Here is a 54712-nt window from a genome sequence, read left to right as displayed (position 1 = left end):
ATCAAAAATAGTTAAAAGAATATATAGATTTATGATGAGGTTGGATTTTAAAATCTAGATACAAAGTAAAATTAGGATGAGATTTTGCGATCTAGATTATTGAGAATAGGAATATTGAGATTGAGAAACAAATAGCTCTTATTGATAAAAATTATTTTAATGCAAAGATATAAAGGGGAAAATAGAAATGAAAACTTGAAATCTCCTTTGAGAAAATGTGTAACGCATTAAAGGACTGAGAAGTAGAGGAGGTTAACAATCTTTTAAAACCTTGCATAAAACATGAGGAACAAAACTAGTGCTATGTTGCCATGAGCATAGAGAGAATGTTACAAGAAGTTGCACATCATCGTACTCATGAAAATGAGCAATAACTCCACATTACAAAACCAAAACAAAAATGCTGAAACTAAATTAAAATGACATGCTAACAAGGCCTATGAGCTAATCACACAAATTGAAGTATGTTAGACCGCATTCTTGAATGGGTTATGGATGTCCTAAATGCAATACCAAAGGAAAAGGTTTTATGAAAATATATCTATGAGTTTAGAGAAGCAACATCATGAGTGAAAACCAAATTAAACAATTTATGAGATGAAGGAGGTGTCAATGAACTAATGACAGTCTCTAATGTTAGAGGAAGAAAATTTCTTGGAAAGTAAAAAATTTTGGAAGAAATATTGGAAGATCACATGAAGAGTATCAAAAATTTAGAGATGAGAATATTAAATGAGAATATTAAATGAATCTTCAACAAAGGATTCATAGTTTGAACTACATGATAGCAACGACAAGCTCCAAACAAAAGTAGTCCAAAGCAATAAAATTTATTGAAAAGTAAAAAACAATAGTATGATGAAACAACTGAACGTGCAATATCACTTAATGCAAAGAAGGTTGAATGCAATGGGAATAATTTCTATAGAAAAATGTTTACGAACTTATGCATTTGGTATCAAAAGCTTATAGAAAAGCTGAACAACACTTGAGGGAAAATGAGATTAGCTACATCAAACTCAAAATTAGATGACTAAGAAGTTCCTCAGTGGAAAGTTAATGAACTAAATAATGGTTTAAATCATTTCATGATGAGGAGCAACTACATGAAACTATTAAAAAAATTGAATTTAACAAGATGAAAAAGAGACAATTTCCCAACAAGATACTCACACTATAAGCACAGTTGTTTATAAAGACCAAATGTCTTGTTGTAATAACTCACAACGGGAAAATGGAAGACATTTTACAAATTCCAAGATTATTGGATGTCTTGATACTAACATTAATTTGGTTCTTTAGGGGGCACATGCTTCCTAATAGACTTCTACTCACAAAAATACTTCTCTAAGAAACCAAATTAAAGTTGGATATAGCAACATCCAAAGAGTTTATGGGGTTTAACAATGAAGGTATTGAATCCCAATACTACTAGACACAATGAAAGGTAGAAAATGATTTGAATACATGAAATATCAAATTTAAAATATCTATATTAGCAAAGATAAGGAAGGATAAAGTCTAACCTAATAATTAACTTATAGAAATTCTTAATTAACTTATAGAAATTCTTAAAGTAGAGTTATCTGAAAAGTATAAAATTTGAAAATTCTTAAACAAGAGAAATCCGAGCAAAAAGATTTAGAACATCAATGTTGCTTGAAAACTTAAAATCATTAGAAGAACAACTGAAATTTTACAAAGAACAAGTCAAAGAGACCACTAAAAATCACATCTCTTAAGATGGTATATGAGGCTAAAGCAATTAAATTCAAAGACAACGTAGGATAGACATTTCTTAAGTCACAAGTTCTGGAAGAACTTGTGGTATAGAAGTGCATCTCACAAATTTAAGAGTAAAATAGAGTTAGCTTAAGCCTATCAAAAAATGCTTTCCATATGTGTAATAGAAATCAAATAATTTTAGGTATAACTTGATGTAGCTAACACAAGAGAGCATATCCCATGTAACTTCATTGGTCTAAAAGAGAAAATGAGGATTTTGTGCAACTACTAAGCTAGTAGTGAGAAGCTCCAACCACAATTAAATTATCAAAAATATTTATTTACATTAAATATCAATGCTAAAAATATTATGATCAATAAATTGCATAGATGAATTGTTAAAAAAACCTTATTGAGCTCTATTTGATGAAACAAATTATAAATTGGTGGAGAAACAAGTATCTAAAGAACTTAAACTTGGTGAACTAACATACAATTTCAAAATTACTTCCCTTTAGGAAGTAGTAAAAGCCACAATCATTATGGATAGATTGCTCTAAAAAAATAAGGAAATTAGTTGTTCAATTATCCATGAAGCAATAAGGCCAAGTAAAGGATAAAAGTTCTTCTTAAAGAATTAGAAAAATCCATTGGAGAATTGGATAAGCATAGAGAAGTAACAAGACATAGTATCTATGTCAGACAAACAAATACACATTTATTCAATTTGTTAGAGTTGAAGAAATTGGAGCTAGCAAGCCTGAACGAAAGGGCATTATGAGGAACAACAAGATGAATTTGTAGAGAAGGTTCTAGTACCACTTTAAATTTCTTCATTAGAAATGTATCATGAGAATTAGGGAGTTAGAAACATACCACATTTATTACTAAATGAAAAATGAACTATCTAATTTAGAAAGAAGGCAAACATCAAAGTTTGTGCATTTGAAAAAATTGATGAAGGATTGAGAATAAACAAAAGAAATGGAAGTAAGCAATGTTCAATAAAGTGTAGATATCAATTTTAAAATATAATTTGTCTAATTAGAATTTAAAAAAGACTAATTTGGAGATTCATTTATAGATCTTATTAATAAGTTGACAAATGGTGCAGGACAGGGAGTTCTAAATGCAATCATTAAAGCAAAAAAAAAGGTCTTTAGGAATTCATCTAAAGAGTTGCATCTTCAGAAAATAGCACAGCTAACTATCTAATAGCAATCTACTTGAGAAGCTAAAACATGCTAACTTAAAAATGCAACAACGTATTAAAGTTGTAGAATAAGAGGAATTCATTGCAAGAAATTCATAGTTGAACATGCTAAATGAATCATTAGTTGAGACTTCAAGGCGTAGCAACAAGCTTCAACCATAAGTAGTCAGAAACAAGAGAATTGATTAATAAGTTAAACCCATCTTGAGAAGGGACACAACATGTCAACTCACTTAATGTAGAGGTAAGGATATAAACCACAAATATCAATTATGTTGAAGAAAATGTTTAGGAAAATAAGGTGACTTGGAAACAAAAGGGTATTGGAGGCTAATTAAAGATGTTAGAAAATAGAAGGAGAATTGTCCCCTGATACTTAAGTGAATTTTTAAAGAAGAATTATCTAAGAAAACTTCTCAATAAAAGATCCAGAAGAAATATTTAGATGAGTTGAAGAACAGTTTGAATATTAAAATTTACTGCCTAGAACTTTGATTTGCATTCAACTAAAGAATCATAAAGGATTTACAATTTAAGATTTTAGGTAATAAAAGAGAGTTCAAATAGAAGTATTAAGATTTCTACTTGGGTTCAGTGTAAACCAATTAGAATAGTTGAAATTATACAAATAAATGTTATGACTAATACATACAGAATTGACATTAAGCATGACCTCCCTACAAGTGATGTCGGTGGTTTAGAGTAAAGTAATTAAAAGTCAATCCAAGATACGGTAAACTAATTAGAGGATGAAAAGTTACAAGTTTTATGAGCCTAAAACAAGGAGCATGTAAGTCACACAACTTGCAAAACTAAAAGAGAGATGACCCATCCACTAGCAATGGAAAATTCCAACCATACTAAACACAAGTGTCTTAGGAAAATTTTCACTTGAGGTGCAATTGGAGTTTCATAAAGAAGTGGGGAATAAAGCTAATCAAACTTTCACTTTGCAAACTACGGTTTTGGAGTGGAGTTTTATAACAAAAAGGAAAATAAAGCTATTAAAACTCCCTCTTTGCATGCTATAGATTTGGGGGTGAAAGCAATGAACCTAACTTTTCATACAAAAATAAATAAATGTATATATTAAAGAGCTAAACCCAAATATACTATAAGTTGATTTAATAAGTGAACAAATATAATTGAAAATTTGGCTACATCAAATTCAAACCTAAAATAACATAAACCAATTGAGTGAGTTTATTAGAAGAATTGAAAAGCATAAGCAACATGCATTTAGAAGTTAAAACAATATAAGATTAAATTATCAAGCAATGGTTTTTGTTTATTACATACAAACTAATATCGGTCACAAGAGATAACAATGGGCACAAGAGAGAATATTAGCTTGAAAGTATATAAGATATTATTATGAGATGGTCATTATTTTGAATAGTATAAAAAATACAAGGATTTTGAATAGTATAAAAAATACAAGGATTATAAAAACTTCCTGATTTTATCTTTAAAATAACTAAAAATATTTGAATGAAGATACCATTGTAAAGAAAAAAAATTAATAGTAAAAGATATAATTTGAAAGAAAGCTCAAAAAGCTACAGTCCAAAATGACTAACAAATGAAAAATTCTCATTAGGCAAATTGCTTAGAGAATCAAACTAGCCAATTCAACTACTACTGTCATACCCATGCCTGAAATAAGAAACCAACATAAATTTTGTAAGACAAATCAGCAAACAAATTAAAAGTCTATATGGTCAAACAAATAAGCTAGAACTAGCTTTATGTTACTGAGATTTACAAAAAAAAAAGAAAAAGATAAAAAAAAAGGTTGAGTTACCTTCTTCAGTGGAGATAAATCTTTCTTGATAGTCTGGTGGCAACTAGATGTCAAAAATCTTGAAACTTGTTGCTAGAAATGCTTGCTACAAGCCAACGAAAGAAAAATAATGGAGAAAGAAAGATATAAAAGGGCATTCACAAGTTATGAATCTAGAAGCCTGTTAGCTTAGGTTTAGAAATGTACTTGTGGAAGCATATATCAAACATATCGCTAAGGAAGAAACCATTACTAAGCTAACAAAGCCCTTAGGGCTTTGGATGGCGTAGAAATTTGGCAAGAAAATGTCCAAAAAATTAACTGCCAAGATGACTGAACAAAAAATATGAAACTCGGTATAGTTAAGAAAAAAATGGAGAGTTACCTTCTTCGGAAGAAACTTCAACCTTTTCTTTGGCGTCGTTGAAGGGTTGGAAATGGTTGGAGATCAGAAACGAGGCGTAGATTGTAAGGTGGTGGCGAGAATCGAAGGGGCGATCATAAGGCAATGGCGAGAAATGGAGACGATTTGCGAGAGGCAGAGTGAAGTGTAAAATAGGGGAAAGGTACTCTAGTGAGAACCTAGAGCCAATGGTCATAATTTGCACATCGCACGTGATGACAAGAAGGGTTTTCTGCGAACAAACCAATGGCGTCAGATTAAACCAATTCGATGCAAAAGATTAATAATTATACAATTTAATTATAAAAATTTAAATAAATATATTTTAATAAATAATTTTAAAATGTTAATAATTTGATTTTAAAATATTTCAAAAAATTGAGTAATAAATTCTTCCACTATAATCATTTAATAATTGTTTAATTACATATAAATAAATTTGTTAGAATATTTAGGGATATTAGCCTATAAAAAATATATATTTTTTTATAGAATAGGTTTTCTAGAATAGGTCCCTATATTATTATATAAATAGGACCTTGTTTCTTGTAATGAAATAAGATTTCATATGTTATTTTACATGGTATCAGAGCGAGATTAAATTTCTAGGGTTTCTCTTTTTTTTCCTCTTCTTCCTCCGTCGCGCGCGTGCGAGCCCTTCCTCTCTCCCGTGAGTGTAGTGCAAGCCTTTCTCTTTTTTCCTCTTTCTTCTTTGCTCGCGACGCGCCAGATTGCGTAGGAGAGAAAGAGAACGCAAGGAGGAGAAAAACCTTAAATCGCGACGTTGTCGATTTGCTTCGGCCAGGAAGCTCCATCGCGCATCCGGTGCCACGCAGCTGACAGCCGCCATCCTTGATTACACCTTCTCCTCTCCTGCTTCTTTGTTGCTCCCAACTCGTCCCTGCTCCGCTCGACTCGTCCGATCGAGAGAGAGGTGTCGGAACCGAAGAAGGACGTCATCGTCTCTTGCACCCAAGGCCGTCGCCGCCCGATCTTCGCTACTCGCCCAGTCGGAGAAGAAAGAAGCTACAAAACCCTAAGAAGTCCCGATCATCTTCCCTCTTCCTCATAGTGTCCATCGACGAAATCAGAACTCCAATTGCGCCACAAAACAGAGGAGCAAAATAGGGTTTCTGGCCGAGGAAAAGCCCGATCTCTCTCAGGACCTGCTTCTTCTCTTGCAGACAATCTCTAGCGCCATCATCTTCTTCATCCGAGCACATCTCCTCATCCAGATCAGATTTGAACAGAACAGGAGGAACCACAACACCTTCAAGCTTCAACATCCTAGCGCCGTCTCCATCCGGCCTCAACATCTGTTTCCGCTATGACTACCTCCGGGACTCCGAAGTCCGATATCTCAGTTTTTACAAACCACATCACTGCACCGCTCTCTTCCGAACTATTGGATGGTAAGAACTATTCCCCTTGGAACTCTCACATTGAGCTTTGGCTTGTTTGACAAGGTTATGAAACACATCTCACCCAAACCGAAGAGGATATTCAAGTCGCTGATCGTCCTCTATGGAAAAAGGTTGACACTTAATTTGTGTTGTATTATCCGAGCCACCATCCATCCATCTCTTAGGGATGTCTTCCGTACTCACAAGACCTGCAAAGCTGTTTGGACACAGGCTCAACAACTTTTTACAAACACCTCTCGGCGACTCTGTAAAGTTTGTGAAGATCTCATGACCATCCTCAATGTCCATCAGATTAAGGATTCTATGTCAACTTATCTGGGTTCGGTCTTTAGCCTTCTTTGTGACTTCAATAAACTACTTCCACCTGCGGCCACTCCTGTTGCAGAGCTTGAAAATCGAAAAAAATGTTTTATGTCTCTGGCTTTATATGGTTTGCCCACAGATTATTCTAATGTTCGTGATCAGATCCTAGGTAGCCCCACAGAGGCTACCATGGATAGTACCTGAGTGACTCTCCTTCGTGTCCCTGCCAAAGTCTTGACGTTGCCTTCTTCCATTCATGTTGACTGATCAGCTTTGGTCTCTCGAAATACCAACAGACTTCCACCTCATAAGAGTGGCAAAGGACGTCCTTGGTGTGATCATTGTCACCGACCAGGGCACACGATTGATAAATGTTGGAGTCTACATGGTCGACCTCTCCGTGTTGCGCAGATCATCTAGAGTTTTGTCGCTCCTTCAGCTTCCACTGACCCCATCGCCTTCCTATGACAACTTTCTGAAATCGTATGAGGATCGAAAGACTTCTGATTCCCCTGCTGCCGTTGCACTCACTGGTAATTCCTTTACTGGCATATCTCGCTCTTCAAGTCTCTAGGTTCTTAATTTCGGGGTTACCGATCATATCACTGGTAATAAATCCTTTTTTTCTGTTCTATCTACTTCTGGTTATTTATTTACCCTTTGTCACCATGGCAAATGGTTCTCAAGCTCAGTCCCAAGGTGTTGGTATTGTCAAGAATTAAAATCTCGTGTCGTATCAGACGATACGCACGAAATTTTTCGTTCCCGCGAGGCACCGACACAGCGCCGGTACAAGAAATCCGGCCGGGAACGCCTCCAGAGGCGCCGCCCGGGGCCGGCGACACCACCGGAGGCGCCACCCGGGGCCGACGACGCCGCCGGGGTCCGATGACGCTCCGCGCGGGCCGCGCACAGCGATCGCGTGGTCCGCGCAATTTTTTTTCTTTTTAAAACTTTAGGTTTAATTAGATTTTAATAATTAACTCCTAGCTATAGTTCAAAATTATAATTTGGGATAATTTAAATAGGCTTTTTAAAACTATAAAATTATCAAAAAAATTATTTTTTATTTTTAAATATTTAGATTAAATTTTTTATTTTAATTAATATATTTTATATTTTAAAAATACTGAAACTATACCAGCACGGTACGATATGGTATCGAAACTGTATCGTTCCGATCCGGGACTGAAACTCCGGCACGACTCGATATTTTAAATCTTGGGTATTGTTCATGTTTCTCTGTCTCTTTCTATTCATAATGTTTTTTATGTTCCCGGTGCTCCCTTTAATTTATTATCAATTAGTCAGCTTACTCGGTCTCTTGATTATGTCATCTCGTTTACTAAATCTTCTGTTTCCTTACAGGACCGAAGTACGGGGAGGATGTTTGGCTTCGGATGTGAGTCTCATGGTCTATATCGACTTCAACAGTCGTCTCTTGTTGGTTTGACGGCGACATCTCCACTTCTTATTCATGCTCAGTTGGGATATCCTGGTCTTGATAAGTTGAAACAATTACATCCTGATCTTTCTTAGAATCTTTGTCTTGTGAGTCATATCTATTAGGAAAACATGTTCGTAGTTCTTTTTCTCCTCGCACTGTTGGTCGGGCTACGTCCCTCTTTACTTTGGTTCATTCCGATGTTTAGGGTCCGAGTCGTGTTTCTTCTACATTAGGGTCACGATATTTTGTTACCTTTATAGACGAGTTTTCTCGTTGTACTTGGTTATATCTGATGAAGGATTGTTCGGAGTTGTTCTCTTTTTCAATCTGTTTTCTATGAAATTAAAACTCAATTTGGTATTTCTCTTCGAACCTTGCAGAGTGATAATGCATGTGAGTATCTATCTACTCTGTTTCAGACCTTCTTGGCATCTTATGGTGTGTTGTATCGGGCGTCTTGTCCTCATATCCCTCAACAGAATGGAGTTGTTGAATGCAAGAATCGCCATATTCTTGAGACCACCCGGACTCTTCTTCTCCATTCTCATGTCCTCATAAGTTTTGGGGTGATGTTGTGTCACGCCCCGAGAGACGGCCGTCCGAAAAATTTCGACAGCATCCCCCCAGTAACTATGACAATTTCCTGGATACATACATATATAAAAGGCCCACACGGCCTATCCATAACAGGCTATGGATTTATGCAATTAAAATAAAAGTAAATGTGACCCACACGGCCACTCAACACATCCTACTATATATGAAATGCATCCACAAAAGTATTAACGAATAAAACTCGTTAAAACCGATTCGCACTGCAGAAACATATCTATTCTAAAGATAAATCCAAAGTAAGGATAAAACGAATACTCGTCGGCACATAGAAATCACCAAATCCAAAATACGAATACGAAAGTACGAACTCGAACTACAAGTAATAAAATCACCACACATCACCACACAGACACATAAACAGATACAATACCCATGAATACAAATAAACCATAAGTTGCTGTGAGATGGCATGACTGGTAGAATCTCCTCGGCATCAGCTGTAGTCTCCTATCTGATATCTGGGAAGACAGAAAATCCCAGAGTCCAAAGGGGTGAGTACAAATATACTCAGTGGATAATCAGAAAGAAGTACATGCTCAATAAGGTAAAGTATAACAGAGCAGATATGGAAGAAGCATAATAATAAGTGACAGGAGAACAATGTAAGGTATAGTAACTCCTACAGGTATCATATAAGCAATGCTATATCTCTGGTACACGTAGTAATCCATATGCATGATCATATATGCAATGTGTCAACCAAGAATCAATACAAGTATACAATCACTTCATAATGTAATGCACACATATACGGTCCAATGCATGTATATAAATCTCATCATGCAAATGTGTGCATGTAATGCATCAGTCTACACTGACTCCAGCGCCTCATGTCTAATGAGTCGGAGGTGTAAGACAATAGCGGGGCTATGAATCCAGCACTACAACAAAGTAACCTGGTAGCACCCTCAGTAGGTAGTCCCGACAAGAACTACGTACAATACCTATGGTCAGTGCTGTCCTCAATACTCGTCCAGAGAATAACTCTCGGCTGCGTACAGGCCATACAGCCGGGCTACGTACAGGCCATATAGCCAGACTGAGTACCACCCCATCGCGGTGTCGAGATCAGACCACTGACTCGGCTGCGTACAGGCCATACAGCCGGACTGCGTACAGGCCATACAGTCCCCATCACCATGATGGAAGGGTAATAACCACCTATATCACTATAGGCCAACTACCGGCAAGATACACCCACATCTTTGAGATTTACAATCAAGCTCATGCGTAATGATGACATGATCAAGTCAACATAATCATCCTCTACCATGTTAATCAACACCGTGTTAATTAACATGTGTAGGTATTAATGAAAAGTCCTACTGATCACAGGTATCAACATGATGATAACATAACTAAAACAGAGACAGTAATCATAAGCATAGATACACGATGATCTCAAGCATCAAAGAGTATAAACAGAACTGATAACAAGGTCAAAGAAATAAAATCAAGCATGTGATAAACATGAGTATCGAAAGCATCTAATCTATAACAGGTATAAGAGCATGATAAGTATTCTAATCACTAGAAATGAAAGGAAGCATGTACTGTAAAGAATAAAAGAAACTGTATTGACTAAATACAGTAGACTATCCACCTGGTAACCCGTATGTCGTCGAATAAGAACCTCCAGAAAAAATATAATCCCGTATAATATCGAAGGCCCCAAAATCAATCAAGGACCTGCAAATATAATATCACATCCTAAATACCAGAATGTATCAAATAAAGTCTAAGTTATATTTTAAGGGTTATCCTAACTCAATCTCATTAACCGAACTCGGGTTAAATTAATCTAACCTTTAGGCTGATATTAACATGGTTTAATTAATCAATCAATTAGTTATATTAATCGAATCGATTAATACAACTAACCTCATATATAATCAAACCTATGCTAATCAACCAACCTCAGGTTAGACTAATCCAATCTTTAGGTTGATACTAATAGGGATTAACTAATTAATTAATTAATATCCTTAATCAATTAATATAATTAATCTCTATTTGATCAACCCTAGACTAACCCATATTAGGTTAACAAATTAACCTTGGATTAATTAGTATTAGCTTAATCAAACCTAATCCCATTGTAATAGGTTTAGTTCCATACAACAAAAATTCAACCAGTCACTTCATAAATGGATCAACCTAATCCAAACTCTATCCAACAGTAATCATTCATAGATTACCAAGGTTACCCAACATTCAATCAAGAGTAACCCTACCAATGAATTAACAATTAACTTACCTCCAAGAAACTTACCTCTAATAGAACCAAAGCCTTGCCCTAACAACCTAGCTTCGGTTCTCGAATCAAGCCGCCACAAGCTGATCAAATAACCCATCCAATCAATAATCCACAATCGAATGGAAACAACAGTAGGAGCATAGGCAACTTCACAACCAGCCGATCAAAACAATTACTCAACAAATCCTTAATTCTTACCTTAACAGGTCAAGATCTCATCACTTACCTCAAATCCTGCCCTAACAAGAACGGCAGCAGCAAGGCTATCAATCGGCCACCGAAACAAAGGAAGAAGAGGAAGAGAAAGGCACCGTATACTCCAACTCAATGTCGATTCAAATGGAAATCTATGAAATCAGAGGAGTTCTAAGCCCCATAGCAAGATCCAACTCCAGAAAAACCATAGAAACCAAAACCTAAATTAATCTTACCGATTTCCCTTCTGGATTCGCCGACGAACACACGGCTCAGATCCAATCAAATCCAACCTAAATCAAACCGGAAATCCTAGCATTAAGCTTGAGAATAACCCAGAAATCCAAGATCTAAATGAGCTTACGTCTTCTTCTTTCACCGCGTCACCGATCTTCTCCTTCCCGGCGTCACCATTTACTGCCCGAACCGCAACCCTTCAGAACAAGGATCAAGCTCACAATGGAAGTTCCCAACTCTCCGGTGGCTTCCTCGTCGCCGGCTCCGCCAAAGATCGCCGGAAATCGTGCGATCGGGACGAAGAAGGGGAGAAACAGAGGACGCCGCGATGGAAACAGAGGCTTTCGTCGCGGAGGAGAAGTCAGGAATCGCGGCAACTGTAGCTCCTTATAGGTTTTCTTAACGGGTTTGGATCCAAGAATCCAATATCCTTTAACCCTATAACCCTATTAAGATTTGGTTCAGACCAGGTTCGGTTCAGGCTATTACTGTAGCAAACTGAACTAACCTTGGTTCGCTTGGTTCACTAACCAATCGAACCCCGATTTGACTCAAACCAATTTTGTTTGATTCGTCTCTACAAAACGATTCTTTCCATCTTTTTTTTATTTTATCAAAACATCTTTTATTACGAACCAAACCTAATTGGTTCAATTTGGTTCAATCTTGGTTCAACGGGTTCACCAACCAAATGACCTCTGATTTGAACGAAACCACTCTCGTTCATTTCGTCTTCAATAGACGAATTTATTCCTTCCACTAGTAAAATTTCTATTCATACCCAATTAGGATTAAATTATTTACAATTTAACCCCTAAAAGTTTTGGTATTTTACATGTTGTACTTACTACGTGCTATCTCATCAATCACATGCCTTCCTCCACTCTACAAGGTCAAATACCTCATCATGTTCTTTATCCTCATCAGTCTCTTCATCCTTTACCACCTAAGGTCTTTGGTTCTATATGTTTTGCTCATACTCTCGATCTTGGCATTGACAAACTCTCTCTTTAGTCTCATAAATGTGTTTTCCTTAGGTACCCACGGCCTTAGAAAGGGTACAAGTATTATTCCTCTACTCTCCATCGATACTTCATCTTTGCTGATGTCACATTCTTTGATTCAATTCTATTTTTTGGACCTAATGGATCTCCGTCCGAGTTTTCTCCTTCTACGCTTGCGCCAATAACTATCTTTTATCTTCTGGAGATGTCTCTGCCACATCCTTCCCCATCTCCTCCTTTGCCGAATGCCCCATCTCCTCCATTGCAGGTTTATCAACGTCATCCTCGTTCTGCTTTGCCGCCGCCCACTACTGACTCTGCCATGGACCCATCTTTAAAGCCAAGTCTTTTGTCTCTTTCTTCGGTCCCATCTTCTAAGTCTGATATTCCCATTGCACTTTAGAAAGGTATGTGTTCCACTCGTAATCCTTCTCCTTATTATATTTCTTTGAGTTATCATCGTATTTCTCCTTCTTATTATTATTGTCTTTCCTCCTAATCGTATATTTCTCTTCTGAAAACTGCAGGTGATGTCTTTGCCCATTCAGGATGGAAACAGACTATGCTCGATGAAATGTGTCTTACAGAGCAGTGGGACTTAGGATCCCGTTCCTCTACCACCAGGGAAATCAGTTATCGATTGTTGATAGGTATATACGGTGAAAGTTGGTCCAGATGGAAAGGTTGCTCGGCTTAAGACTCTCCTCATTAGTAAAGGCTATACTCAGATTTTCGGATTGGATTATGGAGACATTTTTTCTCCTGTTGTCAAGATGTCCTCTGTACGCCTATTTCTATCCATTGTTCCGATTCAGCATTGGCTTCTTTATCAGTTGGACATCAAAAATACTTTCTTACATGGTGACCTACTCGAGGAAGTCTACATGGAGCAACCTCCCTATTTTGTTGCTGAAGGGGAGTCTTCTGGCCTTATATGTCACCTGCAAAAATCTTTATATGGCCTCAAACAGTCTCCCAGAGCATGGTTCGGTAGATTTAGTACTGTAATTCAACAGTTTAGCATGACTCGGAGTGAGGCTGACCATTCTATCTTTTATCGCCACTCATCTATTGATTACATCTACTTAGTAGTTTATGTTGATGACATTGTTATTACGGGTAGTAATCATCTCGGGATTTCACAAGTGAAACAGCATCTTTTCAAATATTTCTAGACAAAAGATTTCGACAAACTCAAATATTTTTTGGGATAAAAGTAGCACAATCCAAAGATGGGATTATCATATCCCAAAGGAAGTATACAATGAATATTCTAGAAGAATCAGACATGTTAAACTCAAAGACAGTTAACAACCCCACAGATCCTAATGTCAAGATCCTGCCAAATCAGGGGGAGCCTCTTTCAGATCCTGAAAGATACAAGCGATTAGTAGAGAGACTAAGCTACCTTACTATTACTCATCCGGATATCTCATTTGTAGTAAGTGTAGTAAGTCAGTTTCTCAACTCTCCATGCAAGAAACATTGGGATGTTGTGACTTGCATTATCTGATATATCAGAAGCACTCCAGGAAAGGGTCTTTTGTACGGAGACAAAGGACATACTCAACTCGTAGGATATTCTGATTCAGATTGAGCAGGATCTCCCATTGATAGGAAATCTACTTCTGGGTTTTGTATATTTATCGAAGATAACCTTGTTTCTTGGAAAAGTAAAAAAGCAGAATGTTGTAGCAAGATCCAGTGCAGAGGTAAAATATCGAGCTATAGTCATAGCGAGTAAAGAGCTTAAATGGCTCAAACAGTTGCTTCAAGAGCTAAGATTCGGAGAGGTTACATAAATGTCACTTATATGTGACAACCAAGCCGCCATATATATCGTCTCGAATCTATTTTTCATAAGAGGATAAAGCATATTGAAGTTGACTGTCACTTTGTCAGAGAGAAAGTCATATCTGGTGAAATATCTACTAGTTTTATTAACTCAAATGATCAACTAGCAAATATATTTACTAAGTCACTGAGAGGTCCTCGAATTGACTATATATATAACAAGCTGGGTGCATATGATTTATATTCTAAAGTGGAGTTTTCTTAGTATATTTTTTTGTATAGTTAAGATAGAAGATAAAATTGTGAAGAAGATTGTGATCACTATTTGTTTCTCTAAATGAATATCATTTAACTCATAGTGACTTTTGATATTTAGATAAAGAACTTAAATTATATTTATATTATATTTATTGATGAAATTTGCAAGTATAAGTTACTTTACAAGTCATTGCAAATGCAATAATAAAGTCCAAATAGATTAAAATTGAATGAATACCTAGTGATCAGAGATAATCAAATACTTGACGAATGGAAGTTCAAGCAAGATAAGATTAATTAGATGTTTTGCGATTAAAAGTCCGAGTAGCTTAAAGTTGAGTGGATACCTAATAACAGACGAGGAAGACCTGAAGGTGAGACCTCTTAGCAAAAGAAGACTTAGAAGTGAGGCTTTTTAGTAGACGAAAAAGTCTCGTACCCTTGATAGGTAACTCCTAATACATTGTGAGAGTTGAGTATATTTATATGTTTAGATTCAAGTAGATTTTGACTTATGTTATGACTCAATATTAGATTAGTTATAGTCGATAATATAGTTGATTGGTATGTTAAGTCGATTAAAGAATCAACTAAAGATGTATTATTTGTTAATAAAATATTTCTATTTGAAGTGGGTTTGTAGTTCAAGCAAATTTATAGTGCAAAAAGATCAATAACAATGAGGGATTCCTACCACCTTAATCAATTAATTGTTATTTCCTTCTTTTATTTTAGTGAAAAAAAATCTTTCAGGTATAGATTATTAATTACAATATTTGTCATAAAATATCTATAGGTGAGTATTTATTTTTTTTGTAGCATTTCAATAGCATTAGTTATTTTTGAAATTTGATTTTTGAAACTAATACAATCAAATAAGAATGTGAAGATTTTCAAATGAAAGTGAAATTAATCCCTAGAAGTTAGCTACTCAAATGATAAAGAAATTTGTGAGTAATTTTCAATTTGGAATGGATGTTATTATTGGATCAGTTAGAGAGACTAGAGGTTGTGTGAATAGCGTTCATCGCTTCATTATTATTTCTATAAAAACTTGTTATCAGCAAAAATGTACAAAGTAAAAAAAAAAATAAAGAAGGCAAACTAAAGCTTGAGAGACGGGCATTTAACGTGGTTCACTAGTCCCCTACTCATAACCTATGATTCTTTAGGTGAATCATTCCTTGAATGCACCACTAATTTTCGCCTTATAAGTTAGCAATTAAAGGTGAAAAAATCTTTTACAATATTCTCTTAGAGCCAATTAGAGATAAGAATATAATGAAGCCCTTAAAGAATTAATTAGTTGTGTTAGTGTTATGATTGTCATTATGAGATGATTGATAAGAAAATTTTTGTATCATATTTCATTAATAAAAGATAAATTTTATGGTTATTATATTTACTTCAGATCTATGCCAGATGAATAAGTATAATAATGTCCTAGGATAGTAGATTCTAATCTACAACATATTAATTGGTTGAATTGATAGTGAGAGGTTGTAGATATATACAGAATACTACTCTTAACTATTCCTAGTCAAGTTTGAATATACAAGGGCAATATTAATGCGTTGAGACTAGTATATAGATCAACTGATGACTTAATCTCACAAGTCATGAATATAAGATATCAAATTAACACATGGGTATATATTAGAAAATATGTACTGAATGGACTCGCCATGAGAATGTTTTATGAATTGTTATATGAGTGTCATAAACATTATCATAGTAACTATTAGTATAAATAGTCCTTAGACTTGAAGTCACTACGATTTCCTATATAAAGAGTTGTGTACTTTAATATTGACAAACGTCACCTGTAACTATCTAAAATATTATTTTAGAGACATGCCAACGTTACAAGAACATATTGGGTCAGTCACAAAGAACATGTTTTAATTTAACTAAAATATAATGGACCCTAAGATTATATTTTAAGTCTAATTTAAATTAGACTCATTGAGTTCACCCTCAAATGAATTAAACAATTGGATTATTTAATTGAGTCTAATCCAAATTAAACTCATTGAGTTAGACTCAAATGAATCAAACTATTAGATTATTTAATTGAGTCTAATCCGAATTAGACTCATTGGTCTAGACTCAACCACTAAAGAGGATTAATATCCATTAATAGAGATTAATGGAGCATTAATGAAAAGAAGAGCAAAAAGCAAAAAAATCTTTTGTATTCATTGGATAAGTACAAAAACTATTTTACAATGCATTTTCATATATATATCACTTTTAGTCTCCTCTTCTTCTTCTCTTGGCCGAACCATCTAAGTTGCTAGCACAAAGAAGGTGCTACTTCTCTTGGATGAGTAAATGGAGTAACTGACTATTAAATGGTCATTTAACGTTGGATAAGGTTGGAGCTCCTAGAAAAGAGAATGTCATGATCTTAAGCAAGGTGTGGGCAAGAAAATAATCTCCATCCACCTTCGTCCCCCCGCCCCCCCCCCCCCCCCCCCCCCAAATCTTTTCTCTCTACCGTGTTTTTTCGCTTAGCAGAACCCGTGATAGCACTTGGGTACACTCTTAGTTCGTTAGATACAACCTCTGCTAGATTGCAATTGTGGTCTCGTCGTTGTATCCTAGGAAGCAGATACCCAACATGACCTCGTAGCAACGCTAAAAGAGGACGAATCTATTTTAAGAAAATTACGTTGAACATAGATCTCGACATCTCAGCCTTGGCACTTGGTTTCGATTAACTCGGGTCTCGGCATCTCTGCCTTGTTACTCGATCTCAGCTAACTCGGGTCTCGGCCTCAACACTTAATCTCGGCACTTTGTCACTCGAGCTTTGCCTCAGCTACTCGGCAGACTCGGCCTCGGCACTCGACTGACTCAACCTCAACTCTCAGTTGACTCAAACTCGACCTCAACAGCTCAACTCGACCTTGACAGCTTAGTCTCGATAGCTCGACCTCAATAGCTCAACTTTGACAGCTCAACTCTGCCTTGACAGCTCGACTCGGCCATAAAAGGTAGTCCAGTCTTCTAGGTAACCCAATTATCCCAAGCAACTTATTCCTACTTGGCAGTTTGAGATTATCCACTCAAGTCATCCCATCAGATAAGTTTGAATTTAATTTTTTTTATAAATTTAGAATTTCTCCTCTATCTTCGATAAAGATTGCCCAACAATCTTAAAATAGAATCAATTCTGTTGAGATGACCACAAAAAGTGTTGAAGTGTAATAGATTCAACATGTAATGGTGCCTCCGCTTTGATTAGAAATATTCCAATTAACCACGATGAAAAGACAGAGAAGTTCACTGGATTGAACTTAAAACGTTGGTAACAAAAGATGCTCTTCTACTTAATCACGCTGAATCTGGCTTGGTTCTTGACCGAGAAACCTCCAAAGTTGGTTGAGGATGCAACTCATGTGTAAACCATCAGTGCAGTGGAGTCATGAACTCATTCTGAGTTTCTATACTGAAACTACATCCTCAACTGTCTTGCCGACTCGTCATACATTGTGTATAGCACGAAGAGAACGACTAAGGAGCTGTGAGAGTCCCTCAACAAGAAATACAAAACAAAGGATATGAGGGCCAAGAAGTTCATTGTGGGTTGATTCCTGGACAATAAGATGGTTGACTTCAAGATGGTGATCAACCAAGTTCAGGAGGTTCAAGTGATCCTGTATGAGATCCACTCAGAAGGCATGGTTTTGAGTGAAACCTTACAGGTGGCTGCTTTAATTGATAAGTTGCTTCCCAGCTGAAAGGACTTCAAGAACTACCTAAAGCATATGCGAAAGGAGATGAACGTGGAAGAACTCGCTGTTAGACTTCGCATTGAGGAAAACAACAAGAGTTTAGAGAGAAAGATGTTCTCTCATGCTATTGTGAACGCCAACATGGTTGAGCACATTCAAAACTCGAAATGGAAGAATCTTAGATCTTCCAAGATGGGACCTAGAGGAAGCGAAAGCAAAAAATAATTATCTGGTAAGTGCTTCAACTGTGATCGAGTCAATCACAAGTCTTCAGAGTGCAGAAAGTTAAAGAAGCAGGAAGCCAACCTGAACAAGGGACTAAAAATGGACGACCTCTACGTCATGGTCTCCAAGTTGAACCTGGTGGGTTCAAACCCACAGCAATGGTGGATCAATATTGGTGCCGCCAGACATGTGTGCTGCAATAAAGAACTACTCCGCAATTTTGACGAAGTCGATGGGGACAAGCTATTCATGGGGAATTCAACAACCTCGGACATCATGGGCCAAGGAAAAGTTGTGCTAAAGATGACCTCAGACAAGGAGCTCACTCTAAATAATGTGTTGTATGTTTCGAAGGTTCAGAAGAATCTAATGTCTGGATTATTATTGAGCAAGCATGACTTCCGCATTCTTTTTGAGTCAGACAGAGTTCTGTCCAAAAATAGAATGTTTGTAAGAAAGGGTTATGTAACCAACGGGAAGAGCTCTCAATGTAATGACTATTAAACATAAGGTTAATAAAATTGAAAGTTCTTCTACTTATATGCTTGAGTCTTCATGTTTGTGGTATGATAGATTATGACATGTTAATTACGATATGTTGCGTAGATTAATTAACATGCAAAACATACCTACATTCCACCTTAACCTGAAACATAAGTGTGAGATTTGTGTTAAAGTGAAAATGACACGATCTTCTTTTCAACACATTGGAATAAGCAATGAGTCACTCAGCCTAATTCACACTGACGTGTGCAACCTAAAAGGTATACCAACAAGTGGCGGGAATAAGTACATAACTTTTATTGATGATAACACAAAATATTATTTTATGTATCTTCTTAAAAGTAAGGATAAAGTTATAAAAAAAATTATCTACAAGAATGAAGTTGAAAATTAACTTAATAGAAAGATTAAGATGGTTTGAAGTGACCGAGACAATGAATATATATCATCATTCGCTAAGTTGTATGTTGAACACAAGATCAGACACGAAACAACTTCCTATACTCCTTAGCAAAATGATATTGTTGAGTGAAAGAATCGTACTTTGAAAGAGATGACGAATGCTCTTCTATTGAGCTTTGGACTACCAGAGCACTTGTAGAGGGAAGTTGTGTTAACAGTCAGTTATCTTTTGAATAAAGTGCCCTGAAAAAAATATATAAGAGCCCTTATGAGTTGTGGAACGGAAGACAACTATCCTATAAATACTTGCGAGTGTGAAGGTGTCTGATCTGAAAAGAATCAAGATAGAACCAAAAATTGTTAATTGCATATTTATTGAATATACACATAACAACAATGTATATAGGTTCCTTGTGCATGAATCTCAAATTCAAGAGATACACAAACTCGATTATTGAATTGAGAAATGCTCGTTCTTCAAGCACGTATTTCCATAAAAGACCCGAGAGGATGCTAGCTCCTCAAAACGGGTATATGAAATACAAGAAGACGAAGAAGATGATGAACCAGTGGAGGTTGAACTCAGATGAAGTAAAAGAGCTCAGTTGGAAAAATCCTTTCGAATGAATTTTATTACATTTGAGATAGACTCTATCATACAAAATCACACTTGATAACTTGTAGATCTTTCTCAGGGAAGTAAACCACTAGCGTGAAAGTGGATTTTCAAGAAGATGAAAGCAGATAACACAATTATAAGTACCAGGCCAGATTAGTAATTAAAGATTATCGACAACGAGAATGTCTTGATTACTTTGATACTTATTCTCCAATATCCAAAATAACTTCCATTAGAATATTGTTGGTGATTGTGATTGTCTTTTCTAAATAGGGACTTAAAAGAGGAAATCTACATTAAGCTCTAGGTTTGTAGATTAATATAGTCATAATATGGCTTGAAACAAACACCAAACTAGTGGCATGAGAAATTTGATAATATCATGAAGGAAGTGAATTTAAGATTAATGAATGTAATAAATGTGTTTACATGAAAGTCACAAAAAATGGCCATGTCATCTTGTGCCTATATGTAGATAACATACTTATCATTGCTCCCAATGATAAGATAATCAAGTTCACTAAAAATGTTGAACTTAAGATTTGACATTAAAGACATGGATCTAGCTGATGTGATTTTATGAATTAAGATTCATAAAACATCAGAAGGACTTGTTCTAAGTCAGTTCTATTATGTGGACAAGATTTTTGAGAAATTCACTAAGGGTGATATTGCATTGGTATGGACTCCGATAAATAAAAGTCAGACTTAGATAAAGTACTACAAGGTGATTGAAAGTTTGATATACTTGATGAATTGTAAATAGCCAGACTTAGCCTACGTAGTGAGTAAACTGAGTAGATACACGAATAATCATGTTGTTGAGTATTGGAAAGGGATTACAAAAGTACTGAGGTACTTGAGATATACTCATGATCATAGACTGCACTATACGAGATATCCTGTTGTGATCGAAGGATACAACGATGTGAGTTGAATATCAATATAAAAAACTCTAAGCCTACTAGTGGATATGTATTCACTTTGGGAGGTGTAGCAGTTTCATGGAAATCTTCTAAGCAAACTGTAATAACCAAATCCACGATAGAATTTGAATTTGTAGCTGTTGACAAATGTGGTGAAGAGGTTGAATGATTATGTTAATTCTTAAAAAAATTCCTAGATGGTCAAAACCTGTGCCAATAATTTGCATATATTGTGATAGTCAATCGATAATTGGTTGGGCATAGAGTCATCTATATAATGGTAAGTCTAGGCATATATATCGTAGACACAATATCATTAGACAATTACTCTCAATAGGAATTATCGCTATTGACTATGTGAAGTTAAAGGATAATCTAATGGATCCGCTAACCAAATGATTGAATAGAGAGTTAGTTGCAAGTTTATTGTGAGAAGGTCCTTAATGCTGATTGTTAGTGCAAATCCATGCAAATTAGAGATCCTAAGAATCAAGGATGAAAATTTCAAGCCATATCTTGTGATACTAGTGAAAAATTTTATTCCATTGACGGATCGACACCGGCACAGGCATTCCAATCGGGATATCATCCGAAGGTGTCGCTCGGGTCTAGCAACGCATCCAGAGACGTCACGCGGGCTCGGCGACACCACCGGAGGCGTCGTCCGGGCCGGATGATGTCACTGGAGGAGTCACGCGGGCCGCGCGCACCCTCGGTCGCACATGGCCCATCGCAGTTCCTTTTTTAACTTAGGTTTAATAAGTTTTTAATAATCAATTCCTAACTATAGTTGGGAATAATTTAAATAGGCTTAATTAAAGCTCGTAAAATTATCCTATTATTTTTTAAAAAATATTTTATATTTTATTTTTGAAGATTTAGATTAAATTTTTTATTTTATCGATAGGTGAAGGTGGAATATAATAGAGTATGAGAACTTGCATTGTATGGACTTAGATACTATGCATGCATTCAAATAGAGACAGTGTATTGGGAAAGAATGGAGTGGATTCAAAAAAATATCTCGTTAGGAGAGATGAAGGCACACACTATCTCAAAAGAAAAACAATGGTAACATTAAACATGACAATAAATAAGAAAAATACACTTCATCTAAATCATGAATTGTGTAGATAACTTATAATACTAGCTAAACAAAATACATTTAAAGGTTCGTGCCAGAAGAGAATACATATCATTGTGTGGAAAGATGATAGTGAAAGGAATTTGATAATGCAGATGGTGGAAAATGACATATGGTTGACAAAATAACAAGCAGTAAGAATAATATCACCTCAAAAGGAAATACTAGCATATATGTGTAAGAGTAACATTTGAATAGTCTCAACGATAAATTATTTCTTTCGTTCTACTACATCATTTTGTAAGAGAGTATTTCGATGAGGACTTAGGAAGAGCATCAAGACTAGATAGAAAGATTGCAAATCTAGCTTTGTCACTGAATATACTAAATAAAGATGTGGAGAAAAAAATAATAATAATAATAATTTAAAATCAGAAAAACACTGAGTCAATCAAGAATCATGTTAATGAAGGAAATAACATTATAAATCAAAGGTAGAGTTGACTTAACCTAGACCACAAAAATAAACTGTAACAAAGTGTGCACAAGCTAGCTTACGAACACTACCAGAGAAAAGGGTCCAAGTATATTTATCTAACTAACATGATTAACGTTCAAGAGTTTGAAGGTTAGATGAATTGGGAATCATCTGCCCCAAGTTTTAGAAAGAGGAATCTAGAGGGATGAAGATGTAACTAAAAAGAGTTAAAAGCAATACACGCACATGCAATTAGTATAATCCATGAGATTAAATGTCCTTACCATTCTTAATTCAAAACAAAAGTAGCGTCAAAGGTGATTAAACAATTTAATGATCTAATATGTTTATAAATCAACAGGAACTTCAATAAACTTAGAAATATAAAACACAAAAGACAAATATAACATAAGTGATAAGGAAACATCTCTAATAAATTTAGAATGGTACTGTGTGTTAGTAGTGGAAGGGCAAACAAAGAGAATATCTTAATAGAGATATGTTCACTCATAGACTCCTAAATGTACGACTTAGGGAGACGACTCGGGCATACAAGGTGGACAAGGAGCCAAGAATTCAGGCAAATGAAGTGACAAGCTGGATGAAACATTGACAACAGCCCAGAGTTGACAGAGCTTTAAGTACTCCTATGCCGAAATGAGACTAAGTCTCATGTTGGGCTGACATGATGCTAAGATTTGGGTGATTCAGAAAAGTTGAATCCAAGGTTTAAAATATCGAGTCGTGCCAGAGTTTCGGTCTTGGACCGGAACGATACAGTTTCGGTACCGTATCGTACCGTGCCGGTATAGTTTCGGTATTTTTAAAATATAAAATATATTAATTAAAATAAAAAATTTAATCTAAATATTTAAAAATAAAATTTTTTGATAATTTTATAGGTTTAAATAGGGCCTAATAAAATTTTTTGATAATTTTATAGGTTTTAATAGAGCCTATTTAAATTATCCCGAATTATAACTTTGAACTATAGCTAGGAGTTGATTATTAAAATCTAATTAAAACCTAAGTTTAAAAAAAAAACGCTCGCGCGATCGCGGCACGCGGACGCGGCTGCGCGGACTGTCGCGGGGCCCCGGCGGCATCGCCGGCTCCGGGCGGCGCCTCCGGCGGCGTCGCCGGCCCCGGGCGGCGCCTCCGGCGGCGTCGCCGAGGCCGCCGAGGCCTCGCGACGCCGCAGGAGCGTCGCCGAGGCTGCGCGACGCAGCCGGAGGTTCCGCCCGAGGCCGGCGACGCCGCCGGAGATGCCGCCCGGCCGGAATTCATGTGTCGGCGCTGTGCCGGTGCCGCGTCGGAACAAGATTTTTCGTGCGTATCGGGCGATACGGCACGAAATTTCAAACGTTGGTTGAATCATCCTAAACTTATAACAAAAAGGATGGTTATTGTTCACAGTGGACTAAATGAATTAGCCCAAAAAGGAAATTTGTTCGGTTTTGGCTGAGAAGGCACAGTGATGAGTTGTAGCCTCTTGATAGGCTTGGAGGCTAATGAGTAGGTCCCTCAGATGTGTTAGCCCTTTATCCAGCGAAAGATGGTAGAAGGGCCAACACTACTGTTGTAGGATGGGCAGACTACATGTTGCCAAACTGGGTCATAGGAGACCTGTGTAGAGAAGGAACCTAGGGAAAGATTTCAAAGGCCTCAACAGAAGGATTGGGGCGAATTGCTTCACCAAAGGAGGATCAAGCTCATACCGAAGTACCTTTTATTCCTCTGCTAGAACGAGACTGAGTTTCAAGTTTAGTTGACATGATGATTTGAAGACATGCAGAACAATCATGAGCCATATTGCTACACCGAAGAAGAAGCTAATCTTAGATTTACCATTCAAAATGCTTAAGCATCTGCCTCCTTTTCTGGAGCTCCACTAGAGGATTCTTGATGGAATCCTAAAGAAGGGTGCATGTGGTTGGAAGCTATAGAGGATGCGGATGATGAGGCCTGTGATGCATGAACAGGGAAGGGCATCTTGATGGAATCCTAAAGACGGGTGCATGCAGTTGGAAGCTACAAAGGATGCAAATGATGAGGCATGTGATGGATGAACAAGGAAGGGCATCTGCAGATGGTACTTGCATGGAAGGACAGGTAGTGCAATGATCAGCACAACGAAGAACAAGAGGTTAAGGATGGAAGGCGTCTCTAGTACCATATTTAAATTAGGAGCATAGCCAACCCCCCTCACTTATATATATGTATGATATTATTAAAGATAAAAAAAATTAAAAGTAGATGCCTACATCTTACATTATCTACAAAGTAGATGACATCAAACTATTATTTTACCAAATAAATAAAGTAGGACTGAAATAGAAAATAAAGTCCATATGAAATTTTGAAAGATATGAAATCTTTTACAAAATATAAAGCTAGAAAGAGTCACTACAACTTAAAAATAATAATAATAAAGAAACAAAGAATATTGACAAACAGGCTGATTCAATAGCCACCAAAAGATAGCATATATCATGTTAACTTTACTAATGACAAATAATATGCACATTACTAGAATTGAGAATGCTTAATAGAATCAAAATACTAACTTAGTACTTATCATATTTCTGAATAAGCCATTCAAACCCCCCGACCTTGTCAACAAACTTAATTGCTTCTTCAGTGTGTGGCGAAGCAAGCTCCATGAAGTATGAAGTTATCTGAATTTTTTTTAGGTTAGCATGCAATAATGACATAAAGCCTTTCAATAGATGGTAGTAGGTTTATTCATATGTCAATACGCAAGAAAAACCAGACCAGACATGCGGTTTCCTTGAAAAACCATAAAAAACATATATAGGAATGAAATTAAATACATCAATAATGTGTGGTATTTCCTATCCCAGTAAATTTCAAGGCAATTTACCAACTAAACAAATGCTTAGGAATATCATCTGGTCCAACTACTTTTTCATTGTTCATCCCATTTAAGGCCTCTTCTACTTTTGAAATAAAAAATTTAAATTTTTATACTCTTCTGACCTACTTAAACTTCCTAAACTAAGTTGGTCACCTAAACCTTCATTAAAAAATTGATAAAAAATACCTCTTTCCATTGCTTCTTTATTTCCTCATCCCCTTCACTAGTATCCTATTTGATTCATTCACTAGTATCTTCAACGCATCCAAATCACTAAGAGAGTGTAAGGTTAGATATCCTTGTAATGAGCTAGATTTTTACAATATATTTAAACCATATCGAATGATTGGGTAATTCCACCTAATCACCAATAAAAGATAGAGATGGCACCTTATGAAATCAGAATTGAAAAGCTACAATACATTCTTAAATTTCAACCATAGGTAGCTTTCAGTTTAAAAGAGATACTTATCATTAAATTCAATACCTAACAAATTAATGCTCAAAAAAGATCTTAATTTTCAAATAAGCATCCAAAAATCAAGATATTTACAAACAAAATCCAAATGTTAAAGGTTGACTTTCTAGTTACCATCATTCAAATTATTAGCATGTTGCGATGTGCGAATTGGTGAATGGACTTATATTAGAAGCAACACTATCTAGTAAAAAGAATAAGCCAACAGTTTTTTTTTAATTTCTTGTGCGTTAATGTGCATATTTTATAATCAAATTTTTATCAATAATCAGTCTGTGGAAGTTGAGGGGAATGAGAATCTGAAAGTGAAACAAAATGGTGATGAGAATAAAAAAGAATAATAATAGAAGTGCTAGCCTTTCCTCCACTTGCAATTATTTCTATAAAGGGTTTCTCTGCATGTTTTGATTTTCTATCCAACTGCAAGAAACAGAAAATAAAAAGAAAGATTCAGAACATCAAAGATATCAACAAATATATAAAGAAATACTAGAACCTAAAAGCCATTTATTATGAAAAGGAATGTACACCCAATCTTACTTTTCCATATATTGATAGTTTAGTTTCATTCATTGTGTCATTGATAACAAGGTCTGATGATCCCAACTTACCCAGTATCTCTTCACCAGATTGCGTTGAAGTATTGCCTGATTCTCTAAATATGTCCTTTTAAAGAGGAGCCTACAAAAAAACATGAGGAAAAGCAATTAGCAATGCAAAATTAAAATCAGATCCAAAATTGGAAGATCAAAACATAAATAGCACTGCAGAGTTGTACAGAAGCTCTATAGGTTGCTTGGACAAGTTTTTTCAGCCAAGTAGATTTTGATTCATCATCATGAAATTCGATAATAAGTGTATGAGTTGATTCCAATGCCTGGACAATAAGATTGGTGCATAGATAAGAGATGCTCAAAATAAGAGATGGAATTGTATAAATGAATCAACAATGCAGAAAAAGCATAGTTGATCAAAGAAATAAAACATATATGAATATTTAGCATTATAGAACACACATCAAGGTCAAATGCATAAATGCATGAATATAAAACCAGGTAGGTATTGCCAAATATGGCAAAGTGTACAGTTCCAAGCATGGATGAATACTTTGACTAATGCTACCATGTCATACAAGCCTTTAACTCAGCTTGTGTCAAGTAAGATAAACTCCAATAGCTACAGGTCCTTTTTTCTCTTTTTTGTTTCAACTTTCTCTACCAAGTGACAAAGTGACACCAATTAAATTTTAGATGTCTTACAAGCAGTTTATAACCTAGGTAACAAAAACATATGGGACTGAACTCACATTGCATATAACAAGAATCATAGCAGCCATATGATGGAAGATGCTTTTTAAGCTATTAGTGCGTTTATGGGAGAACCAAGGTCAGCATAGTCTAAATCATCTTAGCATAGTTAACGGAATGGTGTCATTCATGTAGAAAACAATTTTAAACCTTACTCCAATGATCCAAAAATTAGAAATCATTTGCCTGACTAAATTCCAGAAATTGTTATGCAGCTTGACAAATAAATCATATGCATTAAGAGTAATATTTGAGTGTGAAAGTCCTTTTCATGTATTTTGTACACAGTTTCAAAGTGTCAACCAATATTTGTTTGTATGTGGTCGAATCATATCATTCCAATTACTGATTCAATCTGATAGCAAGGTTTAAAATTTCACGTCATGTGTTCATGATTCGAATCATAGTTTCAATCTTTAATAAAAACAATAGTGTCGGTACCATATCAGTGTTCCTACATACAATGACGATTAGAAGGAAAGAACAAAAAAGATGAAGAAAATAAAGAAAAATACACAATTATATACCTAAATTTGAACTTTGTGTCCCGTGTAAAATTTCAGGTCATGTCATAATTTCAATCTCTAATAAAAACAATAGTGTTTTGGTACCATATCAATGTTCCTATGTACAGTGGCAATTAGAGGGAAAGAACAAAAAAGATGAAGAAAAGAAAGAAAAATACACAAGTATATACCAAAATTTGAACTTTGTGTGTCATATAAAATGATACAATTTTGAGATTGTGTTGTACAAACACAAGGTACAAAAAAATTAATAAACATGTCTATTCATCTTGACATGTGTTGTAGCTTGCTAAAGGGCGTCGAACATCAATAAGATAAGAACTTATAAACATATTTGAGACGAGGGCATAGATTGTGTGTCAAGCAATATTATGTTTCAATAATTTATTAAAATGATGTTGCCGCCAAAAATGATACAAGATTTCAAACCATATTTAAAAATGATACATGATAAATATCATTGTGTCGTCATATCGATATGGTTTCAATGGAGAGAGAGAGGATGTACAAACAAAAAGTGCTATCCAACACAAGAAGATTCTCTTTCTCAAGATTGGGAGATGTAAAAAAAATTGAAGTGTAGAAAAACGAGGCTAGTTGTTGAAATCAAGATATATTCGCACCAGATCTAGTTTCACTTTTGTTGATCCAAGTACAATTCTGAATGGTTAATCAAGATATATTTGTTAACTTGAAGATAATCAATTCTAATGCTAGATGAATGTGCTGAGAGTATAATTCATAATGGGTCTTCTAGAAGGAACAAATGCTCTAATCTAATACACAGTATTCATTTTCATATAAGAAAGGTATTTGTTGTATTTTTCTAACTTATTGCTTCAAAATTTTAATTTAATTGCCTTTATAATAGTCAAATAGAAAGGGATTATTCAAGATTATCCAAACTGACCTAAAACACCAAAACTATGTCAGATCCAATGCCTACTTATTGTTTAGTATCTCAGTCTTAACAATAGAATATCTTTACATTCAATGGGCATTTTAAAGGTTGGCATATAGCAAATAGTTTATCATAACTCATATAATTTGAGATTTTAAATACCTTTTAGCTCTCACAAAGTCGTTTTCAATTATTATCATTAACATCCATCTTATGCTTGCTACATAAAGATGGATTATATTTGCACTAAGACGACCAGAACTTCCTTCATTCCATGTACGACACGCAACTTCAAGGATAGATTCTCAGAACAAGCAACATTGGATGACCTCTTCCTAAACCTAGGGTTGGTGCTTAGTACCCCACCAGCATTGGCACCAAGCACGACCCTACATCTTATTCTAGCCACAGAGCATCTTAGAACAAGATCTCAAACCTTGCTTTGGATTACTATATATTTGAAATTAATATATATGATAAATTAAAATTACTAATATTTCATGTTACAAGATCTCAAAGAATGCAATAAAACACTAGTATTTCAAGTTAATCCAAAATAAATAAATATGCAAAATATGCCAATACAGAAACCAACAGAAAACTTGGACCAAAAAATGACAAAAAAATAATGTGTTTTATGTTTAAAAAGATATTAAGATCTTTTAGTGAAGAAGCATTAGCTTCTTCAAATCACACCTTTAGGATGAAAAAATGTCAGAGAAGCATAGGATGCACGAACTAGTATCAAATGAGACACCATCCACTTTAAAAATTACCTTCTGAATATCAACTCCTCTGTAGTTAATAAAAATAGCATTAGCTGATCCATCTACACTCGCTGGTGGAACTTCAAGTACTTGCTGGAGGCAGAATCATCACATCAGCAACAAATTTAAGATACATCTAAGCAGTTAATGTGTGATCAAGGATACCATTACTAACCTTCACATAAGGTATAATATTAAATACAGCTTCACTCCCCTCTAGCATTTTAAAGCAATCCCCACCTATGCAAAAGATCAAGGTGAATCCGACAGCTGTTCTACCTCTTTCTCACTGTAACATGCAACTCAGAAATTCATATTCACAAAAATCAAACAAGGTATGCAAACATCATGGAGTTTATAGAAAGATCAATTGCAACGAGAAAAATTATAAACAAAACTAGCAGTGTTTATTCATCTAATGCTTTGCTTAAGCCGTAAAAAAAAATCATTAAGCTATTAAATAATACTTGCCTGTAGGAAGTAATCTCAGTTTCATCAGGTGACACCCATTGAAAGTCTGTGTTGTTCTTTCCTCGAACCAAGATTAAAGCAGGCTTTGTGATAATGTGAACTTGACTGGCCACATGGCAAGCTGTCAAAGATTGATCAGCAGTAATCATTACCTAACAAATGTATATAAGTTGCACAATAGAAAATCAGAACCGGTTTCCTTCCAAGTAAAGAAATTAGCGACTTGACAGTCAGACTAGCAGGTTTTGCTGTCCATTTCTAGAGCAATGAGAAGCAAAAGATGCCAGAAGCTCAGGATTCATTATGGAGGGAAGGTTAAGTTAACGAGAACTTTGAGTTCTAGAGTAAATTGTGCTGAGTTTTACATTGGTTAATTCAACCAGAGTTGCAATCAACAAATTCTAGGTCCCAATGTAAATTATCATTACTGTTTGAACAGGATTATTTATGATGCAACTAGGATATTAAAAAGGTAAGATAACTGATCTTATGAACCAACCAATGGATCATACCAAGTCATGTGATGAACCTTTCAGTTCAGATAAAACAGTGGCAGAATCAGATCAGATAGGACAATTGAAAACTTGTTAACAGACAATTCCCAAATTAATATCAACAACTTAGACAATTAATTTTGTATTCAGGATATAGGAATAGATAACTAAATACAATTACAAATTTACTAGAATTTTTTACCGCAAAGAAAATAAACATCAGACCATTTTCAACCACATCTCTGTCTAAACTTCTAGCTTCACTAACCTGTAAAGGCAATGAAACATAATGTAACATGTAATGTTAAAATTTTCAAAAAGACATTTCTAAGAAATGAAAGGAAAAAAAATCTACCTAAGTTTGATATGTTACAAACAAGGAGGATACTAATAACCACCAACATAACAAAGATCCTAGTTTGAACATTACAGGAGAAGTCATACCAAAAATAGATTGAAAAGCTAAACAACAAGGCTAAGGTGGAGTTTAGTTGGTAGGTTTAGTAATCTCTTCCACTAGATACCTTAGGATCTTTCTTGAGGGGAAAATGTAAATTATGAACTGCTAGTCCTAAAATTCTTAATATTTCTTTTTTCACAGAAATTCATTGGAAGAGACTGTGCTACTCCTAATTCACTTGAAAATGCTCTAAGAAAAAAACTGGTGGGCACACTGAACAGAACTAATTAGGAAAAAATCACTCAGCTCAGGAAAATCTCACCTGAAAAAAGATAATTGAGGTTTTTGCTAGACAATAGAAAACCTAGTTTTCTAACTAATGACCATCAGAAATAACCATGAGTCGTTTCTAGTATCTCAATCCATAGTTATAAAAAAAATAATAATTAAGCAGAAAAAGTAATGGATCTTACACATGAATGTTGTTTAGGCCGTTTCCTTTAGAGGAACAAAAACTAGGTGAGATAAAGAAGGTAGGGCTAGAAAAGAAAGAGAAGAGACAAAGAATTGGTTCTGAAGGAAGCAGCTACATTCACATAATGGAACCTCACAATGGCAAATTGGGAAATGGAGGTGCTCTTTTAGAGCAATAGCATAAAAGTCCTTGTTGTAAGATCGAAGTGAGCTCTAGAGGGGAGGTGAATAGTGTTTGTCTCTTTTTCGCATATTCATAAAATCTATAACTCGAATATACAAAAACACAGCGGAAGATTTTGTCAAACACAAGTAAATACACGTTTTTTTTTATTTGGTTCACAGACGCTAGCTGTTACTCCAAGGCTCGCAGTCCTTAACTGCCTACGTTAGATAATTCACTATTAAACTCTCTCTTACGAGAAAGAGTAGCCTTTACAAAGGATGTAGGATCGGCAACACTTTACCGTCCTAGTAATTAAGTACAGAATAGTCAAAAATCAATATCCAAGTTACCAACAAAAAGAGTTAGCAAGGGCGTGCGGTTGTCGGTGCAGTGTTCCAGCGTCGCAGCAGCATTTCGAGAGCATCGTTCGCGTGCAGAGTTGTCGTAGACTAATTATGAATGGATGTTCTAGGGTTCCCCCTCGCAGCTTCTATTAACTGATCTGGTCGCTTGGAACTCCTTCCGGGCACCTCCACATCGACTCATCGATCTGCTCTCGCTAACTTAGCAAAGGAATGCTGACGTGGAGATTATCAGGTCAGCTTTAACTCTATAGCACCTTATCCTTCTCCGAGCACCTAAAGCCTTATGGGCACCTCAAAGTTGAAGTGTCTCTGGCCAATCTTAACTCGTCATCTCATCTGCCTCGCTGAGCCGATCGGCTGACATCCGGATGCTTAGATCCCTTCTGGGCACCTGCACCATCCAATCGTCCGGATCTATTGGGGCATCCGGAACCCGAAGTTCTGGTCCCTTAATTTTCTACACCATAAAGTTAGCACAATATATAACTTACAGGAAATTAGACAGTTCTTTAACCGTCTAGTCTTGACTTTTAGATTTCAACGAAATCCTAGGCTAGACCGACACTTACTGTTCCCTTCAAGGGAATGCGTCCTCACCTGCTCCTCTCAAGGGAATGCGTCCTCACCTGCTCCTCTCATAATTCCTTTGGAAGTGTAGATAAACAATTAACTTTTGTTGAATGAATAATAATTGTTCATTAAATAACAGTAAACCACATTAAGGTGCAGTGCATATTCTTTATATTCATATGATACCTCATGGTGCAAAACAAGCAATCAAAATAAATTCTTGGAGTTAATAACCCACCTTCACAAATGCAAAAAATTGATCTTGTATACGAACTATAACACTCATTCTCTTCAAGTGCGAAGCAAAATGGTGCCTATGTATAATTTGCATAGCTTGACCACCTGACCTGTGAGCAAATATTGAACTTGAAATTAAATATCCAATCCGTCAATGGAGTAGAATGGCATAACATACTATAGCTAAAATTAACAAAACATCTACCGCCCTCATTATAATATCACTCTACAAAATACAATCGTAGGCAGCTATTCTATAATATTGAGATAAGCAAGCCATTTAGAGGGAAGATAAAAGGAATCATAAACTATTAAGGGGCAAGCACTCCAATTTAGACAAAATTGTGTACCCATATGCGAGAGGGGTGTAACCTGCTCTTTTGTAAGCAAATTTCCTACTCATGCTCCTATCCCACATGCCTGCACAGACCTACTGAGCTACCATGTTAACAGACCTGCACTTCTCATGCAGCATAAAATATGTATCCATTTAAGAGGGGCATAGTTTTACTTAAAGTGTCATTTCTACACAACACCCTACCAGCTCCACATGCCCACTACTATGTTAAGGGTTCTACACTTCCTATTGAGCCCAAAATGAGAACTCGTTTAGGAAAGACATTTGTCTTTAGTTAAAGGGGCCTAGAACTCCTGAACATGGCTACTAGGACCATAATAGTATCATACTACTCTCTTTTGATGATACTCAACATAAACAACTACCAATTTCCCTAAGTATCATCCAACTATCTCAGGCAAACAGATATGGTTTCAACAGTAGCAAATAACAGAAGCCCCATTTTAGCTGAGAAGTGAGTGTAAATAGGGCATAAAGGTGGTTAAAGTAAGAGTACACATCAGAAGGGGAAAATAAAGCAGGAAATAAACCTACAATCATAAATATTAAGCAGGAAACATGTGCAAATCCATAATGGATGTAAATAGTACACAACTTGAAATTGTTGAGCATAGAAGAACAAAAGATAACAATGTGAATAAGTAATTGACTTATTATCCTAAATGTCATATACATATATAAAGCATACAACCTTAGTTAAGATGAGGAGAAGAAAGAACAAGATATCAACAACCTAACTAATGTAGAGAGTTTCGGTTCAGCTAAGTAACAACCAATATTGTTTTCTTCAACGTGCTGAACCTCAAATGAAGATCATAAGTTAATGGATATACATGAACTAATAAAATAATCAACACAATATGCATACACATTGTTCATAGCATGCGAAAATCTGAAAATAGTGAACTCTCAACGTAACTTTGATATAATCTTCCCATGATAAATTGCTTAACGTTATATTATAAGATCTTAAATAGAAAGATTTACAATCTAATTTTATTAGAGAACAAGTTTGGGAGTGTAATATACTAGCATGTAGACAGACAATCAGAACATGTGCAATCATCGACTTCAATCCATTCAAGAAAGTTATCAGGACCTAAAAACTTTCCCATGGAGTGCCAACACACCCTTAAGTTATCTAGCTCAAGGACCAATCATCATATGATTGAAAACTTCAGTGCATATTCTATTACCATATCTAGAGATGGTCAGCATAGAAGTATCAGACTGTCAATTAGAATCCTGAAGCTGGGATAGTTTATTATCTTGAAAATTAGAAACAGAAAGCCAACAAATTGAGATCCACATGTAAGATACATTTCAAACCAAATCAATAACATTCTCCTGTTATCCACAATAGTGAGATGGTTGCGAAGTGTCATTTATTTGAAACAATTTACCTAAGTGACACATGTTTTCAGAAGGGGTAGGCATCTAACTTGAAGTCGATAAATTAAACTGAACCAAATTGATCCCAATCAAAAATTTTGATTTATTTGTTTATCAATTTGATTTCAGTTTGTAATTTAGGTAAAATCATCCACTTTGGTTCGAACTTATACAAATCATTATTTGACTATTAGATTTTATATGATGTAAATGAATATACGCATAGGTAAGTTAGTATGTAACTTAGTATGTTCACTTATTGTTATTGGCTTATTTGGCTTCATTGTTCAGAAAGTAATCTTTAATGTTATTTTCAAAAAGAAACTTGCTTACATAAATACTTTAATTGGTTTTTAATTGTCTGTATAGTCATTTTTCAATTTTTGACTTCAAACATAAGCACGTCAAATTAAAACAGGTAATTTTAGTTGTTTTAAAATTGAAACAAATTGCCAAACACAATCAAAATAATTTCGACTTGGATTTTTTTTCAATGCTGATATATATAGATTTGGTTTCAAGCCAATAACTAAATTGTGTCTGCCATAGTTTTCAGTTTAATGCTACCCCAATGAAAAAATCTGAACATTACTTAGTGAAGTATTTCATAGCTTAGATATTGTTGTGGAAGAAATGATTAGAGAGATCCCTAGGTAGTCGACAGATTGCCTCATTATATTTTATATATACATCCATGTATATTTGAATAATGATAAAAAGAACCATAACATTGCGCTTTAATAGAACCTCAATTTGCTACAAAGATACAACTCTAGGCACTTTCAAAGATTTACTCAAATTCGCTAATTGATTATTAGAAGTAAAAGAATTAAGTAATTATATTTTCTTCTTTATATTTTTGTTGGTGCCATCATGCCCCAAGTGGTCAAGGTTGACATAGGGTTTAAGTTGGATTAAAAGTGTGTCTCTAACATGTGTGTCAATTGTGCTGGAGCTTGACAAGTAACCCATGTTACCAAATTTGTTGGTGCACTGATAGTCCAAGTGGTCAAGGTTAACCCAGTAGATAGGTTGCTCGAGCAAACAAGCGAATTCAAGAAGTCGAGGTTGATAGGAGCTTGGAGAAAGATAAAAGTCCAAGAGGAGTTTGGAAGAATCATTGTGGAGTGGGTAGCTCAAGACTCAATAGGTGTCAAAGTGGACTTGCATTTTCAAAAGGATGTTAGTTTGATGGTTCAAAAATTAGATCAAGAAGGACTTAAACACAAACCAAGCTTGGAGGACTTGGACACTTTAAAGGAATACAAACCTAGCGAGATGGACTCGAGAACAAGAAGCATCATTAGCATCAAGAGTTGGAAACACGTTAGATAAGAGCTTACAAGAGATTGTAATCTTTAGGTTTTGCTTAGAAGTGATTCGACTAAGGAACAAGGTTATTCTAGGTCGAAGTCCACAATTGAGTTGGATCTCAAGCAAATTTAGTTGATTAAAGATTTGTTTTAGTCTACTAAAGAGTTGAATTAATCAGGCGTAGAGTGTAGAGTGACTAAAACAGATTTAAGTCGATTAGAATGGAATTTAGTCATGACTAAGATGATTGTTGGAAGATAAGATTCAAATATAAGGTTTTCTTATAAGATTTCAATCAACTAACCATCATTTGACAAAGATGGTCGTATCATTTGAGCAAAAGAAGAGTTAATTGAAATCAAACATAATGTAACGACCGTCTTATCCATCTATTTGAAGGGAAGGATAATTTGCGACTATAAATAGGGAGTAAGGAAACCTTAAAATAGTCAACCATATTGATATCCTCCTTTGTTTGAAAGTTGTATTATTGTATCTCCAAGCACTCTCGATGACTTGAAAAGAGCTTAAGTTCTTTTAATTATACCATTTGGAAGAGAAAAGAAAGTCACTTTAAAAGAGAATACCATTATTATGTGATTTTTTGTCGTACCCACCTAATAAGTCAATAGAACAATTAAGTGGGACAAAGTTACTCAAACCATGTTAAATCCATTGAATTATTGACTATTTTAACTTTTTGTTGCATATTTAATTCTATTATATTAATAGATCGATGGCTAATGTATTTTGAATCTTGCCTTGACAAAGTAAGAATTGGTGCTTATATATTTTTTCTTCTTATGAAAGACTAGATTAGAATTAATGTGCATGGTAGTCTGGTTCACAATATAATTTTATAGTCCACAATATAGTTTCATGGGCACGGTGGAATCACTACCTAATACAATCATTACTTATTTCAAGAAGATAAACTGATATGTGGCAAGAGTCATAGAGCAAGGTTTAAAATCTCATGTCATCCCGCTCGGTACGGGCGAAACATTCCATTCCGCCCACCAACCGAAATCGGCACTGGCACGCCTGAGGTAACACGACCGCCGAAGTACACCTCCTGTCAGCTTCACGGTCATTGGGGATGCCTCATGCTAGCCTCGCGGTCATCAAGGATACCTCGCAATGGCCTCGCGGGCGCTGAGGACTCGTCGTGTGACCCCCGCGATCGTTGTTGGCGACGCAAGGAGAAAAACATGAACGTGCAAATAGGAAGGAGAAGAAGAGGAACGCCTCCTGTGAGCCTCACAACTGTTGAGGATGCCTAGCGCTGGCCTCGCAATCGTCGAGGACACCTCGCACGAGTGCCACGGTCGTCGCTAGCGGCACGAACAGGAAGGAGAGAAAAGGAATGCCCGAACAAGAGAAGAAGAACGTGCAAACGGAGGGAGAAGGTTGCACTTAGCTTTAATTACATAACTTTCAATCAACTTCTAACTATAGTTAGGATAATTTACATAGACCTAATTATACCCATATAAAATTATCTCATTAATATAATATATATATATATATATAAATTTTGTTTTATTTTTTAAATATTTAGATTAAATTTTTTATTTTTAATTGGTATATTTTATATTTAAAAAATATCAAAACCATTTTGGCATGGCACGATACGATACCGAAAACGTATCATTCCAGTCCAAAATCGAAACCTCGGTACGGGTCGAGATTTTAAACCTTGTGATAAAATATTTTACTTTTGCACTTGACCTAGTTTTAATTCTTGCACTTCCAATATATTATTCTAGAAAAACACTGTAGTTGATATGGAACACCACTTTATTGAAAACAACCTTATTTATATTTGTCACCCTATAAATATCAAGATGGTCACAATCAAGGTATAAAAGATCCTCGTATTTTTTAGGTATTGCAAAATCTATAGAGTTGCCTCCTATTGATTAAAGCATTAAGCCTCAATAAATTTGATCGATGTCAGTTTAAAGTAAATGAGATCTCAAAACCAGTGGCAGTCCAAACAATAGATTAATATATTTGGATCCATAGGAATATCGGTTTAACTTCTAGTATACTAGCTTCCTCAAGCATATCAAGTATATGTTTTAAATATAAAATGCAAATGTCTCTTCCTAAAAGAGCGTTATGTTATAAATATAGTTCAAATTGCTTGAGTCATTGATTTTTAAATGTTAATGAAGGTACACTTTCGACTTTATGATTGCTAAGGAGAACTTTCTTTGGAAAAATAGATTATCTTTTTCATTGATCAATTGCATTACTAGTGCAATTGATACCGAGGAGTACACTAGCAAATGTTAGGCCATATTGCTACCCTTACATTCAAAAGGAGGAAATTGAGAAAATTATACAGGAGATGCTTCAAGTTGGTATCGTTTGCCCAAGTGTAAGTCCATATTCCTCCCAAGTACTGCTTGTATGAAAGAAAGACGGAAGTTAGCGAATGTGCATGGATTATCGTGCATTCAATAAAATTACAATAAAAGATAAGTATCCCATCTCCGTCATTGATGAATTAGGACGTGTCTAATTCTTCTCAAAGTTGGATCTTCGCTCAGGCTTCCATCAAATAAGAATCCATCAGTCAAATATTCCGAAAACAGCTTTTCGGACCATGAGAGTCATTATGAATTTTTAGTCATGTCATTTGGCTTAACTAACGCACCTTCCACCTTCCAAAGTTTGATGAACGATATCTTCAGACCTTACCTTCGTAAATTTGTGTTGATTTTCTTTGATGACATTCTTATTTATAGTTCATCATTCGAAGATCATTTGCACAACCTTTATAAGGTACACACTCTTTTGCATGAGCATTCTCTTTTCGTGAAAAAATATAAGTGCAGCTTTGGGATAACCAAGGTGAAATACCTTAGTCATATTGTAACCTAAAAACGAGTAGTTGTTGATCCCTCTAAAATACAAGTTAGGAAGGAATGACCCATCTCAAAGAATATCAAGGCATTACGTGGTTTTCTGGGTCTCACAGGTTATTATCGAAAATTTATAAAAAAATTATAGAAAGATCAATGCTCCACTAACAGTTTTATTAAAGAAATATACATTTAGATGGTGTCCTGAAACAGAAGAAGCATTTCAGAAATTAAAGGAGGTAATGATAACAACACCCGTTCTTGCATTACCTGATTTCAATAAACTATTTGTCATTGAAGCTGATGCATCTAGAGTTGGAATCGAAGCGGTTCTTATGCAAGACGGGTGACCATTAGCTTTTACTAGCAAGGCACTATCTCCCCTACATCAATAGATGTCTATCTACAACAAAGAAATGTTAGCTATCATACATATTATAAAATGGAGACCCTCTCTCCTTGGCCGACGCTTTCAAATACGAACTGACCATAAGAGACTTAAATTCATCTTAAATCAACGTGTCTCTAACATGGATCAACAAAAATGGATCAAGAGGCTCTTGGGATATGATTATGAAATTATTTATAAGAAGGAAACAGAATACAGTAGCTGATCCTTTATATCGCCTTCCTAACCAAATGGAGTTTGTTGTTATATATTTAGTAACTTGCAAGAACTTAGACAATATAAAAAGAGAGTTAAAAGAATGTTCATCTGCCAAGCTCTCATTCAGAGCATACTATATAATTCATCATCGGAACTCCGCTATTATTGGGATGGAGAAATTTTACAATATAAAGATAGAATCTTCCTTGCAATGAACTCAGTGGAAAAGAGAGTGATATTAGAGGAATTCCATTCTTCACCAATTGCCATTCTAGTTTCCTACGCACATATAAATGAATTTCAAGATCTTTCTACTGGAAGGGAATGAAAAAAGATATCAAAAACTTTGTTGCTAAATGTGATGTATGTCAATGAAACAAAGGAGAAAATGTAGCAACCTCGAGTCTTCTTCAACCCCTTCCCATACCTAAACAAATATGGACAGCCATTTCCATAGATTTCATAGATGGGTTACCAACATCACAAGGATAAACCACTATCATGGTGGTCGTTGATCGCCTCACAAAATATGCCCATTTTTATTCGTTATCACATCCTTATATAACTGCCCGTGTTGCTCAAGCATTTGTTGACCATATAATCAAACTATATAGGCTACCAAGATCTATTGTCACCGATAGAGATCCAGTATTTATGAGTAAATTTTTGAAGGAATTATTTCAATTGCAGAGCACTAAATTTAATTTTAGCACATTCTATCATCCAGAGTCGAATGGACAAACAGAGGTGGCTAATTGATGCTTAGAGAATTATTTACGCTGCTTAACTAGTGATAAATCAAAGGAACGGGTTCATTGGCTTCCGTGGGCAGAATTGTGGTACAATACGATCTACCACTCAACTACTAAGATTATACCATTTGAGGCAGATTATGGATGTGCACCACCCTCGATCAACTCATATGCACATGGATCAAGAAACGTGCATGTAACACCCGAAATTTCCTTCGATAATTTCTGGATAATTAAGCATAAATGATAAATTATTATGATAAAAAGAAATGAATAATTATGTTTTAAGAATGTTGATTGATGGGTTAAAGGCTTGGCTATGAAAAGAAAGAGAAAAAGAAAAAGAAATATGGAGGTGCTAGGGATTGACCCTTAGACCTCATGTATGAAGCAAGCCAAGTTAACCATATGGGATAGTAATTAATTCTTGTTAAAGAGATAAGGGAAACGCTTGTTAAACCTAAGGGTTCGTCAGATTTCATTAAACCAAATGAAGGATAAGTGATGGGTTGGGAACGTGGGATTGTGGGGTTACGGGAACGTAACTTCCATCCCAACTCTTTATAAACCCTTCCCCTTCGCACAGAATAATTTTTCCCTGCGTCGCTGTTCTCTTCTTCTTTGGCCGCCGACCTGCTCTCTGCCTCGCCTCGTCCGAAGGTGCCGAAGATCCCCATTGCAAGGAAAGAAGAAAGGAGAAGCCTTGTCGTTGGTATAAACCGTAGGAACTCGAAAACAAGGTAAGTTTCCCTCACCTGCAAGATATTAGTTACGAATGCAAAGATGTATGCTGTTTTTCATGAACCAAAATGTTAGAACTTAGGTTGTATTTCGTGTTAAGGGTTTTGATGCATGTTTATAATTCTGTTTTAGAGTTTATAACCGGAGTTATGTCCCAGTAGATAGGTATTGTTAGCAGTTGCTTTGAAACCATGAATATAACTGTTAAATCCTGAAATCTGTGATGATAATACTCGGTTTTTCATGTTTAAATGGTTGGTTAGGAGTTACGGTAAGTTGTAGTTCAAGGAGACTTGTTTCCGTATGATCACATGTGGGGTGGAGAGCCAAAAATCGCTCGGTTGAGCGATTTTCGAAGTCCTGTGAACTTCCACAGAAAACGACATGGCCGTGCCAATTGACACGGCCTGGCCGTGTCAGCCTCTGGACCACCCGAAACTTCAACGCGAAGCGGCGAAACGGCTAGGGTTCCTGTGGATTTCCGCAGGAACCGACACGGCCGTGCCGTTTGGCACGGCCTGGCCGTGTCAGCCTCTGGACGGCACTCAGCTTCAACGCTGAATGGCCAAATGACACGGCCGTGCTGCTTAGCACGGCCTGGGCGTGTCAGGCTCTGGACAAGCACATTTGACCTGTTTCGCTTATCCTTTGATGAGTCACTTAAGCCTTGATGACTAAGAAGTCCTACAAATCAAATCGGATAAAATCTGAACTCAAATTGTAGGAAAAGGTTAAGCTTAGGTTAAGTTCTAAATTTAACCAACAAGTTCTTGACCAACTTAAAGAGAGGTTAAGGGCTAAGGGACCAAGTAAGTATAACGGTCAACAACCTTAGGATCATGTTGGACGTATGACAAGGTTGTTAAGCATAAGATGTCGTATAATATCTTACGACGTATGAAATGAATATGTATGACATGAACGTTCACTATGAATGAAAGAAAGATGTTATGGAACGTTCATGCTATGATGGAAAGAATATATATAAAGTATTTTACTTTGAATGAATGGCTTGTACCGGAACCCGAAAGGGATTCCAGGGATGGGCTCCAAAAGTTGCCCCTAGGTTGAAGGACATCTGAGAAGACCTAGTAACCGTGTAGTCGGGATTAGCTACCTCGTGCTACTTGGTATGTGCGCGCAAAAGAAATGAATGGGTACAAGCCAGGGATCCCCAAAGATGTTAATGATTATGTTTAAATGTTTTCAAAAAGGAAATGATTTACATGTTTATGATACAAATGTGATTGAATATGCATGTTTAGGAAATATTGATATGCTTCCATGTTTTAAATGCTATGATGCCATGAAACGATGGATTTTGTGAGTAGGAAAGGAACTTACTAAGCTTTATGCTTATAGATACTTTCCTTATCTTGCAGATCCCGTTAGCAGGTACTGAGCAAATGGGAGGCAGCAGGACAGGGCAGTGAAGATGTGTGTGGTGGTGACGTGATTTAAGCCTTGGCCATGCAAACCATTGTTTAGTTGCATGTTATGTTAAACCATGTCTTAATTATCATGTTTAGAACAATTATAATTTAGAATTTCTATTAGTGTGTTGTTAATTTGTCATTATGTTTAATATTACACTGCTATCGTATGTGAATTCCTTTGACTAGTAGTATGTTCCGCTGCATGTTTAGTTTAGTTGGTTTTTGTATATGATGGTAGTTGTAATAATGAATGAATGAAAGTAAGAAACTGTAGCGTCCGTCAAGGGCCCACGTAAGGGCGGGCGTTACAAATTAAGTTTCAACCTTGTCTTATTTTAGAACGAAGACTTGTGAAAAACGACAATCAAACAACGGTCGAGTTATTAATTCAGTGGGACAACTTATCTATTGATGATGCAACATGGGAGTTATATGACACAATTCAAAAAAGATTTCCGGAGTTTATTGCTAAACAACCTTGAGGGCAAGGTTATTTTGAAGGACGGTGGAATGATATGATCCTTTAATGGATCTATTCAAATGAACCCTTCAAAACTTTATCTTTATAGTATGATCCTTTAATGGATCTATTCAAATAACCCCTTCAAAACTTTATCTTTAATTCTTCTATATTTTAGATAGATTATTAGACTTTTTCTCTTGAAAAAATATCCTTACGTGTCTATTTAAAGAGACGTTATATAATCTTTAAAGATAAGTAATTTCTTTTGATTAATCAACTCCACTTGATTATTGGAGATTGATCCCCTCGAAATGATCACCCTATCTCAGTTCTCATTTTTTCTTCGATTTTCCATGAGATAGGACACGAATTCCTATTAATAGAATTCCTTCAAGATTTTTTTTCATCACTTCAACATGGATCAAATTACAAAAGAAGTAAGAGCAAGTGTTGCATAAAGTGTGGAAACAAGAATTTAATTGGATGAAACTTGACAACAAACAACAAAATTAAAATACATACTACTAGATTTAACAAGCCAATGCCAACAGATAAGAGGGATGTTGATTGGGAAACATGCCTTACAAACTGCATACGCTGTTAGCAAAAGGATAATTTAAATGTAAAGACAAAACATGAATTGACTTGAATATTAGAAAGCAAGTCACAAAGGAGAATGATAAACATACCTTCTGCTGCATCTCCCTTTTTAATCTTAGCTGTTCAGCAAAGCTCATCCATTCGGTAAAAGTGTAAAAAGTTAATCAGAGGCAAAATGATGCAGGTTTCTAATATAGATTAACTTTAGCACTATATTGCATTTGTGCTAAAGAGTTTTCTAGATGATAAAATCTACGAAGTTTACAAGATTATCAAATTCAGCCCTTTCTACTGCACGAACATCGCTGTGCAAAACAATGTCTACAGGCTCAGTGCTTTCTTTGGCAGGAGGCTTCAGCAAGTGCTAAACAATATATCAATAATACCATAGGTTAGCAAAAGGAGAGACCCCATAGCAGCAGCACAGAAGTGAAGACTACTAACTTGGAGATTAACATATGCAAATTATCCAAATGGTTAGTGACCATACCTATAATGCAGTTTAAGTATCATATCAATGCATATTTTCAAGAATTGTTCAACTTTAGCACAAGTTAGTCAAAAGGAAAAAACAAAAAGAAAAAATGAAATTTATTCCTCTGCTAAATAAAATCTTTCCCTCTCATCTTAACATTTTTCTTATCATAACTTCCATAAAAAAAAATCACAAATCATAATGAAGAATATTTATATACTCTCTGAAACAACTTCAATAAAAAAATTTGACCAGGTTCATTGAGGGCATGCCTATCTTCATTCTCAGGACAATGTCATGCTCTATCCAAACTATTAGCTAAGATAATATCTAAAATTGCAAGTATCTACCATCTGCTAATTTGATAAACAATTGTAGGAAAATAAGCATGTTCAAATTGAACCAATGTGCATATATCACAGCTTGTTGAAAGGGAGTGCTAATTTGATAAACAGTTGTAGGAAAATAAGCATGTTCAAATTGAACCGATGTGCATATATAACAGCTTGTTGAAAGGGAGCATGTTTTAATTTTGTTTCATTTCTATTGCACTATATGATTGGTCTTGCCAAGTGTAAAACATCATTAACTCAGATTTCAGCTATTTAAAAGTTTTCCTAAAAGGTCTTTTTCAGTGAGATGAGGGAGAAGTGGGTGCTTATAAATAACAAAGTAGTGGAATACAATATTTTTTATTTTTCAAACTGTTTGGTAAATTATCTTTTTTAATGTAGAACAGTATGTAAAATGAATATAACAGAATACAAGCTAGTTTGATGTTGAGCTACTAGTATGATTTTGGTAAAGATAACAAAGAATTTTGTGTTACCCAAGGAAGATTTCAACAAGATTACAAGAAGGCTAGAATCAACTGCAATGCACAGTTGTTAGAATAGGTAAACTTCAGGAAATGAAAATTAAAATATTATCATTTTAATAGTTCATATGTTCCTTGGTCTAGTGTGAGTTTTGTCAAGTTTATACATGCAAATTATTCTTGATGAACTTCCTTTTGAGAAAGTAACAGTGAACACTAAGTGCTGGAGATCTCCCAGCATAGTTACCTATGTTTTTCTCAAGTTTCTTCATGTTTGACAATAACGACAAGGACACTTAATAAGGGAAATGTTCTAAGAATAAATTCATTTATCAAATTTATTTGCATCACATATAATAATATTCAACTTTGGCAAATATCTTCAGTTGGAGATGCAGTAACTATAAACTATCAAGTAGTATGATAATCTGGGTTATACTAAAATTGCATGCCACAAATTAATTTGACTGATGAAATCTCAAATCAAAACATAGTCATGGATTTCTGAAAGAGAATTTTCTTATTTCTGTAATAAGATTTATCCGAAAATCCATCAGTTCATGTTATTAAAGAATAATAAATAGTAAGAAACAAAATTAGTTCTTTAGAAGGATCACTTCAAAGAAGCATATAAACTTTTTCATGAAACTTGAAGATTATCACCTCTAGTTCATCTGTGGTCCATCGAGACCTTGGGCAATAGGTATGTGCTGTTTCTCCTCCTTCATCAACATTTCTTTTACTTTCTTCATAAATTGTTTCTTCTTTAATCCTTCCTCTTTGCTAGAAATATCAAAATAGATAATTCAATATGAAGCTTAACTAAACTAATATCACTAAAAATCAAAGAAATAAAAATATCTACCAGATAGTGTTGTATTAAATGGGATATTAAAATTAAGAACAGTAATCTTAAAATGCTTCTATTTCTATCTCTTATCTTTAAATATGTAGTACAAAATTAAATTCCTAGACAAAGCCTAATAGATGAGTGGATACTGTGTGCCTGGTTCCAAGGATAGCAAACTTAACTGCATTTCCTTTGATCAGTGAAACATCTATTCCTTACTAATTAAATAAATTAAAAGTACCTCAGTCCTAAGTTTGAAAGGATGTTGGTTTGTCACTTTTAACATCTTATTCCAACTCCTCCTAAGAGAATCAGAACTCTGTCAAGGAGATATCATTCTCATTATAAAACTCCAAAAACAAAACACCAAGAACAGTTCTCTAATATCACTGTCGCAGAGTCCAAAATCTTACAATACGTTTTTTTTTTCTTCCTTCATTGCAAGTCCTCCCCAAGTTCAACCTAGAATCATTATGTGAATAGTGTTCATTGAGTGTTGACCAAGATATTATATAAATGATATTATAATAAGGGGAGAAGACACCAAGTTTCTAACCTTTGATCGCTGCTATCTATCAAAGCACAATTTTGAATCTCTTGGAAGTTTTCTAGAAGGTAAAAACTCTTCAGAAGAGAAAGCATAAGCAGAAGAAGTTTCAACTGCTACAGTCTTAGATGATTGTTGCAATCCTAGCAATGGACAATTGAATGGATTCAGGTTCCTATACATGCATTTCTCAGCTTCATCATCATTTGAAATTGAAAGGAGGCTCTCAAATGCTTTAACCAAATGCTTCATGCGGCTAAACTCAGGCTCCGGTATTATGTTCATAGCCTCCTCCATCACCAAGTTTCTCGTATTTTTATGCTCTAACATACGACGGATTTTCAATATCAGTATCCAAGATCTCCCTCATCCCATCCATTCCATCCTTCTCGGTTCTATCTATGATCCTTCAACTTGGACTGTTCGGTCGCCCGAACCTTACAAAACTGGGATAGCACAGAAAAAAATATGAAGTGTAAATTTTAAATGCAAGATATTGGAAGTACAGGCTCCTCTATTGATATCGATATGAAATTAATAGTACATACCATCACATTGTCAGATAATTCTTTACAGATGATCCTATATAAAAGAATGTTAACAAAATGACATAGCTAGGAGTGAGGGGGAAAAGACCTATCTGTTAAAACTAATTGAAAATATAAGACAAATTGCTTAATTTGATCCGGAGAGAATTGAAAAAAAGTTCACATTTCAACAAGAATTCACTTGGTGAATTAACAAGGATATCTGCACTTGGACTAAAAATAGCGTCAAATAACTTGAGGCCTGCAAAACGAAGCGCAACTATATAATAAATGTTAATTCCACACTAGGAATAAGTCATCTCTGATCCTGTTCATGTTGGTGATCTATATAAACAAAGGAATGAAAATAAGACTAGCTTAATTGCAAAACCTAACCATATCCTTCATACATATGCAATAAGCAGATATTAAAAATAGAAAATGAAATAGAATAACACCAAATGATCCAGACATCGATTAATTTAAATTTGTAGTGAATGATGAACAAGAAACAACAATACGACTAGTCTTGTGGAGAATTAACAAAAAATCTACCAAAGTAAAAGTACAAAGTGAAAAAAGTTTGATTAATTTAATTCCATTCTCTTATATTTTGCATGCTCATAATCATATCTTCTTCGCCAAATAATAATTCAATATTGTAGAAATCATCTTTCTTAGTCACTAGAATGATTTGCCATAAATATCTAAGAGGCATAGTATTCATTGTTGGTAAAACTAATAAGCTAGAAGCATCATAGGAACGTAGCATTTGGAAATTAACTTTTTATCTCATGGGAAACTAGAGGAAAAAATTATAATCACTGATCATATTTGACATTATTTGCAAAAAAAAAAAAAAGGAAGCTCATACCTTATGAATCATAACTCTTTTGGCTTGGGCTAATGTGACCGAACCCTTTGATACATAGAGCAACATGACAACAGAATAGGATGTCTTAGCAAATAAAAAAAAAAGCATAATAAGCATCCTAAGAATGTCATATGATGTTCCGAGGCTACTCGATAGTGCAAATTGCATGAGTAATTAGGTGTAACTTTTTTACAAGAACATAATATTACACATAACAAAAAGAAGAGAAATAAAATTTAGCTTTGATAAGGAGCTTGAGGTAATTAACACTAAAATAATTAGATATAAAATTGGGCTAAATCATGGACTAACAATAAATTTCATGATTTGACTCATAAAATAAAAACAATAATAAGCTGCAAATAAGGGAATCAGCTGATGTTGACAGGAAGGAAAGAGAAAAAGAGTTGGGTAACACACTGGAAAAAGAGAAAAAAAAACTTGCTCTTGCTTGAAGAAAGGGAAAGTAGATGTTGTTGCAGTTGGGAGGGGGCTAGAAGGACGGAAAACACTACTATTGCTGGAAAACAGAGCTACTGTTATGGTTGCTGGGTTGCTAGCAATAAAGGAAAAAAGTAGGAGAAATGGAATTTGGGAAGACAAGTCGCTATGTTGTTGGAAGAAGAAGAAGGATTAGGGCTGCTGTAAAGAAGAGAAGAAGAAGAAGACAATGGAAAGAAATAGCAAAAGGAAAGCGGTGGAGATGTGACATATGGCCATTGCTGCGTGTGTGGAAGAGAAAAGACACGGGAGGAGGGAAAAGGTTTTTTAAAGAAATTTCTTAATTGTTTTAGATTGATTGAACCATTTATAATTCAGTTTGGTCATAACTCGACAAAATCAAACCCAAATAGATTCCATTTTGAACCCTCATCTCGTTATCTCCACTTCTACCCGATGGGTTCAATCCTAATTTTAAAAAAAAAGTTAGAAGAGATTAAAATCATAAAAAAAAAAAAATAAGTAAAAGGACAATTAAGCAAAAGGAAGAGAATGGAATAAGTGATGTAGGAGAGGAAGAAAGCAAAAGGAATGATGTAAAGAATGATAACTCTAATAAAGAGAAACAAAAAGATTTTAAAATTTAACAATGAAAGAAGAAAAATAAATATAAGATAAGATTAAAAAAAATGATAGAAAACAATGAAATGAAAAAAAAATGATGAATCAGTAAAAAATAGTTAAGAAAAAGGACTAAAAAAATAAGAGAAAATATACTACAAACAAGTACGAGTATGAAACCGAGAGGAAGAAAGGAATCATCAAGAGGAAGAAAGGAATCATCAAGAAAAAAAAGAATAAACAAAAGTAAAAGAAAAAATTTTAAAAAAAAAGCAACACAAAGACAACGAAAATAGGATGTTTCATTTTAAATAACCCTCATGCTAATTAACTCAACATGTGAGAGCATGAAGTAATCAGTCTAGTTCCATTCAAAACACACAAGGGATGTTGAGAATATAAAAGTATAGTGAGCTTTTCTAATAGTTTAAGTTTTGGAAATAATTGATGACCCAATCAACTTAATAATAAGCCAAACCCTATTTTGCAGAACAAGTAGGTACAATTTATAAGAAAGGAAGAAACACTCACGGAGTTAACCCATCTGCACTTTTCATAGGATAGAGATTACCATCAATGTAACACCTTAGCTGGCTACCTCCAGAAAATGCCCTGCCTATGCTGTGAGTAATGCATAGAAAATGCCACTTTCTTGGGATAAGGTCGATAGGCAATAGAATACTGTCTTTTTTGGCTGCTGGACTGCCAAGAATATGTGAAACTATTATGTTAATTTTGCAGAAAAAAAGATTTTAAGACACCTTCAAGAATTAGAGAAAACAACATAAAACTATAGAATCGACTAGCAAAACAAAAACATAATAGGCATTGAAATAACGATCTAAAATATATACAAGAATAGCTTCTAGTCGAGATTTTAAGGATGACTTATCAATCCTCGTAATTTTTTCTATCTTGAACTTCGATGGTGATAAAATCAAGTTCATTCCTTCCATGGTATCAGATCATATTCTTAATGTCCAACAAACATATATTCCAATAATCTTTTGAATCTAAAAAACTTCAAAAAGCAAAAGGATCATGCAGAAAAAAAGAAAACAAGGCAAGCAGACGTTGACTTATAATAGCAGCAGAACATAAATTCTCCTCATGTTAAGGTATGCTACAACTAGTTTGCAAGGATTTTCTAGAAGGATCCAATCTAAACCAGCATAATTTCCAATAGAAGAACAAATTACATCAATTAGTGCAGATTTGCATTTGCCAACAAGTTCATTTCCAATTAATAACATGCTTGTATAGTTAAAATTTAATTCCTTGCATCATGATGATAAACATAGTGAAACAAGTTTAACATCATATAATGTATGATCATGGCAGAACTTCATATCATGCATCCAGTACATAATCACAAAGCAGAACACATGAAACAACATAGCATAAAATATTTTACCAGTAAATACAGAGATGGATCCAAGCAAGGGATGTCCCAATGCTCCAGTGTCCAGAGTGTCTAGAAAGGTCACATTTGCAGTCTGTTCTGAGTGCCCTGTAACTACCCGCAATGTTCCTCGGTCACGATTAGGGTAAAGCCATCAACTCTAATCCTTTCAAGTTCATTGTTAACATCCAATAGGTGCACAGATTAAACACCATCTCTTCTTGCATAATCTTGTTTCTGGATTTCTAGATGAATGATTAGTTGATGCATATATTCCTCCTTCTCATAACTTAGAATAACTTACTTTGCAAAGTATTTGAAGTTTATACTAACGCTTGTTGTTGAGGTGAAGCTAATGAACTGTTCTTCTTCAAGGAAAAGGGCAAGATATTAAGAACTCTAATCTTTTGGAAGAATAGGAGAGTCAAAGAAGTTGACAATTTGTGGAAACTCACAGTTGTTGAAGTTTTACATATAACCTAATTGAATGCTTTGTTAAAGTTTGATGCAAAAGGAAACTCTTTCACATCGTGTGAGACATCCTTCAATCGAGTATATATACTGTCCTTCAATTGTGTTGTTTTACTAGGGAGGAATAAAAAGTTTTATGTACTCAACTCCTTTCTTATTTACTTAGTTGAATGTACTTGTCAAGAATCTTTGGCCTTTACGACCTATGATATTGATCTTGTTTTGATGTTTGAGACAAGAGATGGATTCATACAATCATTAACACTGAAAATAGGTCACATGCAAAAGATTATACCAAACAATAGTTCTATTTATTAAAAATAGGCGAGTATAAATTCTTTTTTTCCCATTAGCTCAAGCTATTAAATAAATGATTGTCAAACCAAACTTAAGGTATAAATGTCATATTTATGGTTTAAAACAGAGCAACAAATCTATAGCAAATCATGAAAAGAAAACAAAACTAAGCTCTCAGTGGAGTTTAGTGGGTCCAAGTGTTGGACTTGGACCAATCCAGTTTAATCAGCCCTCCCACACAAGGGGAATCTTAAGAATACAAAATTACAAACTAACTTTTTCTCAAATGGCTCTACTTTTGGGTTAACAGGTCAACCAATCAAAAAACTAAGGTGCCCAACAAAAGGTTGTGCTAGTCTTGAATAAAAAAGATGACATGTAAGTCAAACCACATGTTGGGTTACTCCAATCCACCCAATGATACATGAAGGAGGGTATTAAGTATAATTTTTATCCTTTACCAGTAGCTTATAGGTTAAACCTTTTGAATTAGTTGTCATAAAATTAAACTTAAGAGTAAGTCATAGGTCAAAAGGAAGCATAAGTCTTACATTGTCAATCAACTAAATGTAAAGTCACTCAGCTCAAAATCATAGATACAAGAAACCATAAGTAACATCAAATAAGCTATGCCCATTCATTGTAAAATAAAATCTCTAATATTCATAAAATGAACATACTAACCATCCAAAGCTGATGCGCCCATTGAACAAAAAATACAAGTGGTTGATAACAACATAGTATCAAGCAGTGAAATTAATAAATTTAGACACATTTCTAGACTTGAATATCATACAAAAATCAACAAATCCAGTAAAAACAAAGAAGATAGTTTCACCATCATTTAGAACAAATAATATATACAAAACATAAATCTTTTCACCACACAAACATATAGGGACGTAGAAAACAAAAACAATCTCTGTCTTACCCAAATTTGTCTCAAATAAAACCGTACCAAATTAAAATAACAATTATTTGAAGCTAAATTAAATTGTTGCCTACAATAAATCAAGAAGCTGAGATGAGGTGGGCAATGCAAATCTATAAGTTATCATGTCAAATAGAAATTTTCAACTAGTATGACAAAAATGTGACCAGTAAACCAAGTCAAGTGCCAACAAATCTCTAGTTGTTATTTGGTCACAAATGATATTAGGGTAGTAAATGAACCGAACGTTCATGAACAAGCTTGGCATTCGGCTTAGTAAAAGTTTGTTTATGTTCTCGTGCAATACACATAAGATCAATTAAAAGATCAAACTTAAACAACTCGTTAAATTAAATAAGCTTAAACACATGTGTTCAGCTCATTAACATTCGTGAACAGTATTTGTGAACAACATTCGTGAACAATGTTCATGAAAATTATTCTTGAATTATGTTCAAGAATAAAACTCTTATCAACAAACTAAATAAATAAAAAAACTTTCAAAATAATCAAACAAATTTGTATTATCGAACTCAATAATCAACCAAACAAACTTAAAATATAAAAGTTTTAAACAATCAAACAAGCTTGAATTGAGAATTTGATAACATCCAACGAATTAAGCTCAAGCTCATAAAAAAGAAAGCAAATCAAGTTTAAACAATCATTTTAATGGTTTGGTTCATTTTAGGCTCAGCTTGGTTACCTTATCAAACAAGCTTGAACACCACAAAGCTTAGTTTGGCTTAGCTCGTTTACAACTCTATCAAAACATTTGGCTTGCCAATGATTCATTAAAATCGCATGGACAAAATAACAGAAATTAACAAATAAATAAGAAAAAAATGGATGGATCAGTGGCATTGGAACATTCAGAATTATGGCCATTGAATTCAAAGAAGACCTCAGGTCCTTTTTCCTTTAGCATATATTGAATGCATGTCAAAAGCAAGGACCTGTGTTTTTGTAAAGATTCACTCTTCTCAGTTTGTAGAAGAGCTAAAATTTTCCTTATGTCCTTTACAAATATGTTGTGTCCACCAATAATCTGAATCAACTGAGCATTCTTGTTAATCATGTCCTCTCTACTTTCTACAGACAACCAATCAAGAAGAAAACCAAACACTCCTGCCCTGAAACATGCAATTCAATTTGTGATGGAATTCTTGAGCATATTATGTAAAACATCCAGGCCATGATGCTACAACAATTGCAGCACTAGCAAGAAGAATTTTTTTTTAATTTTACCTAAATGTAAAGCTACCATGATAATGCATATATATTATAGAGGCATAAGCAAACCTTCTATAGCACATTCAGGAAAAGTATAATAACATCTTCATTCTACATCAAACATGAGCGAAGGAAGCATAACTATGCAATGTCAATAGATAAACACTTTTTTTATTAAGGAAAGAAGATTGTTGATGCTTGAAGTGGTTAACTTCAAGTGAACCAAAAAAAAAAATTCACTGAAAACCTTTACTACAGCGGTTTCTTCCGAGTCAAATTTTTCATGCACAAGCATGTCAAGAAGAGCATGCAAAAGAGCTTTATTTGGTTGCCACTTGCAAAAATCCAAAAGCAAACTCTCCAATGTTTGATAACCCACACCAAGTGCTCGAAAAGAATCCTGCAAGAAATAAACTCTAGTTTGATGACGATAACAATATCGACTGGGAAAAAGAAGAAAACTTTAAAAGGAAAAATATTCTGGGTCCTTTATTATATCTTAAGTACAATATTGTTCATTAAGATAGTCTCTTTATTGTTCCCAGGGAAGTCTATTCAGGCTCCCTCTTCTCAAATGGCACTAATCCTATTTGGTAAATGGTTATTGAATCATTGGGAGTTGTTAAGTTTTTTGTTAAGGCTTGAGAAGTGGTTAATGTATCATACTCTTTACATTGGGAGTAAGCTAACTCTCTTACTAATGTGAATTATGTATATAATATAATTGATGTCGCACTGGCCCAACAACACCTCCAAATGACACATCGCACTAGTCCACGACGCCTCCGGACGACATGTCGCACTGGCCCGACAACACCTTCGGACGCATTGCGCTAACCCAAAAACACCTCTAAACATGTTATTTTGGCTTGGCGATGCCTCTAGACATGTCGTGGTGGCCCAGCGATGCCTCCGGATGCTTACCTTTGCCAGTGCCAATCCGCAAGCAGAACAAAATATTTCGCCTATATCTGACTAAACAACTTGAGATTTTAAACTATAGAACTTACAATACATACATTTCTTATATAGTAGAGGTAACAAATAAAATAAAACAAGCACAATGCAGGCAAATAATCTAGATAACTCAGGGGCAATGAACAAGCATTAGGAAGAAAACATCAAGAAAGCAAGAACACAACACATCAAAATCTTGGAAAAGAAAACAAATAAAAAACGAAAGGTACATAACTATTAATCTAGTCACCTAAGACTTTAGTCACTTCCAAAATAAATATGCAAAACATATAGAAAAGCCAAATGGATTTTATTCACAAAATAATACTTGAAATTAAAAAGATAACATAATTGCCATTTCATAATTGGATATTCTTCATTTAACTTAAGGGAGCTAGTATAAGATGAAATTGCAACTAGATATCCTAATTTAGAAGATAAAAGTAAAGAATAAAAAAAACAAGCCATGAACGTGGGAGAACTGAAACACAAACCTAGATTTTTTTACCCAATTCAAATATGGAAACATGACACAACCTAAGCTTTCAGGCTCTGTGTAATTGTGGTAAATAGATGGCAAAGCAGGAAGAAAAGTGAAGGCAAAGTTTCTATTCACAACAAATCAAATAGGACAAAAGCAGCCAGCATAATCTTTTTGGCCCTGTTTGCTTGGGAGAAAATAGGGAGTAAAAAAAAGTGATGAATAGAATTTCCATTTTGTACAAAAAGAAAAAAGAAAGATAATCAAATCTACAGTACATATATGTTGCTCAAATATGTAAAAAATGGAAGGAATTGAGTTGGTAAATGATGGGAGCATATTAGCTGCCATTCATAAATGGCAATCATAACTGAAAAGTGATCGATTACACCTTGAAATTCATTGATTTCTAAAAAATGTATGAAGAATGAAAAAATTATAAGTGAAGCTTATAAGATAATAATCTGTCAACACCATTTTCTCCCTTTCTTAGCAAAGTGTGGAAATCAAGACTCCATGTTTACCCCTTTTTCATCCTTCCAAGTAAACACCAAGAGGGAAATTTGTTTTCATATTCTTCA

At 35.0% G+C, this 54712-nt stretch overlaps 1 protein-coding gene, 1 long non-coding RNA gene and 1 pseudogene across 3 annotated transcripts; all 3 read right to left on the bottom strand.

Annotated features, from left to right (window-relative positions):
- Positions 1 to 9092: 9092 nt before the first annotated feature.
- Positions 9093 to 29769, bottom strand: LOC141843796 (uncharacterized). Of its 2 annotated transcripts, XM_074731825.1 has the most exons (6): positions 29670 to 29769; positions 29504 to 29587; positions 26604 to 26673; positions 26350 to 26412; positions 25249 to 25314; positions 9093 to 9371 (listed from the first exon to the last, which is right to left on the bottom strand). In XM_074731825.1, exons 2-6 carry the CDS (start codon positions 29554 to 29556, stop codon positions 9252 to 9254), a joined length of 372 nt encoding a protein of 123 aa, XP_074587926.1. In that variant the 5' UTR covers positions 29557 to 29587; positions 29670 to 29769; the 3' UTR covers positions 9093 to 9251. The 2 variants fall into 2 exon arrangements, 1 of the variants encoding a protein (XP_074587926.1); XR_012603071.1 differs by lacking the exons at positions 9093 to 9371; positions 25249 to 25314 and adding an exon at positions 26771 to 26869 and having other exon boundaries at positions 26160 to 26412.
- A 202-nt stretch (positions 29770 to 29971) lies between these two features.
- Positions 29972 to 32704, bottom strand: LOC141844561 (uncharacterized). The gene is made up of 3 exons (XR_012603145.1): positions 32673 to 32704; positions 30662 to 30727; positions 29972 to 30086 (listed from the first exon to the last, which is right to left on the bottom strand). It is a non-coding gene; the product is annotated as an uncharacterized LOC141844561 (long non-coding RNA).
- Positions 32705 to 43392: 10688 nt separating this feature from the next.
- LOC141844441 (microtubule-destabilizing protein 60-like) lies at positions 43393 to 46822 on the bottom strand (annotated as a pseudogene).
- Between the last annotated feature and the right edge of the window lie 7890 nt (positions 46823 to 54712).

This window comes from Curcuma longa, chromosome 13 (assembly GCF_044706935.1).
Source record: "Curcuma longa cultivar G26 ecotype Majalengka, Jawa Barat chromosome 13, ITB_CL_G26_1.1, whole genome shotgun sequence".
Classification (NCBI taxonomy): Eukaryota; Viridiplantae; Streptophyta; class Magnoliopsida; order Zingiberales; family Zingiberaceae; genus Curcuma; species Curcuma longa.
Note: the sequence above shows the minus strand (reverse complement) of the source record. Positions and strands in the feature narration are given on the sequence as shown.

Coding starts and splice junctions, on each gene's coding strand:
- LOC141843796 (XM_074731825.1), bottom strand. CDS start 29,556: ATGGATCAGCTAATGCTATTTTTATTAACTACAGAGGAGTTGATATTC. Junction 26,413..26,603: donor ATCTGGTGAAGAGATACTGG/GTAAGTTGGGAT, acceptor TGTTTCTTGCAG/TTGGATAGAAAATCAAAACA. Junction 9,372..25,248: donor CAATTAAGTTTGTTGACAAG/GTCGGGGGGTTT, acceptor CTGTCTTCCCAG/ATATCAGATAGGAGACTACA.